The sequence below is a fragment of the Callithrix jacchus genome, chromosome 4, assembly GCF_049354715.1.
Source record: "Callithrix jacchus isolate 240 chromosome 4, calJac240_pri, whole genome shotgun sequence".
Lineage (NCBI taxonomy): Eukaryota > Metazoa > Chordata > Mammalia > Primates > Cebidae > Callithrix > Callithrix jacchus.
Genome location: NC_133505.1, coordinates 394,930 through 467,018, shown reverse-complemented (window position 1 = coordinate 467,018; position 72,089 = coordinate 394,930).

The following is a 72,089-nucleotide window of genomic DNA, read 5'->3' as shown; positions in this document are numbered from 1 at the left end:
GGCATTGTATATTTTTTCTGACAGAATATATTCGGAGCAATTTTGCTTTTAACATTGTGGTGTCTAGATAATATTTAGATTTTTTTCGATTCATATAAAATTAAAAGTTCCCTATTTGACATGAGAGAGCATATTGAGTTTGTTTATATACTCGAAAACAGAGTAGAAAAAAGCATTGTATATTTTTTTGACAGATTATATTCAGAGAAATCTTGCTTTTTACATTGGGGTGCCTAGATAATATTGAGATTTTTTTTAGATTCGATTAAATACAGTATATCTCTTTTTTACATGTGAGAGCATATGGAGTAGTTGTATATACTCCAAAACAGAGTAGAATAGGGCATTGTATTTTTTTTTGGACAGAATATATTCAGAGCAATTATTTTTTAACATTGGGGTGCCTAGATAATGTTTAGATTTATTTAGATTTGCTTAAATATAGAATTTCTGTATTTTATATGAGAGAGCATATGGAGTTGGTTTATATATTCCAAAACAGAGTAGAATAGGGCATTGTATATTTTTTCTAACGGACTCTATTCAGAGCCATTACTTTTAACTATGGGGTGCCTAGATATTATTTAAAATTTTATCAATTCTGGTAAAATTCGAATTTCGGTATTTTACATGAGAGAGCATATTGAGTTGGTGTATATACTCCAAAACAGAGTAGAATAAGGGATTGTATATTTTTTCTAACAGACTATATTCTGAGCCATTTTCTTTTAACTTTGGGGCACCGAGATATTATTTATATTTTTTTCGATTCACGTAAATTTAGAATTTCTGTATTACACATGAGACAACATATTGAGTTGGTGTATATATTCCAAAACTAAATAGAAAAGGATATTGTATATTTTCTCTGACTGATTATATTCAGAGCAATTTTGCTTTTCACATTGGAGTGCCTAGATAATATTTAAATTTTTTTCTATTCACGTAAATTTAGAATTTCGGTATTTTACATGAGAGAACATACTGAGTTAGTGTATATACACCAAAACAGTGTAGAATAAGGCATTGTATATATTTTCTAAGAGACTATATTCAGAGCAATTTCTATTATATTTGGGGTGCCTAGATAATATTTAGATTTTTTTTGATTTGCGTAAAATTAGAATTTCGGTATTTTACATGGGAGAGCATAGTGAGTTGGTGTATATACTCCAAAAGAAAGTAGAAAAGGGCATTGTATACTATTTCTGACAGATTTTATTCAGAGCAATTTATCTTATAACCTTTGGGTGCCTAGATAATATTTATATTTTTTTCGATTCCCTTAAATATAGAATTTCTGTATTTTATATCAGAGAACATATGGAGTTCGTGTATATACTTCAAAACAGAGTAGAATAGGGCATTGCATATTTTTTCTGACAGACTATATTCAGAGCAATTTTGTTTTTAACATTGGTATCCTAGATAATATTTAGATTCTTTCGATTTGGGTAAAATAAGAATTTCGTTATTTTACAGGAGAGAGCATACTGAGTTGGTGTATGTACTCCAAAACAGAGTAGAAGTAGGCATTGTATATTTTTTCCAACAAACTATATTCAGAGCCATTTTGTTTTAACTTTGGGGTGCCTAGATATTATTTAGATTTTTTTCAATTCGCGGAAAATTAGAAGGTCGGTATTTTACATGAGAGAGCATATTGAGTTGGTGTATATACTACAAAAAACAGTAGAAAAGGGCATTGTATATTTTTTATGACAGAGTATATTCAGAGAAATTATGCTTTTAACATTGGGGTGCCTAGATAATATTCAGATTTTTTTCGATTCGCTTAAATATAGAATTTCTGTATTTTACATGAGAGAGCAAATGGAGTTGTTGTATATACTCCAAAACAGAGTAGAATAGGGTTCTGTATATTTTTTATGACTGATTATATTCAGAGAAATTTTCTTTTTAGCATTTGGGAGCCTAGATAATATTTAGATTTTTTCAATTATGGTAAAATTTTAATTTCTGTATTTTACATGAGAGAGCATACTGTGTTGGTGTATATATTTCAAAACAGAGTAAAATAGGGCATTGTATATTTTTTTTGACAGATTATATTCAGAGCAATTTTGTTTTTAACATTGGAGTGCCTAGATAATATTTAGATTTTTTTCAACTTGCTTAAATATAGAATTTCTGTTTTTCACATGAGAGAGCATATTGAGTTGGTGTACATACTCCAAAACAGTGTATCAAAGGGCATTGTATATTTTTTCTTACAGATTATATTCAGAGCAATTTTTCTTTTTACATTGGAGTGCCTAGATAATTTTTAGATTTTTTTCGATTCGCTTAAATATAGAATTTCTGTATTTCACATGAGAGAGCATATGGAGTTGGTGTACATACTCCAAAACAGAGTAGAATAGGGCATTGTATATTTTTTTCTGACAGATTATATTCAGAGCAATTTTGTTTTAACATTGGGGTGCCTAGATATTATTTAGATTTTTTTCGATTCACGTAAAATTGGAATTTCGGTATTTTACATGAGAGAGCATATTGACTTGGTGTATATACTCCAAAACAGAGTAGAAAGGGGCATTGTATATTTTTTATGACAGATTATATTCATAGCAATTTTGCTTTTAACATTAGGGTGCCTAGATAAGATTTAGATTTTTTTCGATTCACGTAAAATTAGAATTTCTGTATTTTACATTAGTGAGCATAGTGAGTTGGTATATATAATACAAAATAGAGTAGAATAAGGCATTGTATATTTTTTCTAACAGGCCATATTCAGAGCCATTTTCTTTTAACTTTGAAGCACCTTGATATTATTTAGATTTTTTTCGATTCACATAATATTAGAATTTCGGAATTTTACAGGAGTGAGGATACTGCGTTGGTTTATATTCTCCAAAACAGAGTAGAAAAAGGCATTGTATATTTTTTCTAACAGACTATATTCAGAGCCATTTTCCTTTAACTTTCGGGTGCCTAGATATTATTTCGATTTTTTTCGATTTGCGTAAAATTATAATTTCTGTATTTTACATGAGACAGCATATTGAGTTGGTGTATATACTCCAAAACTGAGTAGAAAAGAAGGTTGTATTTTTTTCTGACAAATTGTATTCAAAGCAATTTTGCTTTTAACATTGTGGTGCCTACATAATATTTAGATTTTTTCAATTCGGGTAAAATTAGAATTTCTGTATTTTACATTATAGAGCATACTGAGTTGGTGTATGTACTCGAAAACAGAGTAGAATAAGGCATTGTATATTTTTTCTAACAGACTATATTCAGAGCCATTTTCTTTTAACGTTGGGGTGCCTAGATATTATGTAAATTTTTTCCATTCGCGTAAAATTAGAATTTCGGTATTTTACATGAGAGAGTATATGGTGTTAGTGTATATAATCCAAAAGTGAGTAGAAAAAGACATTGTATAGTTTTTCTGACAGATTATATTCAGACCAATTTTGTTTTTAACATTGGGGTGTCTAGATAATATTTAGATATTTTTCAATTCGCTAAATATAGAATTAATGTATTTTACATGAGAGAGCATACTGAGTAGGTGTATATAGTCCAAAACAGAGTAGAATCAGACATTGTATATTTTTTCTAACGTATTGTCTTCAGAGCCATTTTTTTTTAACTTTTGGGCGCCTAGATACTATTTAGATTTCTATCGATTCATGTAAAATTAGAATTTTGCTATTTTACATGAGAGAACATATTGAGTTGGTGTATATACTCCAAAACAGAGTAGAAAAGGGCATTGTACATTTTTCCTGTCAGGTTATATTCAGAGAAATTTTGCTTTTAACATTCGGGTGCCTAGATAATATTTAGATTTTTTTCGATTCACTTAAAATTAGAATTTCGGTATTTTACATGATAGAGCATACTGAGTTTGTGTATATTCCTCCAAAAAAAGTATAATAAGGCATTGTATATTTTTTCTAACAGACTATATTTAGAGCCATTTTCTTTTAACTTTGGTGTGCCTAGATATTATTTAGATTTATTTCGATTAGCTTAAATATAGAATTTCTGTATTTTATATGAGAGAGCATATGGAGTGGGTGTATATTCGTCAAAACACGGTAGAATAAGGCATTGTATATTTTTTCTAACAGACTATATTGAGAGCCATTTTATTTTAACTTTGAGGCGCCTAGATGTTATTTAGATTTATTTCGATTAGCTTAAATATTGAATTTCTGTATTTAAATGAGAGAGCATACTGACTTTGTGTATATACTCCAAAACAGAGTAGAATAGGGCTTTCTATATTTTTTCGGACAGATTATATTCAGAGCAATTTTGTTTTAAACATTGGGGTGCCTAGATAATATTTAGATATTTTGGATTTGTATAAAATTAGAATTTCTATATTTTACATGAGAGAGCATATTGAGTTGGTGTATATACTACAAAAGAGAGTAGAAAAGGGGATTGTATATTTTTTCTAACAGACTATATTCAGAGCCTTTTTTTAAATCTTTGACGCACCTAGACATTATTTAGATTTGTTTTGATTCACGTAAAATTAGAATTTCGGTATTTAACATGAGAGAGCATATTGAGTAGGTATATAAATACAAAACAGAGTAGAAAAGGGCATCGTAAATTTTTTTCTGACAGATTATATTCAGAGAAATTTTGCTTTTAAAATTGGGGTCCCTATATAATATTTAGATTTTTTTCGGTTCGCGTAAAATTAGAATTTCGGCATTTTACATGAGAGAGCATATGGAGTTGGTGTATATACTGCAAAACAAAGAAGAAAGGGGCATTGTATATTTTTTCTGACAGACTATATTCACAGCAATTTTGCTTTTAACATTGAGGTGCCTAGATAATATTCAGATTATTTTCGATTTGCTTAAATATTGAATTTCTTTATTTTAGTTGAGAGAGCATATTGAGTTGGTTTATATACTCCAAAACAGAGAAGAAAAGGGCATTTTGTATTTTCTATGACAGATTATATTCAGAACAATTTTACTTTTAACATTGGGGTGCCTAGATAATATTTAGAATTGTTTCGATTCACTTAAATATAGAATGTCTGTATTTTACATAAGAGAGCATATGGAGTTGGTGTATATACTCCAAAACAGAGTAGAAAAGGGCATTGTATATTTTCTCTAACAGATTATATTCAGAGCAATTTTGCTATTAACATTGGGGTGCCTAGATAATATTTAGATTATTTTGATTTGGGTAAAATTAGAATTTCTGTATTTTACATGAGAGAGCATATGAAGTCTGTGTATATACTACAAAACAGAGTAGAAAAGGGCATTGTATATTTTTTCTGACAGATTATATTCAGAGCAATTCTGCTTTTAACATTGGAGTCCTAGATAATATTTAGAATTTTTTCGATTTGCTTAAATATAGAATTTCTGTATTTTACATGAGAGAGCAAATAAATTTGGTGTATATACGCTAAAACAGAGTAGAATAGGGCATTGTATATTTTTTCTGTCAGATTATATTCAGAGCAATTTTGTTTTTAACATTGGGTTGCCAAGATTATATTTAGATTTTTTCCGATTCACGTAAAATTAGAATTTCAGTATTTTACATGAGAGAGCATATTGAGTTGGTGTATATACTCCAAAACAAAGTAGAATAACGCATTGTATATTTTCTCTAATAGACTATATTCAGAGCCATTTTTTTTAGCTTTGAGGCGCCTGGACATTATTTAGATTTTTTTCGATTTGCGTAAAATTAGAATTACGGTATTTTACAAGAGAGAGCATATTGAGTTTGTGTATATATTACAAAACAGAGTAGAAAAAGGCATTTTATATTTTTTCTGACAAATATATTCAGAGCAATTTTGCTTTTAACATTGGGGTGCCTAGATAATATTTAGATGTTTTTAAATTCGCTTAAATATAGAATTTCTGTATTTTACTTGAGAGAGCATAGTGAGTTGGTGTATATACTTTAAAATAGAGTAGAATAAGGCATTGCATATTTTTTCTAACAGACTGTATTTAGAGCCATTTTATTTTAACTTTGGGGCGCCTAGATATTATTTAGATTTTTTTCGATTCCTGTAAAATTATAATTTCAGTATTTTATGTGAGAGATCATATTGAGTTGGTGTATATACTTCAAAACAGAGTAGAATATTGCATTGTATATTTTTTCTGACAGATTATATTCAGAGCAATTTTGCTTTTAACATTGGGGTTCCTACATAATATTTAGATTTTTTTCAATTCGCTTGAATATAGAATTCTCTAATTTTAGATGAGAGAGCATATGGAGTTGGTGTATATAGTCCAAAACAGAGTAGAATAGGACATTGTATATTTTTTCTGACACATTATATTCAGAGCAATTTTGTTTTCAACATTGGTTGCCTAGATAATATTTAGATTTTTTCGATTCAAGTAAAATTCGAATTTCTGTATTTTACATGAGAGAGCATATTGAGTTGGTGTATTTACTCCTAAACAGAGTAGAAAAGGGCATTGTATATTTTTTCTGACAGATTATATTAAGTGTAATTTTGCTTTTAACATTGGGGTGCTAGATAATATTTAGATTTTTTGGATTCACGTAAAATTATGATTTCGGTATGTTACATGAGAGAGCATACTGAGTTGGTGTATATACTCCAAAACAGAGTAAATAGGGCATTGTATATTTTTTCTTACAGATTATCTTCAGAGCGATTTTGTTTTTAACACTGGTTGCCTAGATAATATTTATATTTTTTAGATTCTGGTAAAATTAGAATTTCTATGTTTTACATGAGAGAGCATATTGAGTTGGTGTATATACTCCAAGACAGAGTAGAAAAGGGCATTGTATATTTTTTCTGACAGATTATATTCCGAGCAATTTTGCTTTTAACATTGGAGTGCCTAAATAATATTTAGATTATTTTCGATTTGCTTAAATATAAAATTTCTGTATTTTACATGAGAGGGCATATCGAGTTGGTTTATATACTCCAAAACAGTGTAGAATATGGCATTGTATATTTGTTCTGACAGATTATATTTAGAGAAATTTTTTTTGAACATTGGGGTTCCTAGATACTATTTAGATTTTCTTCGATTAACGTAAAATTAGAATTTTTGTATTTTACATGGGAGAGAATACTGAGTTGGTGTCTATACTCCAAAACAAAGTAGAATAAGGCATTGTATATTTTCTCTAACAGTGTGTATTCAGAGCCATTTTCTTTTAACTTTGGGGTGCCCAGATATTATTTACATTATATTCGATTCGCGTAAAATTAGAATTTCGATATGTTACATGAGAGAGCATATTGAGTTGGAGTATATACTCCAAAACAAAGTAGAAAAGTGCATTGTATATTTTTTCTGACAAATTATATTCAGAGCAATTTTGCTTTTAACATTGGGGTACCTAGATAATATTTAGATTGTTTTCAATTCGCTTAAATATAGAATTTTTGTATTTTACATGAGAGAGCATATGGGGTTGGTGTATATACTCCAAAACAGAGTAGAATAGGGCATTGTATATTTTTTGTGACAGATTATATTCAGAGCAATTTTGTTTTTAACATTGGGGTGCCTAGATAATATTTAGATTTTCTTGATTCCGGGTGAAATTGGAATTTCTCTGTTTTACAAGAGACAGCATATTGAGTTGGTGTATATACTACAAAACAGAGTACAAAAGGGCATTGTATATTTTTTCTGACAGATTATATCAAGAGCAGTTTTGCTTTTAACATTGGGGTGCCTAGATAATATTTAGATTTTTTCGATCTGCTTAAATATAGAATTTCTGTATTTTTCATGGGAGAGCATATGGAGTTGGTTTATATACTTCAAAACAGAGTAGAATAGGGCATTGTATATTATTTCTGACAGATAATATTCAGAGCAATATAGTTTTCAACATTTGGGTGCCTAGATAATATTTAGATATTTTTCGATTCACGTAAAATTAGAATTTCGGTATTTTAAATGAGAGAGCATACTGAGTTGGTGTAAATACTCCAAAACAGAGTAGAATAGGGCATTGTATATTTTTTCTGACAGATTATATGCAGAGCAATTTTTTTTAACATTGGGATGCCTAGATAATATTGAGATTTATATGGATTGATGTAAATTTAGAATATCCATATTTTACATGAGAGAACACACTGAGTTGGTGTATATTCCCCAAAACAAATTATAATAAGGCATTGTATATTTTTTCTAACAGACTATATTTAGAGCCATTTTATTTTACCTTTGGGGTGCCTAGATATTATTTAGATTTATTTCGATTAGCTTAAATATAGAATTTCTGTATTTTACATGAGAGAGCATATGGAGTTTGTGTATATTCGTCAAGACAAAGTAGAATAAGGCATTGTATATTTTTTCTAACAGACTATATTTAGAGCCATTTTATTTTACCTTTGGGGTGCCTAGATATTATTTAGATTTATTTCGATTAGCTTAAATATTGAATTTCCGTATTTTACATGAGAGAGCATATGGAGTTGGAGTAAATTCGCCAAAACAGAGTAGAATAGGGCTTTGTATATTTTTTCTGACAGATTATATTCAGAGCAATTTTGCTTTTAACGTTGGGGTGCCTAGATAATATTTAGATTTTTTCTTTTCGGGTGAAATTAGAATTTCTGTATTTTACATTATAGAGCATACTGAGTTGGTGTATATACTCTACAACAGAGTAGAATAAGGCATTGTATATTTTTTCTAACAGATTATATTCAGAGCCATTTCCTTTTAAATTTGGGGCGCCTACATATTATTTAAATTTTTTTCGATTCGCGTAAAATTAGAATTTCGGTATTTTACATGAGAGAGAATATTGAGTTGGTTTATATACTACAAAACAGAGTAGAAAATATCATTGTATATGTTTTCTGAGAGATTATATTCAGAGGAATTTTGCTATTAACATTGGGGTGCCTAGATAATATTTAGATTATTTTCGATTCGCGGAAATATAGAATTTCTGTATTTTACATGATAGAGCATATGGAGTTGGTGTATATACTCCAAAACAGAGTAGAATAGGCCATTGTATATTTTCTCTGACAGATTATATTCAGAGAAATTTTGTTTTTAACATTGGGGTGCCTAGATAATATTTAGATCTTTTCTGATTCGCTAAAATATAGAATTCCTGTATTTTACCTGAGATAGCTTATTGAGTTGATGTATATACTCCAAAACAACATAGAATAGGGCATTGTATATTTTTTCTGACAGATTATATTAAGAGTAATATTGTTTTTAACATTGGGGTGCCTAGATATTATTTAGATTTTTTTCGATTCGCGTAAATTAGAATTTCAGTATTTTACATGAGAGAGCATATTGAGTTGGTTTATATACTGCAAAACAGAGTAGAAAAGGGCATTGTATATTTTTTCTTACAGATTTTATTCAGAGCAATTTTTCTTTCAACATTCAGGTGCCTAGATAATATTTAGATTTTTTTTCGATTTGCTTAAATATAGAATTTTTGTATTTTACATGAGAGAGCATATAGAGTTGGTGTACATACTCCAAAATAGAGTAGAATAGGGCATTGTATATTTTTTCTGACAGATTATATTCAGAGAAATTTTGTTTTTAACATTGGGGTGCCTGGATATTATTTAGAATTTTTTTGATCCGTGTAAAATTTGAATTTCGGTATTTTACATGAGAGAGCATATTGACTTGGTGTATATACTCCAAAATAGAGTAGAAAGGGGCATTGTGTACTTTTCTTTCAGATTATATTCAGAGCAATTTTGCTTTTAACATTCGGGTGCCTAAGTAATATTTAGATTTTTTCGATTCTGTTAAAATTAGAATATCTGTATTTTACATGACAGAGCATATTGAGTTGGTGTATATACTACAAAATAGAGTAGAATAAAGCAGTGTATATTTTTTTTGAAAAATGATATTCAGAGCAATTTCCCGTTATCACTGGGGTGATTAGATAATATTTAGATATTTTTCGATTCACTTAAATTCACTTAAATATAGAATATTTGTATTTTACATGAGACAGCATATGGAGTTGGTTTACATACTCCAAAACAGAGTAGAACATGTCATTGTGTATTTTTTCTGACAGAATATATTCAGAGCAATTTTGTTTTTAACATTGGGCTGCCTATATAATATTTAGAATTTTTCGATTCGCATAAATTTATAATTTTGGTATTTTTCATGAGTGAGCATTTGAGTTGTTTTATATACTCCAACAAAGAGTAGAATAGGGCATTGTATATTTTTTCTAACAGATAATATTCAGAGCAATTCTGTTTTATCATTGGGGTGCCTGATAATATATAGACTTCTTTGATTGGGGTAAAATTAGAATTTCTGTATTTTACATGAGAGAGCATACTGAGTTGGTGTATATACTCCAAAGCAGAGTAGAATAAGGCATTGTATATTTTTTCTAACAGACTATATTCACAGCCCTTTTCTTTTAACATTGGGGCACCTCGATATTATTTAGATTATTTTCGATTCGCCTAAGATGAGAATTTCGGTATTTAACATGAGAGAGCATATTGACGAGGTGTATATACTACAAGACAGAGTACAAAAGGGCATTGTATATTTTTTATGACAGATTATATTCAGAGCAATTTTTCTTTTAACATTGGGGTGAATAGATAATATTTAGATTTCTTTTGATTCACGTAAATTTAGAATTTCTTTATTTTACATGACAGAGCATAGTGTGTTGGTGTATATACTCCAAAACAGAGTAGAATAAGGCATTGTATATTTTTTCTAACAGACTATATTCAGAGCCATTTTCTTTTAACTTTGGGGCGCCTAGATATTATTTAGATTATTTTCGATTCGCGTAAAATTAGAATTTCGTCATGAGAGAGTATATGGAGTTAGTGTATATAATTCAAAGGTGAGTAGAAAAGGACATTGTGTATTTTTTCTGACAGATTATATTCAGAGCAATTTTGTTTTTAACATTGGGGTGTCTAGATAATATTTAGATTTTTTTAAATTTGCTTAAATATAGAATTAATGTATTTTACTTGAAATTGCATAATGAATTGGTGTATATAGTCCAAAACAGAGTAGAATAAGGCATTGTATATTTTTTCTAACAGACTATATTAAGAGCAATTTTCTTTTAACTTTGGGCCGCCTAAGTATTATTTAGAATTCTTTCGTTTAGCGTAAAATTAGAATTTCGGTATTTTACATGAGAGAGCATATGGAGTAGCCGTATATAATCCAAAACAGAATAGAAAAGGGCATTGTATATTTTTCTGACAGATTATATATACAGCAATTTTGTTTTTAACATTGGGGTGCCTAGAAAATATTTAGATTTTTTCGATTTGGGTAAAATTGGAATTTCCTTATTTTACATGAGAGAGCATAGTGAGTTGGTGTATATACTCCAAAACAGAGTAGAATAAGGCATTGTATATTTTTTCTAACAGACTATATTCAGAGCCATTTTCTTTTAACTTTGGGGAGCCTACATATTATTTAGTTTTTTTTCGATTCATGTAAAATAAGAATTTCTGTATTTTACATGAGAGAACATATTGAGTTGGTGTATATACTCCAAAACAGAGTAGAAAAGGGCATTTTTTTTCTGACAGACTATATTCACAGCAATTTTGCTGTTAACATTCGGGTGCCTAGATAATACTTGGATTTTTTTCGATTCACGTAAAATTAGAATTTCGGTATTTTACATGAGTGGGCATACTATGTTTTTGTATATATTCCAAAACAGAGTAGAATAAGGCATTGTATACTTTTTCTAACAGACTATATTCAGAGCCATTTTCTTTTAACTTTGGGGCGCCTAGATATTATTTAGAGATTTTTGATTCATGTAAATTTAGAATTTCAATATTTTACATGAGAGAGCATATTGAGTTGGTGTATATACTAGAAAACAGAGTAGAAAATGGCATTGTATATGTTTTCTGACAGATTATAGAGCAATTTTTCTATTAACATTGGGGTGCCTCGACAATATTTAGATTTTTTTCGCTTCACTTAAATATAGAATTTCTGTATTTTACATGAGAGAGCATATTGACTTGGTGTATATACTCCAAAACAAAGTAGAATAGGGCAGTGTATATTTTTTCTGACAGATTATATTCAGAGCAATTTTTCTTTTAACATTGTTGTTCATAGATAATAGTTAGATTTTTTCGATTCGGGTAAAATTTGAATTTCGATACTTTACATGAGAGAGCATACTGAGTTGTTGTATATACTCCAAAACAGAGTAGAATAAGGCATTGTATATTTTGTCTAACAGACTATATTCAGAGCCATTTTCTTTCAACCTTGGGGCGCCTAGATATTATTTAGATTCTTTTCGATTCGCGTAGAATTAGAAGTTCGGTATTTTACATGAGAGAGCATATTGAGTTGGTTTATATACTACAAAACAGAGTAGAAAATGTCGTTGTATATTTTCTCTGACAGATTATATTCAGAGCAATTTTGCTTTTAACATTCGGGTGCCTAGATAATATTTAGATTTTATTAGATTCGCTTTTATATTGAATATCTGTATTTTACATGACAGAGCATATGGAGTTGGTGTATATATGCCAAAACAGAGTAGAATAGGGCATTGTATATTTTTTCTGACAGACTATATTCAGAGAAATTATGTTTTTAACATCCGGTGCCTAGATAATATTTAGATTAATTCGATTCAGGTAAAATTAGAATTTCTGTATTATACATGACAGAGCATACTGAGTTGATGTGTATACTCCAAAACAGAATGGAATAAGGCATTGTATATTTTTTCTAACAGACTATATTCAGAGACATTTTCTTTTAACTTTGGGGAGCATAGATATTATTTAGATTTTTTTTGATTCACTTAAATATTGAATTTCTGTATTTTACGTGAGAGAGCATATTGAATTGGTGTATACACTCCAAAACAGAGTAGAAAAGGGCATTGTACATTTTTCCTGTCAGATTATATTCAGAGAAATTTTGCTTTTAACATTCGGGTGCCTAGATAATATTTAGATTTTTTCGATTCACGTAAAATTAGAATTTTGGCATTTTACATGAGAGAGCACACTGAGTTGGTGTACATACTCCAAAGCATAATAGAATAAGGCATTGTATATTTTTTCTGACAGGTTATATTTAGAGCAATTTTGCTTTTAACATTAGAGTTCCTAGATAATATTTAGATTTTTTTCAATTCGCATAAATATACAATTTCTGTATTTTACTTGAGATTGCATACTGAGTTGGTGTATATACTCCAAAACAGAGTAGAATAAGGCAATGTATATTTTTTCTAACAGACTATATTGAGAGCAATTTTCTTTTAACTTTGGGGCGCATAGATATTATTTAGAATTTCTTCGTTTAGCGTAACATTAGAATTTCGGTATTTTACATGAGAGAGCATATTGAGTTTGTGTATATACTACAAAAAAAAGTAGAAAAGGGTATTGTATATTTTTTATCACAGATTAATTTCAGAGCAATTTTGCTTTTAACATTGGGGTGCCTGGATTATATTTACATTTTTTTCAATTTCCTTAAATATAGAATTTCCGTATTTTTCATGACAGAGCATATGGGGTTGGTGTATATACTCCAAAACAGAGTAGAATAGGGCATTGTATATTTTTTCTGACAGATTATATTCAGAGCAATTTTGCTTTTAACATTGGGGTGCCTAGATAATATTTAGATTTTTTCGATTCAGGTAAAATTAGAATTTCTGTATTTTTCATTAAAGAGCATACTGAGTTGGTGTATATACTCCAAAACAGAGTAGAATAGGGCATTGTGTATTTTTTCTGACAGACTATATTCAGAGCAATTTTGCTTTTAACATTGGGGTGCCTAGATCATATTTAGATTTTATGATTCGAGTAAAATTAGAATTTCTGTATTTTTCATTAGAGAGCATACTGAGTTGGTGTATATACTCCAAAACACAGTAGAACAAGGCATTGTATATTTTTTCTAACAGACTATATTCAGACCTATTTTCTTTTAACTTTTGTGCGCCTAGATATTATTTAGATTTTTTCGATCCAGGTAAAATTAGAATTTCTGTATTTTACATGAGAGAGCATATGGAGTTGGTGTATATACTCCAAAACAGAGTAGAATAGGGCATTGTATATTTTATCTGAGAGATTATATTCAGAGCAATTTTGCTTTTAACATTGGGTTGCTTATATAATGTTTAGATTTTTTTTCAATTCACTTAAATTTAGAATTTCGGTATTTTACATGAGAGAGCATACTGAGTTGGTGTATATACTTTAAAAGAGGGTAGAATAAAACATTGTATATTATTTCTGACAGATTATATTCAAAGCAATTTTGTTTTTAACACTGGGGAACCTAGGTGATATTTAGATTTTTTCGATTCGGGTGAAGTTAGAATTTGTGTATTTTTCATGAGAGAGCATACTGAGTGGGTGTATATACTTCAAGAAAAAGTAGAATAAGGCATTGTATATTTTTTCTATCAGACTATATTGAGAGCCGTTTTCTTTTATCTTTGGGGCCCTAGATATTATTTAGATTTATTTCGATTTGCGTAAAATAAGAATTTCGCTAATTTACATGAGAGAGCATATTGTATTGATGTATGTACTACAAAACAGAGTAGAAAAGGGCATTGTATATTTTTTCTGACAGATTATATTCAGAGCAATTTCGCTTTTTTACATTGGGGTGCCTAGATAATATTTAGATTTTTTTCGATTCGCTTAAATATAGAATTTCTGTATTTTACATGAGAGAGCATATGCAGTTGGTGTATATACTCTAAAAAAGAGTAGAATAGGGCATTGTATATTTCTTCTGACAGATTATATTCAGAGAAATTTAATTTTTAACATTGGGGTGCCTAGGTAATATTTAGATTTTTTTCGATTCGGGTAAAATTAGTATTTCGGTATTTTACATAAGAGAGCATACTGAGTTGATGTATATACTCCAAAACAGAGTAGAATAAGGCATTGTATAGTTTTTCTAAAAGACTATATTCAGAGCCAATTTCTTTTAACGTTGGGGCGCCTAGATATTATTTAGATTTTTTTCGATTCGCGCAAAATTAGAATCCTTGTATTTTACATGGGAGAGTATATTGCGTTGGTGTATATACTCCAAAACAGGGTAAGAAAGGGCATTGTATATTTTTTCTGACAGATTATATTGTAGCAATTTTTCTTTTAATATTGGAATGCCTAGATAATATTTAGTTTTTTTCGATTCGTGTAAATTTAGAATTTCGGTATTTTATATGAGAGAGCATACTGAGTTGGTGTATATATTCCAAAACAGAGTAGAATAAGGCATTGTTAATTTTTTCTAACAGACTATATTCAGAGCCATTTTCTTTTAACTTTGGGGCGCCTAGATATTATTTAGATTTTATTCGATTCACGTAAAATAAGTATTTCGGTATTTTACGAGACAGCATATTAAATTGGTGTATATACCACAAAACAGAGTAGAAAAGAGCATTGTATATTTTTTCTGACAGATTTTATTCAGAGCAATTTTTCTTTTAACATTGGGGTGCCTAGATAATATTTAGATTTTTTTCGATTCGCTTAAATATAGAATTTCTGTATTTTACATGAGACAGCATATGGAGTTGGTGTATATACTCCAAAACAGAGTAGAATAGGGCATTGTATATTTTTCTGACAGATTATATTCAGAGCAATTTTGTTTATAACATTGGGGTGCCTAGATAATATTTAGATTTTTTTCGATTCACGTAAAATTAGAATATCGGTATTTTAGCTGAGAGAGCATACTGAGTTGGTGTATATACTCCAAAACAGAGAAAAAGAAGGCATTGTATATTTTTTTAACAGAGTATATTCTAAGCCATTTTTTTTTATCTTGTGGGTGCCTAGATATTATTTAGATTTTTTCAATTCGCGTAAAAATAGAATTTCTTTATTTTACATGAGAGAGCATATTGAGTTGGTGTACATACTACAAAAAAGAGTAGAAAAGGGCATTGTATATTTTTTCTTACAGAGTATATTCAGCGCAATTTTGCTTTTACCATTGGGGTGCCTAGATAATATTTAGATTTTTTTGATTTGCTGAAATATAAAATTACAGTATTTTACATGAGAGAGCATATGGAGTTGGTGTATATACTCCAAAACAGAGTAGAATAGGACATTGTATATTTTATCTGACAGATTATATTCACACCAATTTTGTTTTTAACATTGGGGTGCCGAGATAGTATTTAGATTCTTCTCGATTCACTTAAATATAGAATTTCTTTATTTTACATGAGAGAGCATATGGATTTGGTGTATATACTTTAAAACAGAGTAGAATAGGGCATTGTATATTTTTTCTGACAGATTGTATCCAGAGCAATTTTGTTTTTAACATTGGGGTGCCTAGATGTTATTTAGATGTTTTTCGATTCGCAAAAAATTAGAATTTCGGTATTTTACATGAGAGAGCATATTGACTTGGTGTATATACTCCAAAACAGAGAAGAAAGGGGCATTGTATATATTTTCTGACAGACTATATTCATAGCAATTTCGCTTTTAACATTAGGGTGCCTACATAATATTTAGATTTTTTTCTATTCACGTAAAATAAGAATTTCGGTATTATACATTAGAGAGCATAATGAGTTGGTGTATATAATCCAAAATAGAGTAGAATAAGGCATTGTATATTATTTCTAAAAGACTGTATTCAGAGCCATTTTCTTTTAAATTTGGGGCAACTAGATATTATTTAGATTTTATTCAATTCACGCAAAATTAGAGTTTCGGTATTTTACATGAGAGAGAATATTGAGTTGGTGTATATACTTCAAAACAGAGTAGAAACGGGCATTGTATATTTTTTCTGACAGATTATATTCAGAGCAATTTCGCTTTTTTACATTGGGGTGCCTAGATAATATTTAGATTATTTTCGATTCGCTTAAATATAGAATTTCGGTATTTTACATGAGAGAGCATATTGAGTTGGTGTATATACTCCAAAACAAAGTAGAAAAGGGCATTCTATATTTTTTCTGACACATTACCTTCAGAGCAATTTTTCTTTTAACTTTGGGGTGCCTAGATAATATTTAGATTTTTTTCGATTCGCTTAAATATAGAATTTCGGTATTTTACATGAGAGAGCATATGAAGTTTGTGTATATACTCCAAAACAGATTAGAATAGGGCATTGTATATTTTTTCTGAGAGATTATATTCAGAGCAATTTTGTTTTTAACAATGGGGTGCCTAAGATAATATTTAGGTATTTCGATTCGGGTAGAATTAGAATTTCTGTATTTTACATGAGAGAGCATATTGAGTTGGTGTATGTACTCCAAAACAGAGTAGAAAAGGGCAATGTATATTTTTTCTGACAGATTATATTAAGAAAAATTTTGCTTTTAACATTGGGGTGCCTAGATAATATTTAGATTTTTTTCAATTCGCTTAAATATAGAATTTCTATATTTTACATGAGAGAGCAAATGGAGTTGCTGTATATACTCGAATACAGATTAGAAAAAGGCATTGTATATTTTTTCTGACAGATTATATTCAGAGCAATTTTGTTTTTAACATTGGGGTCCGTAGATAATATTTAGATTTTTTTTGATTCACGTAAATTTAGAATTGCTGTATTTAACTTAAGAGAGCATACTGGGTTGGTGTATATACTCCAAAACAGAGTCGAATAAGGAATTGTATATTTTTTCGAACAGACCATTTTCAGAGCTAATTTCTTTTAACATTGTGGCGCCAAGATATTATTTAGATATTTTTCAATTCCCTTAATATTAGAATTTCTGTATTTTACATGAGAGAGCATATGGAGTTGGTGTATATACTCCAAAACAGAGTAGGAAAGGGCATTGTATATTTTTTCTGACAGATTATTTTCAGAGAAAGTTTTCCTTCATCATTCCGGTGCCTAGATAATATTTAGATTTTTTTCGAATCGCTTAAATATAGAATTTCTGTATTTTACATGAGGTTGCACACCGAGTTGCTGTATACACTCCAAAACAGGGTAGAATAGGGCATTGTATATTTTTTCTGACAGATAATATTTAGAGCAATTTTGTTTTTAACATTGGGGTGCCTAGATATTTTTTAGATTTTTTTCGATTCACCTAAAATGAGAATTTCGGTATTCTACATGAGAGAGCATACTGAGTTGGTGTATATACTCCAAAACAGAGTAGAATAGGGCATTGTATATTTTTTCTGACAGATTATATTCAGAGCAATATTGTTTTTAACATTGAAGTGCCTAGATAATATATAGATTTTTTTCGGTTCACGTAAAATTAGAATTGCGGTATTTTACATTAGAGAGTATACTGAGTTGGTGTATATACTCCAAAACAGAGTAAAATAGGGCATTGTATAATTTTTCTGACAGATTATATTCAGAATAATTTTGTTTTTAACATTGCGGTGCCTAGATAATATTTAGATGTGGTTCGATTCACGTAAATTGAGAATTTCGGTATATAACATGAGAGAGCATACTGAGTTGGTGTATATACTCCAAAACAGAGAATAGGGCATTGTATTTTTTTTCAGACAGATTATATTTAGAGCAATTTTTTTTAACATTGGCGTGCCTACATAATATTTAGATTTTTTCGATTCGGGTAAAATTAGAATTACTGTATTTTACATGAAAGAGCATATTGAGTTGGTGTATATAAACAAAACAGAGTAGAAAATGGCATTGTGTATTTTCTCTGACAAATTATATTCAGAGCAATTTTGCTTTTAACATTGGGGTGCCTAGATACTATTTAGATATTTTTCGATTCCCTTAAATATAGAATTTCTGTATTTTACATGAGAGAGCATATGGAGTTGCTGTATATACCCCAAAACAGAGTAGAATAGGGCATTGTATATTTTTTCTGACAGATTATATTCAGAGTAATTTTGTTTTTAACATTGAAGTGCCTAGAAAATATTTAGATTTTTTTCGATTCACGTAAAATTAGAATTTCGGTATTTTAAATGAGAGAGCATACTGTGTTGGTGTATATACTCGAAGACAGAGTAGAATAGGGAATTGAATATTTTCTCTGACAGATTATATTCAGAGCAATTTTGTTTTTAACATTGACGTGCCTACATAATACTTAGATTATTTCGATTCGGATAAAATTAGAATTTTTCTATTTTAAAATAGAGAGCGTATTGAGTTGGTGTATAACTCCAAAACAGGGTAGAATAAGGCATTGGATATTTTTTGTAACAGACTATATTAAAATCCATTTTCTTTATCTTTGGGGTGCCTAGATAGTATTTAGATTTTTTTCGATTCACGTAATATTAGAATTTCGGTATTTTACATGAGAGAGCATATTGAGTTGGTGTATATACTCCGAAACAAAGTATAAAAGGGCATTGTATATTTTTTCTGACAGATTATATAGGAGCAATTTTGTTTTTCACATTGCGGTGCCTAGATAATATTTAGATTTTTTTCGATTTGCTTAAATATAGAATTTCTGTATTTAACATGAGAGAGCATATGGAGTTGGTGTACATACTCCAAAACAGAGAAGAATAGGGCATTGTATATTTTTTCTGACAGATTATATTCAGATCAATTTTCTTTTTAACATTGGGGTGCCTATATAATATTTAGATTTTTTTCGATTTGCTTTAATATAGAATTTCTGTATTTTACATGAGAGAGCATATGCAGTTGGTGTATATACTCCAAAACAGAGTAAAAGAGGGCATTGTATATTTTTTATGACAGATTATATTCAGAGCAATTTTGTATTTAACATTGGGGTACCTAGATAATATTTAGATTTTTTCGATTCGGGTAAAATTAGAATTTTTGTATTTTACATGATAGAGCATACTGAGTTTTTGTATATAATCTAAAACATAGTAGAATAAGGCATTGTATATTTGTTTTAAAAGACTATATTCAGAGCCATTTTCATTTCACTTTGGGGCGCCTAGATATTATTTAGATTTATTTCGATTCGTGAAAAGTTAGAATTTTTGGTATTTTACATTAGAGAGCATATTGAGTTGGAGTATATATTCATAAACAGAGTAGAAAAGGGCATTGTATATTTTTTATGACAGATGATATTCATAGCAACTTTGCTTTTAACATTGTGGTTCCTAGATAATATTTAGATTTTTTTCGATTTACGTAAATTTAGAATTTCCTTATTTTACATGAGAGAGCATATTGAGTTGGTGTATATACTACAAAACAAACTAGCAAAGGGCATTGTATATTTTTTCTGACAGATTATATTCAGAGTAATCTTGCTTTTAACATAGGGGTGCTTAGATAATATTTAGATTTTTTTTGTTTCGCTTAAATATACACTTCCTGTATTTTACATGAGAGAGCATATGGAGTTGGTGTATATACTCCAAAATAGAGTAGAATAGGTCATTTTATATTTTTTCTGACAGATTATATTCAGAGCAATATTGTTTTTAACATTGGGGTGCCTAGATAATATTTAGATTTTTTTGATTTGGGTAAAATTAGAATTTTTGTATTTTACATGATAAAGCATATTGTGTTTTTGTATATAATCTAAAACATTGTAGAATAAGAGAGTGTATATTTCTTCTAACCGACTATATTCAGAGCCATTTTCATTTAACTTTGGGGCGTCTAGATATTATTTAGATTTTTTTCGATTCGCGTAAAGTTAGAATTTTTGGTATTTTACATGAGAGAGCATATTGATTTGGTGTATATATTCCGAAACCGAGTAGAAAAGCGCATTGTATATTTTTTATGACAGATGATATTCAGAGCAATTTTGCTTTTAACACTGGGGAGCCTAGATAATATTTAGATTTATTCGATTCGGGTAAAATTAGAATTTTGGTATTTTACATGAGAGGGCATACTGAGTTTGTGTATATACTGCAAAACAGAGTAGAGTAGGGCATTGTATATATTTTCTGACAGATTATATTCAGAGCAATTTTGTTTTTAACATTGGGGTGCCTAGATAATATTCATATTTTTTGGATTCGGGTAAAATTAGAATTTCGTTATTTTACATGAGACAGCACACTGAATTGGTGTATATACTCCAAAACAAAGTGGAATAAGGCATTGTATATTTATTCTAACACACTATATTCAGAGCCATTTTCTTTTAACTTTGAGGCGCCTAGATTTTATTTAGCTTTTTTTCAATTCGCGTATAATTTGAATTTCCGTATTTTATATGAAAGAGCATAGTGAGTTGGTGTATATACTCCAAAACAGGGTAGAAAAAGGCATTGTATTCTTTTTCTGACAGATTATATTCAGAGCAATTTTGCTTTTAACATTGGGGTGCCTAGATAATATTTAGATTTTTTTCGATTCACGTAAAATTAGAATTTTGTTATTTTACATGAGAGAGCATATTGAGTTGGTGTATATACTACAAAACAGAGTGGAAAAGGGAATTGTATATTTTTTCTGATAGATTATATTCAGAGCAATTTTTTTCTTAACATAGGGGTGCCTAGATAATATTTAGAATTTTTTCGAGTCACTTAAATATACAATTTCTGTATTTTACATGAGAGAGCATATGGAGTTGGTGTATACTCCAAAACAGAGAAGAATAGGGTATTGTACATTTTTTTTGACAGATTACATTCAGAGCAATTTAGTTTTCTACATTGGGGTGCCTAGATTATATTTAGATATTTTTGATTCGTGTAAAATTATAATTTCTGTGTTTTACATGAGAAAGCATACTGAGTTGGTGTATATACTCCAAAACAGAGTAGAATAAGTCATTGAGTATTGTTTGTGACAGATTATATTCAGAGCAATTTTGCTTTTAACATTGGGGTGCCTAGATAATATTTAGATTTTTTTCAATTCACGTAAAATTAGAAATTCGGTATTTTACATGAGAGAGCATATTGTGTTGGTGTATATACTCCAAAACAGAGTAGAATCAAACATTGTATATTTTCTGTAACAGACTATATTCAGAGCCATTTTCTTTTAACTTTGGGGCACCTAGATATTATTTAGATTTTTTTCAATTCGCGTAAAATTAGAATTTTTGTATTTTACATGAGAGAGTCTATTGATTTGGTGTATATATTCAAAAACAGAGTAGAAATGGGCATTCTATATTTTTTCTGACTGGTTATATTCAGAGAAATTTTGCTTTTAACATTGGGGTGCCTAGATAATATTTAGATTTTTTTCGATTCGTTTAAGTATAGAATTTCTATATTTTACTTGAGAGAGCAGGTAGAGTTGTTGTATATACTGAAAAACAGAGTAGAATTGGGCATTGTATATTTTTTCTGACACTTTACATTCAGAGAAATTTTGTTATTAACATTGGGGTTCCCAAAATATATTTAGATTTTTTCAATTCGGGTAAAATTAGAATTTCTGTATTTTACATGAAAGAGCAACCTGAGATGGTGTATATACTCCAAAACAGAGTAGAATAGGGCATTGTATATTTTTTCTAACAGACTATATTGAGAGCCATTTTCTTTTAACTTTGGGGCGCCTAGATATTATTTAGATTATTTTCGATTCGCGCAAAATTGGAATTTCGGTATTTTACATGAGAGAGCATATGGAGTTGCTGTATATACCTTAAAACAGAGTAGAATAGGGCATTGTATATTTTCTCTGACAGATTAAATTCAGTGCAATTTTGCTTTTAACATTCGGTGCCTAGATAATATTTAGTAATTTTTTATTCACGTAAAATTAGAATTTCGATATTTTACCTGAGAGAGCATACTGAGTTGGGGTATATACTCCAAAACAGCGTAGAATAAGGCATTGTAGATTTTTTAACAGATTATATTCAGAGCAATTTTGTTTTTAACATTAAGGTGCCTAGATAATATTTATATTGTTTTCGATTCGCTTAAATATAGTTTTGTATTTTACATGAGAGAGCATACTGAGTTGGTGTATATACTCCAAAACAGAGTAGAATAGGGCATTGTATATTTTTGCTGACAGATTATATTCAGAGCAATTTTGTTTTTAACATTGGGGTGCCTAGATAATATTTAGATTTTTTCGATTCTGGTAAAATTAGAATTTCTGTATTCTACGTGAGAGAGCATATTGATTTGGTTTATATACAACAAAACAGAGTATAAAAGGGCATTGTATATGTTTTCTAACAGATTATATTCAGAGCAATTTTGCCTTTAACATTTTGGTGCCTAGATAATATTTAGATTTTTTTCGATTCGCTTAAAGATAGAATTTCTTTATTTTACTTGAGAGAGCATATGGAGTTGGTATATATACTCCAAAACAGAGTAGAATCAGGAATTGTATATATTTTAAAACAGACTATATTCAGAGCCATTTTTTTTTACGTTGGGGCGCTTAGATATTATTTAGATTTTTTCGATTCACTTAAAATTAGAATTTCGGTATTTTACAAGAGAGAGCGTATTGAGTTGGTGTATATACTACAAAACAGAGTAGAATAAAACATTGTATATTTTTTCTAACAGACCATAATCAGATCAATTTTGCTTTTAACATTGGGGTGCCTAGATAATATTTAGATTTATTTCGATTCACGTAAATTTAGAATTTCCATATTTTACATTAGGGAGCATATTGAGTTGGTGTATATACTCCAAAAAAGAGTAGAATAGGTCATTGCATATTTTTTCTGACAGATTATAGTCAGAGCAATTTTGTTTTGAACATTGGGGTGACTAGATAAAATTTAGATTTTTTCGATTCGGGCAGAATCAAAATTTCAGTATTTTGCATGAGAGAGCATACTGAGTTGGGGTATATACTCCAAAAACGAATAGAATAAGGCATTGTATATTTTTTCTAAGAGACTATATTCAGACACATTTTCTTTTAACTTTGGGGCGCCTAGATATTATTTAGATTTTTTTTCGATTTGCGTAAAATTAGAATTTCGGTATTTTACATGAGAGAGTATATTGAGTTGGTGTATATACTCCAAAAAGAAGTAGAAAAGGATATTGTATATTTTTTCTGACAGATTATATTCAGAGCAATTTAGCTTTTAACATTTGGGTGCCTAAATAACATTTAGATTTTTTTCGATTCACGTAAAATTAGAATTTCTGTATTTTACATGAGAGAGCATACTGAGTTGGTGTATATACTCCATATCAGAGTCGAATAAGGCATTGTATATTTTTTCTAACAGACTATATTCAGAGCCATTTTCCTTCAACTTTGGGGCTCCTAGATATTATTTACATTTTTTCGATTCGTGTAAAATTAGAAATTCGGTATTTTACATGACAGAGCATATTGAGTTGGTGTATATACTCCAAAACAAAGTGGAAAAGGGCATTGTATATTATTTCTGACAGATTATATTCAGATCAATTTTGCTTTTAACATTGGGCTCCCTAGATTATATGTAGAATTTTTTCGGATCCCTTAAATATAGAATATCTGTATTTTACATGAGAGGGCCTATGGACTTGGTGTATATACTCCAAAAAAAAAGTAGAATAGGGCATTGTATATTTTTTCTGAGAGATTATATTCAGAGCAATTTTGTTTTTAACATTTGGGTGCCTAGATAATATTTTGATATTTTCGATTTTGTTAAAATTACAATTTCGGTATTTCACATGACAGAGCATAGTGAGTTTGTTTATATACTTTAAGAGAGAGTAGAATAAGGCATTGTATATTTTTTCTAACACACTATATTCAGAGCCATATTCTTTTAACTTTATGGCGCCTAGATATTATTTAGATTTCTATCGATTCACGTAAAATTATAATTTCGGTATTTTACATGACAGAGCATATAGAGTTGGTGTATATACTCCAATACAAAGTGGAATAGGGCATTGTATATTTTTTCTGACAGATTATATTCAGAGCAATTTTGTTTTTAACATTGAGGTGCCTAGATAATTTTATATTTTCTTCGAATTGATTAAATATAGATTTTCTGTATTTTACATGACAGAGCATATGGAGTTGGTGTATATACTCCAAAAAAAAGTAGAATAGGGCATTGTATATTTTCTATGACAGATTATATTCAGAGTAATTTTGTTTTTAACATTGAAGTACCTAAATAATATTTTGATTTTTCAATTGGGGTAAAATTAGAATTTCGTTATTTTACATGAGAGAGCATACTGAGTTGTTGTATATACTCCAAAACAGGTTAGAATAAGGCATTGTATATTTTCTCTAACAGACTATATTCAGAGCCATTTTCTTTTAGCTTTGGGGTGCCTAGATATTCTTTAGATATTTTTCGATTCACGTAAAATTTGAATTTCGGTATTTTACATGAGAGAGCATATTGAGTTGGTGTATATACTCCAAAACAGACAAGATTACGGCATTGTATATTTTTTTTTAAAGATCATATTCACAGAAATTTTGCTTTTAACATTCAGGTGCCTAAATAATATTTAGATTATTTTCGATTCACGTAAATTTAGAATTTCGGTATTTTACATGAGAGAGCCTACTGAGTTCGTGTATATACTCCAAAACAGATTAGAATATGGCATTGTACACTTTTTCTAACAGACTATATTCAGAGCCATTTTCCTTTAAATTTGGGGCACCTAGATGTTATTTACATTTTTTTCGATTCGCATAAATTTAGAATTTTGTTATTTTACATGAGGGAGCACACTGATTTGGTTTATATATTATAAAACAGTGTAGAATAAGGTATTGTATATTTTCTCTTACAGACTATATTCAGAGCCATTTTCTTTTAACTTTGGGACGCGTAGATATTATTTAGATTTATTTCGATTCGCGTAAAATTAGAATTTCGGTATTTTACATGGGACATCATATTGTGTTGGTTTATAGACTCCAAAACAGAGTAGAAAAGGGCATTGTATATTTTTTCTGACAGATTATATTCAGAGAAATTTTGCTTTTAACATAGGGATGCCTAGATAGTATTTAGAGTTTTTTCGATTCACTTAAATATAGAATTTATGTATTTTTTGTTAGAGAGCATATGGAGTTGGTGTATATACTCAAAAAACAGAATAGAATAGGGCATTGTATATTTTTTCTAACAGACTATATTCAGAACCGTTTTCTTTAAACTTTGGGGCGCCTATATATTATTTAGAGTTTTTCGATTCGGGTAAAATTTGAATTTCGTTATTTTACATGAGAGAGCATACTGAGTTGTTGTATATACTCCAAAACAGAGTAGAATAAAACATTGTATATTTCTCTAACAGACTATATTCAGAGCCATTTTCTTTTAACATTGGGGCGCCTAGATATTATTTAGATTTTTCTCGATTGGCGTAAAATTAGAATTTCGGTATTTTACAAGACAGAGCATATTGAGTTGGTGTATATGCTCCAAAACAAAGTGGAAAAGGGCATTGTATATTTTTTCTGACAGATTATATTCAGAGCAATTTTCCTTTTAACATTGGATTGACTAGATAATATTTTGATTTTTTTCGATTCGCTTAAATATAGAATTTCTGTATTTTACATGAGAGAGCATGTGGAGTTGGTGTATATACCCAAAAACAAAGTAGAATAGGGCATTGTATATTTTGTCTGACAGATTATATTCAGAGAAATTTTGTTTTTAACATTGGGGTGCCTAGATAAAATTTAGATTTTTTCGATTCGTGTAAAATTAGAATTTTTGTATTTTACATGAGAGCATATTGAGTTGGTGTATATACTACAAAACAGAGTAGAAAAGGGCATTGTATATTTTTTCTGACAGATTATACATAGAGGAATATTGTTTTTAACATTGTGTTGCCTAGATAATATTTAGATTTTTTTCGATTCGCTTAAATATAGAATTTCTGTATTTAAATGAGAGAGCATATGGAGTTGGTGTATGTACTCCAAAACAAAGTAGAAAAGGGCATTTTATATTTTGTATGAGAGATTATATTCAGAGGAATTTTGTTTTTACATTGGTATGCCTATATAATATTTAGATATTTTCGATTGGGGTAAAATTAGAATTTCGTTATTTTACATGGGAGAGCATACTGAGTTGGTGTATATACTCCAAAACAGATTAGAATAAGGCATTGTATATTTTATCTAACAGGCTATATTCAGAGCCATTTTCTTTTAACTGTGGGGAGCCTAGATATTCTTCAGATTTTTTGCGATTCGCCTAAAATCAGAATTTCGGTATTTTACATGAGAGAGCATATTGGGTTGGTGTATATACTCAAAAACAGACTACATTAGGGCATAGTATATTTTTTATGAAAGATTATATTCAGAGACAACTTGCTTTTAACATTCTGGTGCCTAGATATTATTTAGATTATTTTCGATTCACGTAAAATTAGAATTTTGGTATTTTACATGAAAGAGCATACTGAGTGGGTGTATATACTCCAAAACAGAGTGGAAAAGGGCATTGTATATTTTTTCTGACAGATTATATTCAGAGAAATTTTGCTTTTTACATTGGGGTGCCTAGATAATATTTAGATTTTTTTCGATTTGCTTAAATATAGAATTTATGTATTTTCAATTAGATAGCATATGGAGTTGGTGTATATACTCCAAAAAAGAGTAGAATAGGGCATTGTATATTTTTTCTGACAGATTATATTCAGAGCAATTTTGTTTTTAACATTGGGGTGCCTAGATAATATTTAGATTTTTTCAATTCGGGTAAAATTATAATTTCTTTATTTTACATGAGAGAGCATACTGAGTTGGTGTATATACTCCAAAACAGAGTAGAATAATGCAGTGTATGTTTTTTCCAACAGAATATATTCAGAGCCAATTTCTTTTTACTTTGGGGCGCCTAGATTTATTTAGATTATTTTCGATTCGTGTAAAATTAGAATTTCGTTATTTTACATGTGAGAGCATATTGAGTTGGTTTATATACTACAAAAGAGAGTCAAAAGGGCATTGTATATTTTTTCTCACAGATTATATTCCGAGAAATTTTTCTTTTAACATTGGGTAGCCTAGATAATATTTAGATTTTTTCTATTTGGGTAAAATAAGAATTTCAGTATTTTACATGAGAGATCATATTGAGTTGGTCTATATACTCCAAAACAGAGAAGAACAGGGCATTGTATATTTTTTCTGACAGATTATATTCAGAGAAATTTTGTTTTTAACATTGGGGTGCCTAGAAAATATTTAGATTTTTTCAATTTGGGTAAAATTATAATTTCTTTATTTTACATGAGAGAGCATACTGAGTTGGTGTATATACTCCAAAACATAGTAGAATACGGCATTGTATATTTGTTCTAACAGACTATATTCAGAGCCATTTTCTTTTAACTTTGGGTCGCCTGGTGATTATTTAGATTTTTTTTGATTTGCGTAAAATTAGAATTTCAGTATTTTATATGAAAGAGCATATTGAGTTGGTGTATATACTCCAAAACAGAGTAGTAAAAAGCATTGTATATTTTGTTCTGTAAGATTATATTCAGGGCAATTTTTTTTAACATAGGAAAGCCTAGATAATATTTAGATTTTTTTCGATTCACGTAAAATTAGAATTTCTGTATTTTACATGAGAGAGCATACTTAGTTGGTGTATAGACTACTAAACAGAGTAGAATAAGGCATTGTATATTTTATTTTAACAGAATATATTCAGAGCCATGTTCTTTTACCTTTAGGGCACCTAGATATTATTTAGATTTTTTTTGATTCGGGTAAAATTAGAATTTCGGTATTTTACATGAGAGAGCATATTGAGTTGGTGTATATACTACAAAACAAAGTAGAAAAGGGCATTGTATATTTTTTTCTGACAGATTATATTCAGAGCAATTTTGCTTTTAACATTAGGGTGCTATATAATATTTAGAATTTTTTCGATTCACGTAAATTTAAAATTTCTGTATTTTAAATGAGAGGGCATACTGAGTTGGTGTATATACTCCAAAACAGAGTAGAGTAAGGCATTGTATATTTTCTCTAACAGACTATATTTAGAGCCATTTTCTTTTACCTTTTGGGCACCTAGATATTATTTCGATTTTTTTTGATTCATGTAAAATTAGAATTATCGTATTATATATGAGAGAGCATATTGAGTTGGTGTATATAATACAAAACAGAGTAGAAAGAGCATTGTATATTTTTTCTGACAAATCATATTCAGAGCAATTTTGCTTTTTAACATTGGAGTGCCTAGATAATATTTAGATTTTTTTCGATTCACTTAAAATTAGAATTTCTGTATTTTCTATGACAGAGCATACTGAGTTCGTGTATATACTTTAAAACAGAGTTTAATAAGGCATTGTATATTTTTTCTGACAGATTATATTCAGAGTAATTTTGTTTTTAACATTGGGGTGCCTAGAAAATATTCAGATTTTTTCTATTCGGTTAAAATTAGAATTTCTCTAGTTTACATGAGAGAGCATATTGAGTTGGTGAATATACTACAAAACAGAGTAGAAAAGAGCATTGTATATTTTTTCTGACCGATTACATTCAGAGCAATTTTGCTTTTAACATTGGGATGCCTAGATAATATTTAGATTTTTTTTGATTCACGTAAAATTAGAATTTCGGTATTTTACATGAGAGAGCCTACTGAGTTGGTGTATATACTCCAAAACAGAGTAGAATAAGTCATTGTATATTTTTTCTGACAGATTATATTCAGAGCAATTTTCTTTTTAACATTGGGGTGCCTAGATAATATTTAGATATTTTCTATTCTGGTAAAATTAGAATTTCTGTATTTTACATGAGAGAGCATATTGAGTTGGTGTATATATTACAAAAAAGAGTAGAAAGAAGCATTGTATATTTTTTATGACAGATTATATTTATATCATTTTCCTTTTAACATTGGGGTGCCTAGATATTATTTAGATTTTTTCGATTCGCGTAAGATTAGAATTTCTGTATTTTACATGGGAGCGCAAGCTGAGTTGGTGTATATACACCAAAAGAGAGTAGAATAAGGCATTGTATATTTTTTATAACAGACTTTATTCAGAGCCATTTTCTTTAACTTTGGGGTGCCTAGATATTATTTAGATTTTTTTCATTCTCGTAAAATTTGAATTTCGGTATATTACATGAGAGAGCATATTGAGTTCTTGTATATACTCCAAAACAGATTAGAAAAGGGCATTGTATATTTCTTCTGACAGAATATATTTAGAGCAATGTAGGCTTTTAATATTGGGGTGCCTAGATAACATTTAGATTTTTTTCGATTCACGTAAAATTAGAATTTTGTTATTTTATATGAGAGAGCATACAGAGTTGGTGTATATACTTGAAATCAGAGTAGAATAAGGCATTGTATATTTTTTCTAACAGACTATATTCAGAGACTTTTTATTTAACCTTAGGGGTGCCTAGATATTATTTAGATTTTTTTCGAGTCACATAGAATTAGAATTTTGGTATTTGACATGAGAGAGCATATTTAGTTTGTGTATATACTTCAAAACAGAGTAGAAAAAGGCATTGTATATTTTCTCTGACAGATTATATTCAGAGCAATTTTGCTTTTAACATTGGTGAGCCTACATAATATTTAGAATTTTTTCGATTCGCTTAAATATAGAATTTCTGTATTTTACAAGAGAGCATATGGAGTTGGTGTATATACTCCAAAACAATTTAGAATAGGGCATTGCATATTTTTTCTGAGAGATTATATTCAGAGCAATTTTGCTTTTAACATTGGGGTGCCTAGGTAATAGTTAGAGATTTTCGATTTGTTAAAATTAGAATTTCGGTATTTTATATGAGAGAGCATACTGAGTTGGTGTATATATTTTAAAATAGATTAGAAAAAGGCATTGTATATTTTTTCTAACAAACTATATGCAGAGCCATTTTCTTTTAACTTTGGGGCACCTAGATATTATTTAGATTTTTTTCGATTCGCGTAAAATTAGAAATTCGGTATTTTACATGACAGAGCATATTGAGTTGCTGTATATACTCCAAAACAAAGCGGAAAAGGGCATTGTATATTATTTCTGACAGATTATATTCAGATCAATTTTGCTTTTAACATTGGGGTGCCTAGATAATATTTAGAATTTTTTCGGATCCCTTAAATATAGAATTTCTGTATTTTACATGAGAGAGCATATTGAGTGTGTGTATATACTCCAAAAAAGAGAATAGGGCATTGTATATTTTTCTGACAGTTTATATTCAGAGCAATTTTGATTTTAACATTCGGGTGCCTAGATAATATTTAGATTTTTTTTGATTCGCTTAAATATAGAATTTCTGTATTTTACATGAGAGAGCATATGGAGTTGGTGTATATACTCCAAAACAGAGTAGAAAAGGGCATTGTATATTTTTTATGACAGATTAAATTCAGAGCAATTTTATTTTTAACATTGGGGTACTTAGATAATATTTATATTTTTTCGATTCGGGTAAAATTTGAATTTATGTATTTTACGTGAGAGAGCATACTGAATTGGTGTATATACTCCAACACAGAGTAGAATATGGCATTGTATATTTTTTCTAACAGACTATATTCAGAGCCATTTTCTTTTAAGTTTGGGGCACCTAGATATTATTTGGACTTTTTTCGATTCGCGTAAAATTAAAATTTCGGTATTTTACCTGATAGAGCATATGGAGTTGGTGTATATACTCCAAAACAGAGTAGAAAAAAACATTGTATATATTTTTTTTAATTTTTTATTGGATTTTAGGTTTTGCGGTACATGAGCATAGCATGCAAGACAGTTGCGTAGGTACACACATGGCAGTGTGCTTTGCTTTTCTTCTCCCCTTCACCCACATTTGGCATTTCTCCCCAGGCTATCCCTCCCCACCTTCCCCTCCCACTGGCCCTCCCCTTTTCCCCCCAGTAGACCCCAGTGTTTAGTACTCCCCTTTCTGTGTCCATGTGTTCTCATTTTTCATCACCCACCTATGAGTGAGAATATGCGGTGTTTCATTTTTTGTTCTTGTGTCAGTTTGCTGAGGATGATGTTCTCCAGATTCATCCATGTCCCTACAAACGACACGAACTCATCATTTCTGATTGCTGCATAATATTCCATGGTGTATATGTGCCACATTGTTCCAATCCAGTCTATTATCAATGGGCATTTGGGTTGATTCCAGGTCTTTGCTATTGTAAACAGTGCTGCAATGAACATTCGTGTACATGTGTCCTTATAGTAGAACGATTTATAGTCTTTTGGATATATACCCAGTAATGGGATTGCTGGGTCAAATGGAATTTCTATTTCTAAGGCCTTGAGGAATCGCCACACCGTCTTCCACAATGGTTGAACTAATTTACACTCCCACCAACAGTATAGAAGTGTTCCTTTTTCTCCACATCCTCTCCAGCTTCTGTTGTCTCCAGATTTTTTAATGATCGCCTTTCTAACTGGCGTGAGAAATGTGGTTTTGATTTGCATCTCTCTGATGACCAGTGACGATGAGCATTTTTTCATATGATTGTTGGCCTCATATATGTCTTCTTTTGTAAAGTGTCTGTTCATATTGTTTGCCCACTTTTGAATGGGCTTGTTTGTTTTTTTCCTGTAAATCTGTTTGAGTTCTTTGTAAATTCCGGATATCAGCCCTTTGTCAGATGGGTAGACTGCGAAAATTTTTTCCCATTCTGTTGGTTGCCGATCCACTCTAGTGACTGTTTCTTTTGCCGTGCAGAAGCTGTGGAGTTTGATTAGGTCCCATTTGTCTATTTTGGCTTTTGTTGCCAATGCTTTTGGTGTTTTGTTCATAAAGTCCTTGCCTACTTCTATGTCCTGGATAGTTTTGCCTAGATTTCCTTCTAGGGTTTTTATGTTACCAGGTCTTATGTTTAAGTCTTTAATCCATCTGGAGTAAGGTGTCAGGAAGGGGTCCAGTTTCTGCTTTCTGCACATGGCTAGCCAGTTTTCCCAACACCATTTGTTAAACATGGAATCCTTTCCCCATTGCTTGTTTTTGTCAGGTTTATCAAAGATTGTATAGTTGTATGTATGTTGTGTTGCCTCCGGTGCCTCTGTTTTGTTCCATTGGTCTATATCTCTGTTTTGGTACCAGTACCATGGTGTTTTGATTACTGTAGCCTTGTAGTATAGTTTGAAATCCGGTAGTGTGATATCCCCCGCTGTGTTCTTTTTGCTTAGAATTGACTTGGCTATGCGGGCTCTCTTTTGGTTCCATATGAAGTTCATGGTGGTTTTTTCCAGTTCTGTGAAGAAAGTCAGTGGTAGCTTGATGGGGATAGCGTTGATTCTGTAAATTACTTTGGGCAGTATAGCCATTTTCACGATATTAATTCTTCCTAATGATGAACATGGAATGTTTCTCCATCTGTTTGTGTCCTCTCTGATTTCGTTGAGCAGTGGTTTGTAGTTCTCCTTGTAGAGGTCTCTTACGTTCCTTGTGAGTTGTATTCCAAGGTATTTTATTCTTTTTGTAGCAATTGCAAATGGCAGTTCGCTCTTGATTTGACTTTCTTTAAGCCTGTTGTTGGTGTAGATGAATGCTTGTGATTTTTGCACATTGATTTTATATCCTGAGAATTTGCTGAATTTGCTTATCAGTTTCAGGAGTTTTTGGGCTGAGGCAATGGGGTCTTCTAGGTATACTATCATGTCGTCTGCAAATAGAGACAATTTGGCTTCCACCTTTCCTATTTGAATACCCTTTATTTCTTTTTCTTGCCTGATTGCTCTGGCTAGAACTTCCAGTACTATATTGAATAGGAGTGGTGAGAGAGGGCATCCTTGTCTAGTGCCAGATTTTAAAGGGAATGCTTCCAGTTTTTGCCCATTCAGTATGATATTGGCTGTTGGTTTGTCATAAATAGCTTTTATTACTTTGAGATACGTTCCATCGATACCGAGTTTATTGAGGGTTTTTAGCATAAGGGGCTGTTGAATTTTGTCAAATGCCTTCTCTGCGTCGATTGAGATAATCATGTGGTTTTTGTTTTTGGTTCTGTTTATGTGGTGAATTACGTTGATAGACTTGCGTATGTTGAACCAGCCTTGCATCCCTGGGATGAATCCTACTTGATCATGATGAATAAGTTTTTTGATTTGCTGTTGCAATCGGCTTGCCAATATTTTATTGAAGATTTTTGCATCTATGTTCATCATGGATATTGGCCTGAAGTTTTCTTTTCTCGTTGGGTCTCTGCCGGGTTTTGGTATCAGGATGATGTTGGTCTCATAAAATGATTTGGGAAGGATTCCCTCTTTTTGAATTGTTTGAACGAGTTTTAGAAGGAATGGTACCAGCTCCTCCTTATGTGTCTGGTAGAATTCGGCTGTGAACCCGTCTGGACCTGGGCTTTTTTTGTGTGGTAGGCTGTTAATTGCTGCCTCAACTTCAGACCTTGTTATTCGTCTATTCATAGTTTCAGCTTCCTCCTGGTTTAGGCTTGGGAGGAATTTATCCATTTCTTCCAGGTTTACTAGTTTGTGCGCATAGAGTTGTTTGTAATATTCTCTGATGATGGTTTGAATTTCTGTGGAATCTGTGGTGATTTCCCCTTTATCATTTTTTATTGCATCTATTTGGTTGTTCTCTCTTTTATTTTTAATCAATCTGGCTAGTGGTCTGTCTATTTTGTTGATCTTTTCAAAAAACCAGCTCTTGGATATTGATTTTTTGAAGGGTTTTTCGTGTCTCAATCTCCTTCAGCTCAGCTCTGATCTTAGTTATTTCTTGTCTTCTGCTGGGTTTTGAGTTTTTTTGATCTTGCTCCTCTAGCTCTTTCAATTTTGACGATAGGGTGTCAATTTTGGATCTCTCCATTCTCCTCATATGGGCACTTATTGCTATATACTTTCCTCTAGAGACTGCTTTAAATGTCTCCCAGAGGTTCTGGCACGTTGTGTCTTTGTTCTCATTGGTTTTGAAGAACTTCTTTATTTCTGCCTTCATTTCGTTGTTTACCCAGTCAACATTCAAGAGCCAGTTGTTCAGTTTCCATGAAGCTGTGCGGTTCTGGGTCGGTTTCTGAATTCTGAGTTCTAACTTGATTGCACTATGGTCTGAGAGTCTGTTTGTTATGATTTCAGTTGTTTTGCATTTGTTGAGCAGTGCTTTACTTCCAATTATGTGGTCAATTTTAGAGTAGGTGTGATGTGGTGCTGAGAAGAATGTGTATTCTGTGGATTTGGGGTGGAGAGTTCTCTAAATGTCTATCAGGTTTGCTTGCTCCAGGTCTGAGTTCAAGCCCTGGATATCCTTGTTGATTTTCTGTCTGGTTGATCTGTCTAGTATTGACAGTGGAGTGTTAAAGTCTCCCACTATTATTGTGTGGGAGTCTAAGTCCTTTTTCTGACAGATTATATTCAGAGCAATTTTGTTTATAACCTTGGGGTGTCAAGATAATATTTAGATTTTTTCCATTCGGGTAAAATTTGAATTTCGATATTTTACATGAGAGAGCATATGAAGTTGGTGTATATACTCCAAAACAGAGTAGAATAAGTCATTGTATATTTTCTCTGACAGATTATATTTAGAGCCATGTTCTTTTAAGATATTATTTAGATTTTTGTCGATTCGCGTAAAATTAGAATTTCGGTATTTTACATGAGAGAGCATATTGAGTTGGTGTAGATACTACAAACCGAGTAGAAATGGGCGTTGTATATTTTTTCTGACAGATTATATTTAGAGCAATTTCGCTTTTAATATTGGGGTACCTAGATAATATTTAGATTTATTTCGATTCGCTTATATATAGAATTTCTGTATTTTACATGAGAGAGCATACTGAGTTGGTGTATATACTCCAAAACAGAGTATATACTCTGTTTCTACTCTGTTTCTCCCCTCCAAGTTTGTTAATGCTACTTGTCTCTGGAACACTTTTTTTTCCTACCTCAGAGATAAATGAGATCTCCATTTTCCACTTAACACAAAGTGATTATCCTCTTTCTTTTTTTACCCCCCAAAATAAGTGACATTTGGTCCAATTCTAATGTATTTTCCTAGTCAACTTTCAGCAATAACTGAGCTGTGGCACTAGCAGAGCTAGTGGCCATTATCAGTGAAAGAAAAAGTCCACATTTCTACTCTATGTTGCAGGTGAACAGGAGAGGATGGTACACTGTTACTAGAACCCCTCTCCTTAGTGATTATTTTTGGACACACCCAGAAACTTCTTTATGGAGGCTTTTGGGTTGATAGTTTAAAAGGCTGATTTTTCTTTTTGGTTATGATTTCTTTGTTAAGTGGTCTCCAACTTTGTAGCATTTTTATTTAAGCTAAAACAGAGCACATGTATATGTACATAAGACACATTAAATCTATAAATACTATTTATTCATTTTATATAAACTAATGTAATGGAAAATAAATTCTTACGACTTTGTGCTTTTATAGATGTTCTAGAAACTTTGTATGTAGGTATATACAAAATTAGTTCATTCCCCTGAATATTTTTGCATTCATATTTTTGAGGTCTTGATGTTTTCAGCCTCTGATGAATCTTTTTCATTGAATTTAAACCATTTGTAAAATCTGTGATGCTGAAGCAGAGTGTGTCACAAAGTGATGAGAACATTCCTAAAATCCGTGGACTCACCGCGACCTAAGGGCTCAACGGCTGACTCGGCAGCGGGCAGCCGCCCCACGCTCCCCTGCTGGTCTGCGGTCACTCACACACCATAGCCTGAAGCTCACCTAGCGCCTGCACCTCACACACAGCTAAGGTCAAAGTTCAAACGCACTCCACAGGGAAGCTCATTCTGTACTGGAAGAGCAATCTCACAAAGCAAGATTACTTTTGTGTGATTCTTTATGTATTTGTTTAAATGTTCTGATTGGAAGTAGTGGATTCCTAAATGATTCCAAAGTCATCTGTAATTCTTCTGTTTTTGTTTTGTTCTGTTTTTTCTTCATTTCAGCTTTGGGTTGGGGGAGGGGCAGGTGACACAAAGGATTTTATTTTTAATCTTTTCCAATAACCAGCTAAAGATTTGCACTGAAATACAACTTGTATGCCTTTTGCATTCTTAAAGCCTGCTTCCTGGATTTGAGCAGAGTGATAGTGTTCAAAGAGCCAGCTCAGCCTGTAACATGTTTGAAAAAGATGTCTGCACTTTGAGGTCCCTTTTGAATGCCATTCACCAGACCTCTCAAGCATTTTGTTTCATTGCTACATCCAAGCGCCTCACAAGTCCACGATGCGGGATAGCATCAAAAACTCAAGACTTTGGAAGAAGCTTGTGGGCTTGCATTGGGGAAGGGAAGGGAAAAAATTTGTGTACTTCTTTGTTTAATTTAGAAAGAAGGCATCCAAGAGATGCCGTTATTTCTGTGTTTCAATTGTTGTGCCTTTGAGTTAAAATGCATTTTTATCTTTTGGTTGAAATCTGAAATGTACTGTCCCAATATAAAACAGTAATTATTTGAAAAAAAAAAAAAAAAAACAGAGTAGAAAAAGGCATTGTATATATTTTTTGACAGATTATATTCAGAGAAATTTTGTTTATAACATTGGGGTGCCTAGATAATATTTAGATTTTTTCGATTCGGGTAGAATTAGAATTTCAGTATTTTACATAAGAGAGCATATTGAGTTGGTGTATATAGTACAAAACAGAGTAGAAAAGGGCATTGTATATTTTTTCTGACAGATTATATTCAGAGCAATGTTGCTTTTAACATTGTGGTCCCTAGATAATATTTATATTTTTTTCAGTTCCCTTAAATATGGAGTTTCTGTATTTTACATGAGAGAGCAAAAAGAGTTGGTGTATATACTCCAAAACAGAGTAGAATAGGGCATTGTATATTTTTTCTGACAGATTATATTCAGAGCAATTTTGTTCTTAACATTGCGGTGCCTAGATAATATTTAGATTTTTTTTCGTTTCGCTTAAATAGAGAATCTCTGTATTTTACATGGGAGAGCATATTGAGTTGGTGTATATACTACAAAACAGAGTAGAAAAGGGCATTGTATATTTTTTCTTACACATTATATGCAGAGCAATTTTCTTTTAACATTCGGGTGCCTAGATAATATTTAGATTTTTTTCGATTCACGTGAAATTAGAATTTCGGTATTTTATATGAGAGAGCACACTGAGTTGCTGTATATACTCCAAAACAGAGTAGAATAGGGCATTGTATATTTTCTCTAACATACTATATTCAGAGCAATTTTCTTTTAAGTGTGGGGCGCCTAGATATTATTTAGATTTTTTTCGATTCACGTAAAATTACAATTTCGGTATTTTACATGAGAGAGAATACTGATTTGGTGTATACACTTTAATACAGAGGAGAATAGGGCATTGTATTTTTTTCTGACAGATTATATTCAGAGCAATTTTGCTTTGAACATTGGGCTGCCTAGGTAATATTTAGATTTTTTTCGATTCACTTAAATATAGAATTTCTGTATTTTACATGAGAGAGCATATGGAGTTGGTGTATATACTCCACAAAAGAGTACAATAAGGCATTGTATATTTTTTCTAACATAGTATATTCAGAGACATTTTCTTTAAACTTTGGGGCGCCTAGATATTATTTAGATTTCTTTCGATTTGCGTAAAATTAGAATTTCGGTATTTTACATGAGAGAGCATTCTGGGTTGGTGTATATGCTCCAAAACAGAGTAGAATAAGGCATTGTATATTTCTTCTAACAGACTATATTCAGAGCCATTTTTTGTAACTTTTAAGCGCCTAGATATTATTTAGATGCTTTTCGATTCGCATAAAATTAGAATTTCGTTATTTTACATGAGAGAGTATATTGAGTTGGTGTATATACTCGAAAACAGAGTACAAAATGGCATTGTATAATTTTTCTGACAGACTATATTGAGAGCAATTTTACTTATAACATTGGGGTGCCTAGATAATATTTAGATTTTTTTCAATTCGCTTAAATATAGAATTTCTGTATTTTACTTGAGAGAGCATACGGAGTAGGTGTATATACTCCAAAAGAGAGTAGAATAAGGCATTCTATATTTTCTCTAACAGACTGTATTCACAGCCATTTTCTTCAAACTTTTAAGCGCCTAGATATTATTTAGATTTTTTTTTTTTGATTTGTGTACAATTAGAATTTCGGTATTTTAAATGAGAGAGCATACAGAGTTGGTGTATATACTTTAAAACAGCGTAGAATACGGCATTGTATATTTTCTCTGACAGATTATATTCAGAGCAATTTTAGTTTTAACATTAGGGTGCCTAGAATATATTTAGATTTTTTTTTGATTCACGTAATATTAGAATTTCGGAATTTAACCTGAGAGAGCATACTGAGTTTTTGTATATACTTTAAAACAGAGTAGAATAAGGCATTTTATATTTTTTCTGACAGATTATATTCAGAGCAATTTTGTTTTTAACATTGGGCTGCCTAGATTACATTTAGATTTTGTCGATTCGGGTAAAATTAGAATTTCGGTATTTTACATGAGAGAGCATACTGAGTTGGTGTATATACTCCAAAACAGATTAGAAGAGAGCATTTTATATATTTTCTGAGAGACTATATAAAGAGCAAGTTTGCTTTTACCGTTGGGGTGCCTAGATAATATTTAGATATTTTTCTATTCGTGAAAAATTAAAATTTCGGTATTTTACATGAGAGAGCATATTGATTTTGTGTATATACTTTAAAACAGAGTAGAAAAGGGCATTGTATATTTTTACTGATAGTTGACATTCGGAGCAATTTTGCTTTTAACATTGGAGTACATAGATTATGTTGAGTTTTTTTGTATTCACATAAAATTTGAATTTCTAGATTTTTCATGAGAGAGCATATTGCGTTGGTGCATATACTCCAAAACAGAGTAGAAAAGGGCATTGTATATTTTTTATGACAGACTATATTCAGAGCAATTTTCCTTTTAACACTGGAGTGCGTAGATAATATTTAGATTTTTTCGATTCGTGTAAATTTAGAATTTCTGTATTTTACATGAGAGAGCATATTATGTTGGTGTATATACCCCAATCATGGTAGAAAGGAGCATTGTATATTTTAACTGAGAGATTATATTTAGAGAAATTTTGCTTTTAACATTGAGGTGCCTAGATAATATTTAGATTTTTTTCGATTCACGGAAATTTAGTATTTCGGTATTTTACACAAGAGAGCATATTGAGTTGGTGTATATACTCCAAAACAGTGTAGAAAGCGGCATTGTATAGTTTCTCTGAAATATTATATTCAGAGAAATTTTGCTTTTAACATTGGGGTGCCTAGATAATATTTAGATTTTTTTCGATTCGCGTATAATTAAAATTTCAGTATTTTACATGAAAGAGCATATTGAGCTGGTGTATATACTCCAAAACAGAGTAGAATAGGGCATTGTATATTTTTTCTGACAGATTATATTCAGAGCAATTTTGCTTTTAACATTGGGGTGCCTAGATTATATTTAGATATTTTTCGATTCGCGTAAAATTAGAATTTCGGTATTTTACATGAGAGAGCATATTGAGTTGGTGTATATACTCCAAACAGAGTAGAAAAGGGCATTGTATATTTTTTCTGACAGATGATATTCAGTGCAATTTTGCTTTTAAGATTGGGGTGCCTAGATAATATTTAGATTTTTTTATATTGGCGTAAATTTAAAATTTCGGTATTTTACATCAGAGAGCCTATTGATTTGGTGGATATACTCCAAGAAAGAGTAAAAAAGGGCATTGTATATTTTCTCTTACACACTATATTATATGCAATTTTGCTTTAAACGGTGGTGTACATAGAAAATATTCATATTTTTTGTAACCGCGTAAATTGAGAATTTAAATATTTTAAATGAGAGAGCTTATTGATATGGTGTATACACTCCAAAACAGTGTAGAAAAGGGCATTGTATATTTTTTGGAACACATTTTCTTTAGAGCAATTTTGCTTTTGACATTGTGTTACATAGATAATATTTATATATTTTTTATCCGCGTAAATTTAGAATTTTAATATTTTACATGAGAGAGCATATTGATTTGGTGTATATACTCCAAAAGAGTGTAGAAAAGGGCATTGTACATTTTTTCATACAGATTATCATTAGAGCAATTTTGCTTTCAGCATTTGGGTAATTAGATAATATTTATGTTTTTCTATTCACGTATATTTAGAATTTTGTTATTTTACATGACAAAGAATATTCAGATTGTGTATATACTCCAAAAGAATGTGGAATAGGGCATTGTATATTTTTTCTAACAGATTATTTTTCGAGCAATTTTGCTTATATCATTCGGGGACATAGAGGATATTTATATTTATTTCTAACAGCGTAAATTTAGATTTTCAGTATTTTACATGAGAGAGAATATTGAGATGGTATATATACACCATAAGAGAGTAGAAAAGAGCATTGTATTTTTTTTCTAACAGAGTATCTTCCACGCAATTTTGTTTTTTACATTGGGGTGCATAGAGAATATTTATATTTGTGTCTAACCACGTAAATTTAGAATTTTTGTATTTTACATGTGAGAGAATATTGAGATTGTGTATATACTAAAAAAGATAGTAAAAAAAGCATTGTGTATTTTTTCTAACTGAGTGTCTTTAGAGTAATTCGGTTTTTAACATTGAAGTCAAACGGAAATACTTACAATTTCTCTATCCACGTAATAATAGAATTTCCATGTTTTACAAGAGGGAATATGGAGATGGTGTATATACTTTAAAACACAATAGAAAAGGGCATTGTATATTTTTTCTAACAGAGTATTGTCAGAACAATTTTGTTTTTAACGTTGGGGTAAATAGAGAATATTTATATTTTTAGTAATTTTGTGTTTAACATTTGTGTTAAAATGAGTATGTATATATTCTGTAACCACATAAAATTAGAATTTCCATATTTTACAAGATAGAAAATATTGAGTCGGTGCATATACTTTAAAACATAGTAGAAAATTGCATTGTATATTTTTTCTATCAGAGTGTCTTCAGAGTAAATTTTTTAAGTAGAGTATTTATATTTTCTGTAACTGCATAAAAATAGAATTTTTGTATTTTACAAGACAGCCAATATTGAGACGGTGTATATACTTTAAAATAATGTAGAAAAGGGCCTTGTATATTTTTTCTAACACAGTATTTTCATAGTAATTTACATTGTGTGTGGGGAGCAAATTTCTCAAATCCCTTTGAACATATTCTCCCTCTCCCCTGTTTTTCTCTTTGCTCACTATTGAATCATGTTCAGGTTTCTTGATTTCTTATCTTTTCCCTATGAGCATTTTAGCTTCTGTCCACTTCTACTTTCAGAATTCTTCAGCTACCAAGACCCACCTCCTCAGAGAGTTGCTGGAGATTTTAGTAACAAAAATTTTCTCTGTCACATTTAGGAGACGAGCTTCCTTATCTTAATTCTATCAAGCTGGGTGAATTTACACAAAACACTTTATATCTTAGAACCAGTTTCCTCTCTGTAGAATGTAGCTAACCTCTGTTCTGTGGTCACAAGGATCATCAAAATAAAAAATAATCATAGTTAATATGTGTGGCTTACTAACCATGTTCTAGAAACCATGTCAAGTGCTTTCTGCAGATGGTTCCACTTTTATTATACTATTGGAACTATCGTCAACCCTACTTCGCAGACTACTAAATTGAGTGTCTGAGCTGCTAAGCCACTTGTCCAACGATATACATCCAGTAAGTATCAGAATGAGGATCAGCATTTGAGATAGAAATATTCTAGACAAAATGTACTGTTACAGTGAAACTAGAGTGGTATCATCTCAGATAAGCGTTCATGCCTGTTCGCTTATCGAATCGGCCGAATACATTAAATGCATTCAGGAGATTGGGAGACATTGTTTAAATTTTCCCCAAAACCCAGAAGAACTCAAAAGTACTCATTGTCTTGGCCTTATTGGTATTTGACTATGAATACAATAGATCCCACAGAAGCAAGTCTAGTAGAGTGGCCTTGGAAAAAGGCTGGGATTTAGGAGCAGGTTTAGGCAACTCAAGCCTTCTCGGCTTCCATTTTCTCATCTGTACTTTCATAATTCTGATTTTTAAGAGCACCTTTGTTGAAAGTAAAGGTTCAGTGAAACAGCACAGATGAAGTCCTTCCTATTTGGTCTGGCAGGTAGTAGTTGCTCAACACGTCTTGTCTATTAATGACGACCACAATGATCATAGTGGACTAATAATGAATTGATAAAATATGATTATGTAAGTTCAAATGAGTTTTGATCTCGCCCCTCTCCTCTGTTTCATATGGTTTTTATGTTCTACATTGTATGGCTTAACGTTGGCAGGTGGGGGATTTTGATAGACACATGATAAAATCAGAAGCCCCAAGACTTGTATTTTCATCACAGAAATGTATTACTTCCTTGAGTTGTGACCTGGAGAGAGTTACTTTGTCTAAGTTAACCTTACTTGAAAAAATAATCATAAATATACCTGCCCTTTCTCGTCATCTCAGCCTCTCCGCAGTCAGTGTGAGGTACCATTGGTATAGTGTATATGAAGGGGTTTGCAAGCTCTGGAGTGCTGTATGTATGCCATTTTGCCTCTTCAATTGTGAGTGGTGTTTTCCCATTCTCCTTAAATGACCCAACACTACGCTCTTGGTAAAATAAATGCATTTGTGCATGAACATTTGGCAAATAATAAGAGCTGCATTTGCAAGAATTTTTCACTTGAACAGCCAAGTGAGCCACTATGAGCCGCACTGTAGCAGTGACATTTACAATAATTTGTTCAGAAGAGCAATTGCCAACTTGCCTATTTGACTAGTATGGAGTACCATACGTTGTTTAGGGCGATGAGATCAGTAAACCAGCAATTTGGTAGAGCCATCAGAGAAGAGGATGAAAAGAAATGAATATCTGAGATCCTGAGTTTCCAATCAGATCAAGAAAAAGAAGCCTATAAGAATAGGTCCCATTTATTTGGGGGAGAAACATACACCGCTTTGTATGAAGGCTTCATTTTCTAGGAATATTTTCTAATGCTTTCAAAAACATTGTGATATATGTAGGACTATTCCCATTTTACAGATGAGAAAACTGAGGCTATGAGGTTTAAGTCACTAGTCTGCTCCTTCTTCCATTCTGGTTTTTAGAAAATGGTGCCACCACCTATCCAGTCACACAAGCCAAAGTCCTATGAGTGAGCTCTGGTTTATCCCTTTCTCTCTCACTTCTCATATCCAACTTACCATTCAGGCCTGCTGATTTTAGTTCTTAAATATCCCTTAGCTTCTGTTTTTTCTTTCCATTAAAATTCTCATTGCAGCCCTTCTGTGGATTACCTCCTGGCCTTCCACCTGTGTGTCTGTGTCCATGTTGTCTCCAGTCTGTCCTCCACGTAAGTCAGACCATGCCCCATACCTCCCAGTCCTTCTTAGAATGAGGACAAACCTCCTCACCATGGCCACAGTCTTTTTTCCATTTCTCTGTCCTCATGGCGTTCCCCTCCTCTCTGCTCTGCACTGCAAAGCCTCAGCATCTTGTACTGGCCAAGGTCCAGGTCCCCCTGCACCACATATTTGCCAGGAATGCCAGATCGTCCTTACTTTGCCCACTTACTGCCCACTCATGCTTCTGATCTCGGTCCCTCCCTAGGGGAAACCTTTCCTGACCTTTGTAACTAAAGCAAATCCTTCTCCTGGGTGCTCTCATTGTTCCAGAGACCTGCCTGCACAGCACTTGTACCAGTTAAACCTTTACATTAACTGGAGTGACAGATATGTTAGTGTCCACTGCTGCCTCACAGGAATAAAGCCAGAAAAGGTAAGGCCCTATCTGTGTGCATTTCTACAGTCTAGTGTGCTTAGTGAGATATTGTTTAAGAAGAATGAGTTGGACATGACAGCATGGCTAGAAAGTGATGGATTGAGGATTTAAACATACTTCTTTCTGGTTCTAGAGAGTTGGCTGCTAACACTATTCACTTTGGGACAGTGTCATTTTAGGACTGATAAGGGTACATTTTGCTAAGATCAAATATATTTTGGGTCCATCAGATGAAGTTTGATAAAAGTGGGTTATTCAGAACCCACTGATAAGCAGAGCTACCTGACAAAGATTTTCAGATTTTGCATCAAAGAGAAAAGTAATGAAAGTGGGCTGATGGGAGGGGAAGGAGGGCTGAAAAGTGAAGCAGGAACAGCTATTTCTATAGTGCCCTTGACCCTGCCTTTCTCTGTTCTTCACTCTGGCTGAAATTGACCACCCTGAGTGCGTTCAGATAATGATAAATTATCTCTGTCACACTGTGTGTGTGTGTGTGTGTGTGTGTTTGGCTATGTACAAAAGAGGCAGCTTCTGTGAATAAATGAAGCCTTGTAATTAAGGAATTTGTTGTAAATGGCAAGATGCATTGGTGCTTGGTCCTTAGTACTCCTCGCTGAGGCCACATTTCCTTGGACTGGCTTGTATTTGCCACTGACACTACTAGCAGCAGGATGGAGGGGAGGAAGGAAGACACCAGGTGTTGCAATGCTTAGCGCCTGCTTTCAGCTTTGCTGCAAACTAAAACACTGACTGACTTTGGTTAACCCCCTAACCTCTTTGAGCCTCAGTTTTTTCATCGGAAAAAATCAATGATGGTTTGAATTTCTTCCGAATATGACATTCAGTTATCTCTCTCTCCATTGTGGAAGCACTGGGAGCTATTGTTCTCCTGTCTCTGGTGGCCGTTATGACTTCTGCATTATCAAGGGGCCCTCTCTAACCTAAATAACCCCCCAAAGAAATTAAGTTTGTAATCATTTCTGCCTGGTAAGCGAAATGACAAGAGAAAAGAGCTAGTTGTCAATAGCCCTGTGGATGGCGAATTAATGGGATCTGTGCAAACAGTTGCTTATAGAGCCATAATTTGCCTTTCGTTTTCCTTTGCAACTCAGAAAAAAAGTGAATAATTTTCAAAGAGCCGCTCATTGAACATATTTTTTAAAAACATGTCATTGGCAAAAGGGGCACTTGGTTGCTTGATTGCCATATATCTCTGAGTATGTGGAACAGTTATTTTTAGCTGGGGGTAACTAGCTGAGAAGAAAGCTGCAGCATCTTGGAGGCAGAAGAATCTTTGTATGTCTTATGTTGGCATGGAGAAAGCAAAGCGAAAGGGCAGAGTATAAAAGGTTGTTAACTAGATAAGGGGTCAGCTGCATTTCCTCTGGCTGCTCAGAGGTGAGTTCCTAAAGCAATGGAGACCACATTGTGGGTGGGAATGTGTTTGCAGGGTCTAATTAGTTTACCCAAGAAAAGCAAAAAAGAGAAAGGGCTAAAAATATGTAGATTGTAAAATTCATGGCTTCATTTGCTCTTCTTTGCCTTTGAAACCTTTTTAAAACCTTATAGTAGAACAATTTGTAATCCTTGAAGCCTTTTTGCTACCACTCTTGTCAGCTTGTCTAAGGCCACTGTAACTTATCAGCTACTGGGGAAAGTTGTTTAAACTCTCTAAGCCTCCTTTTTTCTCACTGGTTCACTTAGGGGCACTAATTCCTAATGTTTCTGCCTGAGTTATTGTTTTTCAGATCCCATAATTGTTTGCATATGTGCTCTATAAGATGCGTCACCTAGCACACGTTGTGGACAACCTCAGGTGTAGAAGTTAGGACATCTTTGTACCTGGATTTGGCTGTTACTAACAAGACGGAACGGGGAGGAAGGGCAGAGTAGACTACTGTAGAATTTTTCTGGATTCTTTTGGTTTCTCCAGAAAATGATACTGTTCTTATATTTAAAGATAACTATCTGCCTAGGCATATTGAAATTCTAAGGTTGACACCACTTTGCATTGATCCTAGGGCAGGGTTTCAGGATTGCTGGAGCAGCATCATCCTTTTACAGTATAGATTTCAGTCAGCAGGCTGGTCATGGCCTCCTCAGTGTGCAATCTTCTTACTGATGGTGGGCGTCAGTGGGCTGGACTCACAGTTTCCATCTCTTAGGCTGGGCAGGCCCATGGTGGCAATGGAAAAATTTCATGGGAACATACATCAGAAGTAATAAGAAATCCATCTTCTTAAAGCCTTCATAGGAGATTTCCTGAAGATTTATAAAAGGCACTTCATTGATCAAATGACTCTGATGTTTCCCCTCACTGGAAGAAATTCAGGTCACCAGCCCACTTAAAATCATTGTGTTCTCCTTTTGCAGTAACCTCTGCTCATATAATTTCTTTTTGGCATATTATATACTATTAACTTAATATCCTGATTAGTGGAGCTAGCAAACAATCAGTATCACACTATAAACTGCAGTATCATAACTGACTTCCTTTAAAAATCATCTAATGTTTCTTTAAAATCACTGGTGCTTTTGTAAAGTAGTTCATATTTAGGAATATGAACATTTTATCATGCTGGAAAATTATTTGAATTCCTTTTCATTTAAAACCTGTAGCTTTCTATTTAATCTAGCTTTCACAAATATTTTATTTGCCCACTATAGAAAAATCGAGTTTAGAGATAAATGTAAAGTCACTCATAGCTCCATCCAAAAGTCAACAACTCTTAATATCATTATTTTTGTTCTTGTTCTCAGTATTTTTGCTGAATCTATGTTTCGTAGAGTTTCATCATATGTCAGATAAAACTGCATATATATGAGTTTTTAAACAATACATTTTTATTTTCATAAGTGAAATACACATTTAATATGGTATGACTAGGACATATAGAGAGATATAACAAAGAAAATTAAAGTCATTTAAAATCTTACCAAATCTAATAACCATAAACCTTTCGATGTATTTTCTCAGAATACTTTTTCCTATGCCTTTTATATTTTCTTGATTATCAAGTACTTCAAGCGTATAGAAAAGACAGAAACTAATATAAGCAGCAATGGAAAATTTTAAAATATGGGTATTTTTCTGCATGTGTTTCAGATTGTTTAGTTTTTGTTGTCCTTTGCCCTCCCCACGTGTCCCTTTATTTTCCTGGCAAAACAAAGCATTACAGATATAGTTGCAGCTTCCTATACTCAATTTTATTTTTCTAAAACTTATTGATATTGAAATATCTACCTCTGGTCTACTTACTTTCCCTGCCGAATAATACTTTACCATATGGAAATACCACGATGTACAATTACATGCATAGTGCCATATACATTTGTTTACAGGTTTCTTGGGAAGAATCTCTCTTACTGTGTTCCCAGAAGAGGGATTGGTAAATTGTAGGGGAGGCTTGTCTTCATTTTTACTATAAATTTCCAATTGTTTAAAGTAGTTGTAACAATTGGTATTCCCACAGGAAATGTGGGGAAACTTGTTTTGTGTTTGGCTTCACTTGATATTCCTAGGCTTTTACTTTTTGTTTGTCAATCTTATGAATGTAAAATGGTATGTTTTAATTTATATTGTGCACAGACTTATTATTCGGGACACATGTAACCTTTCTCATGCACCACTGTCATGGATTTGTTTTCAATTTAACTCATTTATTACGCACGGAAAATTGTGAGGTTTCTCAAAGATGGCGATGAGAACTGCTGATGGATTTGCTGCATTAGATCCACCCTCTCCAGCTCTGGCCCTCTAGTGTCAGTATTTCTGCCTTCCATTTCTAGTGCTTCCTCTTTTCAGGTTCTGGGAACATTCTGGCTGTAGAAATCAGTTGCAGTAATTGGAAGAACTTTTACTAAAGTGACTTACTTGTCTTCTTACCTAGTAATTATGCAGACTGTAAAATATATTTATGAAAAAAATCAAGTTATATACAAAACCAGACACTACCAAAGCATATACAAAGTTCATGATCCCTTTTATTTTTCTCTTCTTCCTCTTCCAATATATAACCACTTGTAGAGAGCCCCTACTATTTCCTTTGTATTTATGTTTATGTCCAAATGCAATAGATATTCTCTAACATATCTCCTTGGATCCATGAGAAGAAGTTGAATGTAATTTTTAAAAATGAATATGATATCTCTACATCAGCACAGTATTGCATTATATGGAAATAAGAGAAAGAATCTAACTCTTCCATGGACATTTAGTTGCTTGTAGTTTTCTATTATTTTAAACAGTGTTGTGGAAAACGTTCTTGTAAATGTCTTTGGACATCGATGTGAAAATTGTCTCAGGAGATATTTGTAGAAATGCTATTTACATGGTCTTTTTTACCTACTTTATTCATTTTTATTTAGAACATTTTATAGAACTTTAGGAATTGGTGACTTCTAAGTAGGTGTAAAACACAGTACAGGGCCAGGCATGGTGGCTCACACCTGTAATCCCAGCACTTCGGGAGGCCGAGGCAGGTGGATCACGAGGTCAAGAGATCGAGACCATCCTGGTCAACATGGTGAAACCCCATCTCTACTAAAGATACAAAAAATTAGCTGGGCATGGTGGTGCGTTCCTGTAGTCCCAGCTACTTGGGAGGCTGAGGCACGAGAATTGCGGGAACCCAGAAGGCGGAGCTTGCAGTGAGCTGAGATCACGCCATTGCACTTCAGCCTGGGTGGCATGAGCGAAACTGCGTCTCAAAAAAAAACAAAAAAACAAAAAAAACACAGTACCTGGATTCTCTGAGCTTTATGTTCTGTTTGAAGCAGGGGAAGTGACAGTAACTACCTGTTAGGGTGATTTTGAGGATTAAATGAGATACTGTGTACAAAGTTTATAGCATGGGTTTTGGATCACAGCAGAGAGTAAAAATTTCAGTTTTGCCTCCTCTTAGTCGGTCCCGAACCCAAATATACTTTTAAATATTCTTTCAGCACAGATTTTAAAGTTTGATAGAAATAGAATTATATTGTGATCACTCCATATGTAAGGTTTCTTTTAGTCAAGAAAATGTTTTTGATATTCAGCCATGTTGTTGCACATGTCAATAGTTCTTTCCTTTTTTATCCTCCTATCTCAGGTCTTAAAAAAGGAATACTGCAAAAAAAAAATGAAACAATATTTCCACTTGTATTCGGTTTTGGTCTACAGTTGACATTGTTCTCAAGTATCACTTACAGGTTCCCATGGAGAGAAAAATTTATTTTCTGTCCACAACATAACAGGAATTATAACAGATGCAGAAGGCCTACTAGCCCTGTGTGAAAATCATCATGTTGACTATATTTCTCAAAAGTTAAACTCAGGTGTAGGGGCAGCTGTCAGTCTTTGTTTCCTCACTATCAATCCCACCACTTTTATTTTTTCATTTGGGGAAAAATAATAATGACTGTAAGAACAATGAAAAATAATAAAAGGACAGTAAAAAGGTTGAATGCACTGGCTGTGGCAGGGAGCAATCAGAAATGGTTTGTTATTTCCCTTCACTTTATCAAAGTTGCTACGTGGACTCATTCTTACCCACCTGTTGGGTAGAATCTTTGATATTTTCTATTTCACTGAGCAATTTAACATATTAAGAAATTCTGTCTAGTTCAAAACAGGAGCAGAAAACCAAGCACCACACTTTCTCACTCATAATTGGGAGTCGAACAGTGAGAACACATGGACACAGGGAGGGAACAACACACATTGGGGCCAGTTGGGGGTCAGAGGAGGGTGAGACGGGGAGACCATTAGGACAAATAGCTAGTGCATGTGAAGCTTAAAACCTAGATGAACGGTTGATAGGTGCAGCAAAGCACCATGGTACACATATACCTATATAATAAACCTACACATTCTGCACCTGTATCCTGGAACTTAAGAAAAATCCTGTTTAGTTTAATTTCCAAACTCAAAAATCTCATTCAGCTGAAAACTTAACCCTTTTTTACATATTTTAACACATAAAATAATCAACAATGAAAACAGGTAGAGGTTGAGCATCTCTGATCCATAAACCCCAAAATCCAAAATATTCCAAGATCTGAAATTCATCCACATCGATGGCTGAGATAGCGATATGTGTGCTTTCTGATGGTTCAATGTATACAAACTTTGATTCGTGCACAAAATTGCTAAAAATATGTAAAATTTTATTTGCGTTATGTGTATGAGGTGTACGTAAACATAGGTGAATTTTGTGTTTAGACTTCAGTTATATCTTTAAGAGATCTCTTTATGTATATGTAAATGTTCCAAAATATGAAAAAAGTTTAAAATCCAAAACACTTCTAGTCCCAAGGAATTCAGATAAGGAATATTCAACCACTACATCTAATAAGTCATGGATACTTTAAAATGAAATTTTAAAAGTATTTAAAGAGTCCAAAAGACATCAGGAGAAAAGGGACAGGACAAAAAGTGGGGAAGGGGATGCAAACAAAATAATGAAACAAACCATTCAATTGTAAGCTTGAATCCAATTACATCATACAACCACTAATAAATCTATATTTAATAACGTTAAATGTTAATGAATCATACCACATACTCCAATTCAAGTGCTGAGATTGCCAGAAAACCCACAAGACCCAGTGCTGTATATGAAATACACGCTTTGAATAGAAAAAAAAAGACAAATATACATAGGTCTAAATAAGTACATTTGAATTTTTTTAAGACAGTGTCCTACTCTATCTCCCAGGCTGGAGTACAGTGGTGCGATCTCTGCTCACTGTAAACTCCGCCTCCTGGGTTCGAGCAAGTCTTCTGCCTCAGCCTTTTGAGTAGCCTGGAATACAGAAACCTGCCACCACGCCTAGCTAAATGTTGGGGTATTTTTAAGAAAGCTGGGGTTTCACTGCATTGGATAGGCTTGTCCTAAACTTTTGACCTCAAGTGATCTACCTGCCTCAGCCTCCCAAAGTGCTGGGATTGCAGGTGTGAGCCACTGTACCTGACCCTAAATGAGTACATTTAAAATGATATACTATGCAAACAGTCAGTAATGGAAGTGTGAAGAAGCTATATTAATACCAAATAAAATATGCTTAAGTTAAAACAGTATTTCCAAAGATAAAGAGGGATAGTTCATGATTACAGAAGAGTCATTTCATCAAAAAATGGATTAAAAATAATTTGAGCGTCAATTTGCACAAAACAAAATTGAACTAAAGAAATAAACATCCACAATTCTTATTAGTGATTTTAATACCCATCTCCCAAGCAATTGATAGATAAACTAGACAAAATCTTAGTCAAGATGCAGATGACCTGAACAACACTCTCCACCATCTTAAACAAACCAATGGAAGACGACACCCTATAACCACAGAATACTGTATGTTTCAAGTACATGTAGTGTTCACTAGGATAGGTCACATGCTAGGTCGTAAAACAAGACTGAATAGATTAAATCAAATTGAATTCATGCAGTGTATGTTACCTGACCACAATAGGATTAAAACAGAAATTAACAATAAGAGAACTAGGAAAGCTCCAAGTACTTGGAGATTAAATATAATACACAAGCCCAAGAAGAAATCAAAAGATAGAATATAAAATATTTTATTCTAAGGGATAATCAAAATATAACATGCCAACACTTATGAGTTACAGCTATGGGAGTTCCCAGAGGGAAGTATAGCCGTACATGCTTACACTGCAATAGAAGAAAAAGAGAAAGGTCTAAAATCAATGACGTAAATGTTCACCTAAAGAAGATTGAAAACACACACACACACACAGAGCAAAGAAAACTCCAACGAAGTAGTAAAAAGGAAACAATAAAGGTAAAAGTGCAGAGATAAACCAAATTGAAGACAGACAAAATAATAGAGAAAACTAACAAATCAAAGAAGCTGGTTGTTTTAAAATATCAACATTAATAAACCTTAAGCTACTCTGATCATGAAAAAAAGAGAGGAAACACAAATGGTCAGTATCAATATCAGAAGTGAAAGTGAAGTGAAACTATCACTACAGATCCTGCAGACGTGAAAAGGATAATAAGAGACTATCCTAAACAACGTCATGGTGACAAATTCTGCAACTTAGATGAAATGAACAAAGTATCTGAAAAATACAACAAAAACTAACACAAATTTTGCAGAAAAATGTGTCTGGGAAAATTAAAAGATACATTAAACAAAAGAATATGCAAGCCACAGCCTGACAGAAAATGGTCATAAATCTATTTTCAGTAAAGAGCCTGATTTCCAGAATATAGAAAGCAGTTTTATAACCTGAAAATAAGGCTGGGCACAGTGGCTCACACCTGTAGTGCCAGTACTTTGGGAGGCCGAGGAGGATGAATGGCTTAAGGCCAGGAATTTGAGACTAGTCTGGGCAATATGGTGAGACCCTGACACCTAGTATAAGTACAAAAAATTAGCCTTGTATGTTGGCTAATATCAATACAAAAAGTTAGCCTGGTATCAGCTAATTGGGAGACTGAGGTGGGAGGATCGCTTGAGCCCAGGAAGCAGAGGCTGTAGTGAGCCAAGATTGCACCATTGCCTTCCAGCCTGGATGACAGAACAACTAAAAGAAAAAAAGATAACAATTACTGTTTAGAAGGGGAAAAAATTTGAGGAGCCACTTTGCAAAGATAATATACAAGTGGGACAAAATGGTTAACATCGAGGAAATGCAGATTAAAACCGCAGTGAGATACTACTACACACCCCACAAAATAACTAGGTTGGGAAAGACTAAACACCAAATGTTGGCAAGAATACAGCACAACTATAACTATTGCTAATGGGACTATAAAACAGTACAACTACTTTGTCAATTTTCTGGAATTTTCTTATAGAACGAATATACATCTCATCTATAATAAATGTCCGAGTTAGGAATCTACCCCAATTAGTGAAAATACATGTTAATAAAAATACTTATAGAAGACCACAATAGCTTTACTCATAATAATCAAAAGTTGAAAATGTTTCTGGTGACCACAAATAGAGGATCAGGTAGCGAACTACGTTATTTCATAGCATGAAATACTACTCAGCAATAAAAATGAAAGAGATACTGATATGTGTAACCTGACTGATAAATATAAAAATTATTTTGTGGACTGAAGGGAGCCTTATATATAGGGTTATCACAACATGATTCAAGTTACGTGGAATTTCTAAAGTTGGCAAACTTAGTCTACAATGAAAAAAATCCAAGGGTACAGAGCTGGAGACTGAGACAAGTCATGAGGAAACTTTCTGGGATTGTATTAGTCCGTTTTTTCACTGCTGATAAAGACATACGTGATACAGTGTACTTTATTCAAAAAAGGTTTAAGGGACTCACAGTTGCACCTGGCTGGGGAGGCCTCATCATCACGGCAGAAAGTCAAAGGGACGTCTTACATGGTGGCCGACAAGAGAGAAATGAGAAACAAGCAAAAGGGCTTTCCTCTTATAGAAGCATCAGCTCTTGTGAGACTTATTCACTATCACAAGAACAGTATGGGGGAAACTGTCACTATGATTAAATTCTCTCCCACCAGGTCCCTACCACAACACGTGGGAATTCTGGGAGCTACAATTCAAGAAGAGATTTGGGTGAGGACACAGCCAAACCATATCAGGGATTATAGTAATGTTCTTTATTTATGGAGTTTTGGGTTACACATATGTATACTTTTGTCAAAGTTAGGTAAATACATACTTAAAATTTTTGCATTTCATCATTTGTAAACTTTACACCAAAAGGAAAAAAAAGGTACCAAATTCTAGTTAATGCACGTTGAGTTACTGATGTCTGCAATTTACTTTAAAATGCCTCAAAACTATAATGGATTACTGGATGGATAGAAAGATGGATCTATGGATGGACATGAGATAAAACAAGACTCCAAGTTGGTGAAGATACAGTTAAAGTGTTCACTGTAAAGTCTTTTCAACTTTGCCGTACGTTCATAAATGTTCATGATAAAATATCAACGAAAACAATTTTCATCCCTCCTCCTCTGTGACAGCCTCAGCCTGAGAAACCCACAGTGGGAAGGGAAAGGAGGGCAGTGTGTTTGTTTATGACCACCCACCCTCACTTCTTAGCAGTGCTTTCTGGCTCTTCTAGGGTTGGATAGGGGCAGGGAGGAAGGAGAGACAGAGGAACAGATAGGGCCTTATTGAATAGTTCAGCTGTATTATGGTGTCACATTTTAGGAGCAGGCATGCAGTTTTGGGCCCTTTCTCATGCGTTCCTGAGAAATTCTCCTGGTAGGGATCTCTGACAGCAGTTCACTACCTCAGGTAATACAGTTTCTAGGAAGCCACTAAGAGCCCTCCTACCACCTGCCTCTGGGGGTCCTGGGCAGCCTCTTCCTTACCCCTGGCAGGAAGCTTTTCAGGGCAGCGTCCTTTTTAAAATCAATGGTTTTCTCTATTATGGAATTCCTATTTGGCCCATATAAAACATGCAAACACCTTTGTTTGGCTTAACTTGAAGTACGGGCCACTCCCAACTCCACTCTTTATCGCTTCTATCTGCCCCATTGTTTCAACGTGGCCACAGCCTTTTGCCTTTGGATTGTATTCAGATGGGATAGCAGTTCCCGTGTTCTCCAGCCTTCAGGGAGGTGAGCTAATCGGTTTAAATGGTTAATTAGAAGTTCCTGTTCAGGCAGCTCATTAGCTTTAAAATGAAGCAGCAGCCTTTTCCCATCCATGAGAATTGGGTGAGGAGGGAGTTCATACAACACACAACCCTTTCAAAAGTCTTCAGTGTAATTAAAAAAAAAATGCCCAGCGTGGTGGCTCACATCTGTAATCCCAGTACTTTGGGCAGCTCAGGTAGGCAGATCATAAGGTCAGGCTTTGGAGACTACCCTGGCAAACATGGGGAGACCCTGTCTCTACTAAAAATTAAAAAATTAGCTGAGTGTAGGGGTGGGCCCCTGTAATTCCAGCTACTCAGGAGGCTTAGGTAGGATAATCACTTCAACCTGAGAGGCAGAAGTTGTAGTGAGCCGAGATCATGCCACTGCACTCCAGCCTCGGGAACAGAGCAAGACTCTGTCTTAAAAAAGAGAATTTTTAGTCCTGTCCTATAAAGGTAAGAGGTAGATAATAACCTATTCTGGCAAACTGGTTCTTGCCCACACCATTTGAAAAGTCTAGAACCTGATTGTAAATGAAAGGATTCTTGACAACCACTGTTTGGCGCTTGATCTTTGACTCCAATGCCAAACTTGGAGAAGACAGCATGTTTCCACTGTTCTGAAAACAGTAGCTAATCTGTGCTTCCCTTTGCTGTCTCGAGTATAGTGAAACATTTATGAGGTACAGAGGCTTGCAGAAAAGTATTTTAGAAGTGGATTCAGAACTCTACTGTGGAAAGGGGGCTGAGAGAATCATGAATCCGATTCCTTCTCTTGCCAGAGGAGACTCAGATTTGTGATGTGGTTTCTCTGGGTAAACATGAGTCAGTAACAGAAGAGATCAGTAAAACTCTTGTCCACTGCTTAGAAATTAGTGTTTTATGACATCCCCTCTGCCAGGGAAATAAGCATGAAGACCGCGCTTTTCCTCCCACTATTTTTAAAACTAGATGAGCAGGTGTTCTATTGCTCCACGTGGTGCGCTTTTGAACTGAGAGGGAGTGAGCACGGAGAAGCCCGAGTATCACTGCCCCCACCCCGTGCCACCTGAAACTCATCATGCTGCTTTCTTTGGAGCGGCTGCCCATTTAAAAGAAGACTTAAGGGGTTTCATTTGGCTCTGTGATTCTGCTGGAAGGAGGCCTGAGTAAGGTTGAGCTGAGGTTGCAGAGGAAAGGAGCCGTTTGTCCCACAACCTGAACAAAACAGAACTATGATGAAGCAGCATTGTCCATCTGAGGTAATACCCAAGGTACATTGCCTCATGTCAAGAAAATCAAGGACGTGAATACACATGGAGTGAGGTTAAGAATGGAGGTTTTACAGGCAAAAGAAGAAAAGAGAACATCTCTCTCTTCTGCAGAGAGAGAGAGGGGCTTCTGAGTGTGTTTTCTGGTGAACTGCACTAGGTTTTATAGACTTGTTGAGGAGGTGGTGTTTGATTTACATAGGGTCCAAATATGGGTTGGACCAGGTGAGAGCTTTACATAGCTCGTGAAGAAGCTGGCTATCCACCCGAATCTTCTTATGCATATAGGTTTTCTACTTGGCCAGTGCATGTTGTCTGTCCCTTACTGCACTTGTGGTTGATAAAGAAAAAGGAAGATAAAGCCGTCAGGTGGAGCATGCCTGGCACCCAAGTAGCCTCCTATTGGTACAGCTGCTGGCATTCGCCTGTGCAAGCTTCCAGCTTGCTTGTCTATATCTGCAGCTCGATTTTACAGGCCGCTCTTTGTTAGAAATGGTTTTGGGGCTGCTTTTTATTCAAAGGGAAACCTTACCAAAGACTTCCTTACTTTCAATCTCTGACGAAATAATTTCTTTAGAACTCCTGTATCAATGGGACTTCTGGATTACAGTTGAAGTAGTTTTGGCTGATCACCAACTCTGCCTCCACTTAATAATGAATGCTTTTTTTTATATGTTTCAAGGAGTGTCTCTTAGCTTCTTGCCCTTCTTCAGAATAGCAGTGTGGAAATTGCACTTAAGAACACCTGTTGGACACAGTGGCTCACACCTGTAATCCTAGAAATTTAGGAGGCTAATATGGGGAAATTGCTTCAGGCCAGGAATTTGAGAGCAGTCTGGGCAACATAGCGGTACCCCATCTCTCAAAAAAAAAATTACTGGGTGTGGGGATGCATACCTGCTGCCCTGTTGGCCCAGCTTCTGTCAGGAGGCCATGGCAGAAAGGTCACTTGAGCTCAGGAGTTTGGGGCTGCAGTGAGCTATGGTCATGCCACTGTACTCCAGCCTGGGTGACTCCATCTCTTGAAAAACACAACAAAAACCAACAAAAGCCCACTTTCTATCTGGAATGGGAACTGGTAGAGCCTTATGGCAGTGAGTGACTCAGAGGCAGAGCAAACGTTTGGCCACAGTTTTAATGGTGCAATTTGAACCCTGTGTTTGTCCTACTGACCAAGGCTGTGGCTGTCTTAGGGTCCTCCATATGGTCTGGCCTCGGAGGAGAAGAAACTCTTCTTGTTCAACACTTTCTGTTTGTGGAGCCCAAGATAAGAACTTTATGTTTGTTTCACAGATGAGAGGGTGCTAAATAGCTTGCTTAGAATCACACAAGTCAGAGGTAGGAGGGCCACGTTCTTTAACCATTTTGTGAGTAGATGTCTTCCCAAGAATGTACAGCTGATGGCATAATCCTGACCTTAAGCCTAGGTTAATCAAATTGATGTTTAATGAAAAGCAATAGATTTCCTCCTGTACCCCAAGAAAGAGCCACTTGACTATAGCTAATCGGTGAGAGAAATACCTCTATCAAAGGAATAGGTGATCAGAATTCATGGGCAGCAATGGGACATAGGAATGTGGAAATGAGAGGTGTGGGCTCCAGGGATGCTGGAGAAAACTCCTCCTCCAGGATTCCATAACTCTCGAATGCTGCTGTCTTTTCAATACAAATACAAACCCACTCTGTTGTTTTGCACTGCCCCGTGCCCTGAATCTCTTGTTTGTGGACTGTATCCTCCAGTAACTTATTCAAGCAAGGATACACTGAAGCAAATTGTTCTGAAATATGACTTTATTTCTTCTTACACTTACATGACTGGTGGGGCATAGAATTTTTGATTGAAAATAATTTCCCATTCAAGTTTTAAAGATACTACTCCATTATTTCCCAGCTTCTGGTAGTGCTGTTGAGAAGCCTGAAATCATTCTGATTTCTGATTCTTTGTAAATACTGTTTTTTAAAAAACTTTTCTGAAAACTTAGGAGAGTTGTTTTCCTTTGTCATATATTGCAGATTTTCAAGACAATGTTCCTTGGTGTGAGTTTGGGTTCATGTGTTTAAACCTAGGAGGTTATGTTATTCAACTTGAGAAGTTGCCTTTTTTTTTAACTTTTATTTAAGTCCAAAGGTTCAAGCACAGGTTTGTTATTTAGGTAAAGTCTGTCATGAGGTTTGTTGTACAGATCATTTCATTACTCCGGTATTAAGCCTAGTCCCATTTAGTTGTTTTTCCTGATCTTCTTCCTTCTCTCATTCTCCACTCTCTGAAAGGCTCTAGTGTGTGTTGTTCTTCCGCCTGTTGTATGTTCCTGTGTTCTCATCATTTAGCTCCCACTTGCAAGTGAAAATATCTGGTATTTGGATTTTGTGTTCCTGCGTTAGTTTGCTAAGAATAATAGTCTCTAGCTTCATCTATGTCCCTGAAGAGAACATGATCGCATTCTTTTGTGGCTGCCTAGTGTTTTTTGTTGTATATGTACCACATTTTCTTTATCCAGTCTACCATTGATGGGCATTTAGCTTGATTCCATATTTTTGCTATTGTGAACAGTGCTGCCATGGACATATGCGTGCACATGTCTCTATAACAGAAGGATTTATATTCCTTTGGGTACATACCTAGTAACCCATTACTAGGTTTGCTGAATCAAATGGTATTTCACTCTTTAGGTCTTTGAGGAATCATGACACTTTTTCACAATGGCAGAACTAATTTGCATTCCCGAATACAGTGTGTCAGTGTTGTTTTTCTCTCTAACCTTGCCAGTATGTGTTTTTTTTTTTTTTTTTTGCTTTAATAATTGCCATTATGACTGGTGTGAGATGGTATCTTATTATAATTTTCATTTGCATTTCTCTAATAATCAGTGACATTGAGCTTTTTTAATATGATTGCTTGTTGCATATATGTCTTGTTTTAAAAGTGTCTGTTTATGTTCTTTGCCCACCTTTTTATGGGTTGTTTGTTTTCCTCTTGTAAATTTAATTTCCCTACCGATGTTTGATATTAGATTTTTGTGGAATGCATAGTTTACAAACATTTTCTCACATTCTGTAGGTTGTCAGTTTTCTCTGTTGATAGTTTATTTTGCTGTGTGAAAGTTTCTCATTTTAATTTGACCCCAGTTTTCAATTTTGCTTTTGTTACCTTTTCTTTTGGCATGTTCATGATGAAATCTTTGCCTGTGCTTATGTTTTGAATGGCATTGTCTCGTGTCTTGCAGAACTTTTATAGTTTTTGGTTTTACATATCAGTGTTTAATCTATCTTGAGCAAATTTTTGTATGTAATGTAAAGAAGGGGTCCAGTTTCAGTCTTTTGCATATGGCTGTCCAGTTATCCTGGCATCGTTTATTGAATAGGGAGAATCTTTTCCCCCTTGCTTGTTTTTGTTAAGTTTGCCAAAGATCAGATAGTTGTAGAAGCTTGGTTTTGTTTCTTGATTCTCTATTCTGTTCCGTTAGTCTATGTGTTTGTTTTTGTACCAGTACTATGCCGTTGTTTCCTGTAGCCCTGTAATGCAGTTTGAAGTCTGGTAGCGTGTCGCTTCCAGCTTTGCTCTTCTTGCTTAGGGTTGCCTTGGCTGTTTTTGGTTCCACATAAATTTTTCAAAAGCTGGTTTTCTGAAAAAAATAATAAAACTCAACCTACTTCTTAACATTTTTCAAGAACCCAAATGAAATCATGACTGCTCTTGGAGATGGCACTCTGTATGTTTCAATTTACTACCCAGTAACTGGTCTATTAAAATCATACTGGTTAAAAATTAATAAACTTGAAGCTAGACCAATGAAGGAGAAAGGGAAGAGATTCAAATAACCACCATCAAAAACAATAAGGGCAATATTACCACTGACCCCACAGAAATACAAACCACCCTCACAGAATATGATGTACAATTGTAGGCACTTTTTTTCTTTAATTTTGAGATGAAGTTTTGTGCTTGTTGCTCAGGCTGGAGGACAATGGTGAGATCTCGGCTTAGTGCAACCTCTGCCTCCTGAGTTCAATCCATTCTCCTGCCTCAGCTTCCTGAGTAGCTGGGATGACATGCATGTGCCACCATGTCTGGTTAATTGTGTATTTTTAGTAGACATGGGGTTTCTCCATGTTGATCCATCTTGTCTTGAACTCCCAATCTCAGGTGATCAATCCACCTTGACCTCCCAAAGTTCTGGGATTGCAGATGTGAGCCACTGAACCTGAAAAAATTGAGAAATCTAGAAGAAACTGATAAATTCCTGGTCACAACCACCCTCCCTGAGATGCAAGTTTGGTTTAACATATGCAAATTGATAAATGTCATCGTCACATAAACAGAACTAAAGAAAAAAATTACCCACATGATTATCTCAATGGATGCAAAAACAGCTTTTGATAAAATTCAACTTTCATGTGTGTTAAAAACTCTCAATAAACCAGGTATTGAAAGAACATACCTCAAAATAATAAGAGCCACATGTGACAAAACCACAGCCAGCATCATACTGAATGGACAAAAGCTGAAAGCATTCCCCTTAAAAATTGGCACAAGATAAAGATGCCCTCTCTCCCCACTCCCATTCAGCATAGCTTTGAGGGTGTTCTTTGCTCTTGGGTTTCTAATTCTTTTAATTGTGATGTTGGGTAGTTAACTTGAGATCTCAATTTTGTTTTTGAGATGGAGTGTTGTTCTCTCAACCAGGCTGGAGTGCAGTGGTGTGTTATGGGCTCACTGCAACATTTATCTCCTGGGTTCAAGCAGTTCTCCTGCCTCAGCCTCCTGAGTACCTGGGATTACAGGTATGTGCCACAACACCAGCTAATTTTTGTATTTTTAGTAGAATGGGGTTTCACCATGTTGGTCAGGCTGGTCTCAAACTCCTGACCTTGTAATCTGCCCGCCTTGGCCTCCAAAAGTGCTGACATTACAAGAGTGAGTCACCGCAGCTGTCCCGAGTTCTCACTTCTCGATGTGAGCATTGAGTACTATAAATTTCTCTCAACACTACTTGACTAGCTGCATCCCAGAAACTCTGGTAAGTTGTACCTTTGTTCTCATTACTTTCAAAGAACTTCTTAAACTTCTTGATTTCTGCCTTAATGTCATTATTTACCCAGGAGTCATTCAGGAGCAAGTTACTCAGTTTCCATGTAAGTGTATGGTTTTGAATGAATTTCTTAGTCCTGATTTCAAATGTGATTGCATCTGCTTTGTGACCTAAGGTATCTTCTATACTTATGAATGATCTATGTGTTGAGTTGAAAAAATGTGTATTCTGCAGTCATTGGATGAAATGTTCCTTGCATATCAGTTCCATTTGGTGTGTAGTAAAGATTAAATTTCATGTTGATTGGTTGGTTTTCTGTCTGGAAGATCTGTCCAGTGCTGAAAGTTGGGTGTTGTAGTCTCCAGCAATTACTGTGTTAGGGTTTCTCTCTCTCTTTCTTATTTGCTGCGTGTGTCTGTTCTTTTTTCTCTCTCTCTGTCTGTCTCTATTTCTGTCTTATGAATTCTGATCATTTTAGTGTTGAACCTGTTCAAATTTTCTTCCGGATTTCAACTTTTTTCTTATCGCTATTTCTGGAAGACATAAGGTTCATCTACTCAACTTTGTTGTCTTACTATTCTAACAAGAATTTTTCACAAGTTCTGCTGTCATATTTTTAATTTCTAAGCGTTTACTTTTTCTTTAAATTTGGTTCTTGTTTCATGAAAATGGTAACACTTTTATCTCTTCGTGAACATTCATATGTGTTTCAGAAGGTCTTATCTCCTAGCACAGTCCTCATTCAGGCTGCATTTATGTGTCTTGTTGCTCTGGTCTCGGCCATTCATGTTAGAAGCTTTGCTCAGATGCCTGGTGACCCTTAGCTGTCTGTGTCTGTTAGAAAAAAATGGAGCCCTGAAAAGCTAAAAGCTGATGGAAGTTCTGTGATTGTAACATTTTGTGGGTGGTGGTCTTGCTGGGTCAGACCTTTTCTTCTTGAGCAAGAGAGATTCTCTCTAGAGAAAAATCATCTTAACTTCTGACCAAGTGTATCTGCCACCCTCATTGGAACTCAGTGGTAGAAAAACCTGGAGGATCTCAGTGTTCAGTGTGTACATTTAAGCACTTGTGTCTAGAGAGCTCCTGCCTAGAGACACCAAATTTTACTGTATAGAGAGGAAACCTCCACCCTGCCACCACCGTGGGATGCAGGCACCGATTCTAGGGAGAGGATCTGGGATCTACCTACTACTGAAATATAAATTCCCTAGGTAAATTTAGCTGCCAACTCTTGAACCGTTGGGGATCCTGGTTGCCTTCCTGCCACTGGCTTGGGATTTAGCATCTCTGGGTCTACTCTCAGGTGTCACTGACAGCTTCTGCTTGCCGGTTTTCTATATGCTGAAGGGATTGTCTTTATTTTCTTTTTATCTTTGTTGGTTTATTTATTTTTAATCATCCCGTGTTAATGTGGTTTAATGATGGAGTGAAGGCATATGCAGGTATTCAACCAAACATCTTAGCTGAAGTCTGTGTATTTCTCTTGTAGTGAAATCTTGATCATTCTATGTTTCAGTTAATCAAATTTTTATATACGCATTCTGATTTGGGGATGATGTGAGGGAAGAGAGAGAGAAAGAAAGAGAGACTCAGACGGACAGAGACAGGGTGAGAGAGAGAGGCTACTGTGACAAATCTGTGGGTGTGTGTATTTGGAAGTCAATAGGAATTTAGCCCTGTTTTCTGTCTAAAAAGCAGGGGTGTCCAGACAATGGATCTGGAACTAGGCTAAGAATCTTTGAGGCAATGGCGCAGATCCAGTTGTGTTCAATTTTTATTCCTTAGGCTGAAAGGGAAAATAACGTAAAACACATTTTTAAAAATTTCTGGCTGGGCGCGGTGGCTCAAGCCTGTAATCCCAGCACTTTGGGAGGCCGAGGTGGGTGGATCACAAGATCAAGAGATCGAGACCATCCTGGTCAACATTGTGAAACCCTGTCTCTGCTAAAAATACAAAAAATTAGCTGGGCATGGTGGTGCGTGCCTGTAATCCCAGCTACTCGGGAGGCTGAGGAAGGAGAATTGCCTGAACCCAAAAGGCGGAGGCTGCGGTGAGCCGAGATTGTGCCATTGCACTCCAGCTTGGGCAACAAGAGCGAAACTTTATTTCTAAAAAAAAAAAAAATTTTCTGAAAGTGGTGTTTTCTGATTTGCCCTCAGATAATTAGATTTAGAAAGTAGCCATACATTTTTGGCTAACTCAGCATTCGTTGCTCCATTCAGCGAATTCATCTTTATATTCATGTTCTTTCTCTCCAGCTTAATATCCAAAATTTAAAAGTGAGGAATGCAGAATAGTTGAACTAAAAGAAACAGATCAACCACAACCTGCCTCTTCTTCCTCTCACCCAAAGAAAACCATTGTTAACATTTTGCTATATTCTCTTTATGTACTTTTCTCAGGTACTTTTATTCGAATATATTTTTGATCATAAAATTGTCTTAGACAATAAGTTGTCAGAGAAGAACACCCACTCTTTTTACACTCCAGGCTTCCAGCTTGAAGGTGACTGACTTGGGAATCCTGTATTTTAACAAGATATGATGTTGATATGGAATCTTTTATTTGACTGTTCTGAGGTGTTCTCTTTTTAGCATACTCTCCTTCATCCCCTTCTTCCCTGCTATGCACACACATACACATTCACACATACATGCATTCTTTCTTTCTCTCTCACATGCACATTCTCATACGCAAATACAAGCATGCTCATACACATGTGCACACACACAGGCACGTTCATGCACACACTCACACTCATATGAACCAACATGCACATACACACTCTCCTTCATCTCTTTCCTTTCTGCTACACACACACACTCTAACACTCATATGCACATGTGCACACACACATATGTACAACATGCAATGTGTCAGAAGGCCATGTAGAAAATGATTGTTACTCTCCAAAAGGAAGGACACCCACACTTTTGCAATGGAAAAAACAGCTCTGTTTTTGTAAAAAAAAAAAAAAAAAAAAAAAAAAAGAATTTTCTATTAGGCCTAGAAAGAAACTTAAAAAGTGTTTCTTCTTTTATCTGATTGGAACTTGTGTATGTGCACACACCCGTGTGACAGAAAGAGCCAGGGAGAGAGGGAGGGAGAGGAGGTGAAGGCAAGAAGAGAGAGGGCGATTAAAAAGCAAGTGCACTGTGGCAAGCTCGTCTGGACTAAGTGAGAAGCAGGCGGTTGTGGTGATGAGATATGATCTCCGAATGCTTCCTGGTACCAAGACTGTCATAAGTGGAATTGGGGTCTGAAAAAGTGACAGCAAAATTCAGCGTTCCTTTGACAACCACTCAGAAAATAGAATGTGAGGAAGCAGGAGGAAGGGAAGGTGTGGGGCCAGCCATGAGAATGCACCCCGCTGCTCCACGGATGCCTAGAAATGCTGGTCACTTATAGGGCACAGGTGAGGGGAAGTCTGGACTGGTGGCAGTAGTGCTGCCAAGCCATGTAGCCTGCTCTCTCAAGGGTGAATGTTCTTGCATAAGTAGTGGGGAAGATTATTCCCTAGTTTATATAGGCCCCATTTGTCCTAGACACAGATTTTAATGTTCTCAGGTGATCGCTTGCTTGATTGTCTGTGTAAAAGATCAGCAATCCTTTTTTTTTTTTTTTTTTCTGGAAAGGTCTAGGCAGTAAATATTTTAGGCTTGGCAGCCCATATGGTCTCTGTCACAGCTACTCATCTCTGTGGTTGTGGTGTGAAAGCAGCCATAGAAATGGGTAATAAAGGAGTGGGGCTGAGTTCCAAAGTACTTTTATGAGAACTGAAAATTGCATTTTATATAATTGTTGACATGTCCCAAAATATTGTTACTTTTTTGAATTCTTTCACATTCGTGGCTCATGAGCTGTCTGACAAGAGACGACAGGCAGGAATTGGTGGATGGGCCATGGTTGCCCAAACCCTGTGTCCAAATCATGGCATTGTACAAGCAGGAGGGATCTCTGACCCTCTCTTTTTTTCCTCTTTCCTTCTTTTCAGTTTCTCATTGTGCTGATTTGGAAACCAGAAATCGAAAGCTCTGGGAAGTGAACTCTTTCTGACTTAACCTGTTAGTGGCAGTGTTAGGATAAAATGTCAGGTCTCAAGGAGCACTTCTTAGAGCCCAGATCAGACTGAATGCTGCTTTTGTGATTGCAGAAGGCATACCATCCTCTGGTACACTAGCTCCTTAGCGTCACCCTGAATCTGAAACTTAGTTCTTCATAAAGTCTTTTGTTCTATGATTCCTCAGTGCATCATTTGCTAATTTGCGCCAGTTATTCTGTTTAACACAACTGAGATATAGACATAAGCAAAGTTCCTACCCTTTAGGAACTCACTTCTTCAGGGCCTGGTTTTGATAATCCAGACAAAGCTACTTAAATGTAGTTTTATCCTTAAAAGCAAAATCGGCTGCACTTATGTAAGTTACAATAATAATTAGAATTTAGGAAAAATCCATTCTTAAAACAAGAAGGCAAAGAGAATAAAAAATAAACATCCAAGTCACCCTCTGACTGTGCGTTGATTTTCAAACAACAAGACTTATTTTAAGTGAACACAAGGAAAATTTTGCTACCAAGCGAGTACAATTTCTAACAGGTGATACATCGACTCCTCTGATTCCAGACATTTCCGAAAGTGCCCTTACTACCTACATTACTTCCTTCTGTAAAGCTCTACTGATTAAGACTTTATCTTTTGTGGTTGGATTTTTGCTTTTGGAATTACAACCTGCTTTTCAAGTCACATTTTGTAAATTAGTTGAGGTATCTTGCTGAGTGATAAAGTCTGAGTCAAAAACTTCCTGAAAAGTGCCTCGTGAACTCGTGAGGCATCATGGCAAAGATCCCAATTGTTGGACTGAGGCAGAGAGGTAGAAAGAAGAACACAGACTTTAAGGTCTGACAGATGTAAGTATAGGTCCCACCTCCACCACGTATTAAATGTGTAATGTTAAATGAGCTACTATACCTCTTTGAGCCTCAGCTTTCCTCTCTGTAAAAAGAAGATGTTAAACCTTTCCTAGCACTATTGTTGTAGGGATTAGAGATGATGTCAATAAAAATGTTTCCAGCATGCTCGGTATTCAACGTACCTTGGATAGACTTATTTGGCCAGTTCACTGCAAAGGGTAATATACACGAGTAAGATTTTTTTTTTCTTCAAAATAGACTTTTTGGGATTAAACTCTAAAAAAGTGTTAAATACATGAATCAAGATATTTTTCATTTCTGTTGTTGAAGTATTTGCCTTCTTACGTTTGGTAATGTTAGGATTTTCCACAGAAGAAGTTGACGCTTTCCTTTTTAATCATACTGGCGATACCATGTTTCAACACTAGTTACTATTTTCTTTTCGAAAAGTGTCATTTGTCTAGCTTCCCTTGAAAGATCAGCTAAATGTCACATTATCCCTGCTTCTGCTAATCTTTCAAAATGCTCACCACCATAGTCATAACATTTTCTTCATGCTCAAGTTGATTTAAAAAATGTTCTAAAGACAGTGTTGCTGAATTTTTATTTGTTTAATAAAAATTAGGCTTTAAATATAAAAATATAGATTTATTATAAAGCCTCTAGAAAGCAAAGAAAAATAGATTTGAAAAATACCTTGTTTAATCACATAAAGCTAGGCAGAGTTAAATCACTGTTTCCATTTTGGTACATTTTATTTTAATCTTTTCACTATTTTAATGTCCTTCTTTATATCCATAATGGTGATAACATGATGTATATATGAACATGTATATATTATATAAATATATAAAATACATAAATATATCTTTTAAAAATGGTATCTGTAGGCCGGGCGCAGTGGCTCAAGCCTGTAATCCCAGCACTTTGGGAGGCCGAGGCGAATGGATCACGAGGTCAAGAGATCGAGACCATCCTGGTCAACATGGTGAAACCCCGTCTCTACTAAAAATACAAAAAATTAGCTGGGCTTGGTGGCGCGTGCCTGTAATCCCAGCTACTCAGGAGGCTGAGGCAGGGGAATTGCCTGAACCCAGGAGGTGGAGGTTGTGGTGAGCCAAGATCGCGCCATTGCACTCCAGCCTGGGAAACAAGAGCGAAACTCCATCTCAAAAAATAAATAAATAAATAATAAAAAATAAAAACGGTATCTGTTTGTTTATTATATATAAATATATATCTAATGAGTATATATCTACATATCTACTTCTATATTTATATATCTCCATGATAGTAGTTGGAAAATACTGAAAACTGTAGAGGAGTTCAGAGAAACAACCTATAATCTCATTATACAGAAATAATTTTCTTCCATTTTGCTTCTCCACATTTTGGCTTAGATCAAATTTAGAAATGATTTTCTTAACGTTTTTGGTATTGTGTTTTTAGAGTATCAAGATGTTGCTGCATATTCTGATTTTTATGTATAGTTGTGACAGGAAAACCCACAAAAATAATTGTTCTAGAAAAAAATTTGTTAACAAATATTTTCTTCCAGGAAGTGGTGTATTAGCGTTTTAAAAGAAACATTTCTGGACGTCAAAGTAGACATTGGGCTTATATCAACAGCTCAATCTTTTTTAAAATACGCTTTATTTTTAGAGCAGTGTAAAGTTAATAGTGAGGCATAGTGGAAAGTACGGAGTTCCTACATTCCCACCTCCCCAAATGCACAGCCTCCTCCACTATCAGCCTTCCTCACTAGAGAGGTACATTTGTTACAATGGATGAACCAACATTGACTTATCACTGTCACCCATAGTATATAATTGACATTAGGGACCATTCTTGCTGTCGTATATTCAGTGAGTTTTGACAAGGGTGCAATGGCATGTGTCTATCATTATAGTAACACACAGAGTAGTTTCATGACCCTAAACATCTTCTAGGCTCTGCCCATTTATCCTTCCCCACTTTTCAACCCCCAGCAATCACTGAACGTTTTGATGTCTCTATAGTTTTGCCTTTTCCAGAATGTCATATAGTTGGATTCATATAGTAAGTGGTCATTTGAGATTGGTTTCTTTCACTTAGTAGTATGTATTTGAGTTTCCTCTATGTCTTTTAATGCCTTCATAGCTCACGTGCTTTTTTTCTGCAACAAAAGCCACATTCAAAGATTATTGCTTTCATTGCTGAGTAATATTCCACTGTGTCGATGTAGAGGTTTGTTTATCCAGGCACTTACGAGTCTATAGTAACCAGTGTGGAGCCTGGGGAAGCCATAAATGGCCTGGTTGTGGCGAAGGCCTGGAGCCTATGTCGATAGGAGCCATGGAGGTTGGAGGCATTAGATCTTAGAGCCATAGGGGAAGGCCTGGAGCTTGGGTTGACAGGGTCTGTCCCATAGCCTGTGGCTATAGAAACCTGCCTGGTGTTGAGTTCACTGAATTGTGCCTGGCATTGGAGTTGATGTTGAAGTCAGGTGTTACATTTACTCTCCTCTCTGCACATACATAGTATCTCTTTCCATGCTGCACTACCCAGGTTTAGGGGTGGGGTAATGCAGATGATAGAAAACTCTCTTTTATACTCTATTTTATGCCGTTTTTCTTACTTTTCTACTCCACAAACGTGCTATAACCTCTCACCTGGATTCCTTGTCTCTTTTGAAGACACTTTGATGCACGGATGGCTGTTCAAATTGATGTTTCTGTGAAGGAATAAGTGCTGAAAAGTTCTGTTTTGCCATTTTGTCCATGGCATTCTTCTCTGTTAACTGAAAAAATATTTTTACTGAATAACATATTGTTAACAATTGTCAGACCCTTGGTTTAGCTCTGGAAGTTTCTCCTTTAGAGCAAGTTCCTTTCATAGTTCTCTATAGAAAGACTATAGTTGTAAAATGTTGGTAGAGATGATATTTTGTGTGTAGAATTAAGGACCGATTACACATAAATGTTTAGCGGACAGTAAACATTTGTGAGTAATCTGTTCTTACACACGAAAAGAAGGTCTATAGCTTTAGGAAAGGGAAAATTATCAAGGTTATTCAGACAATATAAAATGAGTTGAGAAAATTGAAGGGAATGTTTATACTTGAATGAGACCTCATGGAGAAAGACAAAATCAGGAAGCCATGGGAGAATATTTGCATTCTCGGAACCACAAAAGTGAGGAAAGCCAAGAGCACAGCTGGAGTTGCACCAGATCAAGTAGACATTCCATCAGAGCCTGAACTGAGAATGCACCATTCCTAGTCACCTTGATAACAGCCCCATTTTCTGTTAATAATACTCTATGAGAAAAATCTTGCAAAAATAGTCAGAAAAGGCAGAGTCACATGCGGTTCAGTGTGTTCCACCTTGGCAGACGGTCTTAGGAGGAGTTTTGGAAGGATCGTGCTGCAGGCAATGGATGAGATAATGATGAGAAATTTTCCAGCTCTGTATAAAAAGGCAAGCGAAATATATGCTTGTGAATTTTTGGCTGCTTTTTTATGCTGTATTTTCAGATCAATTTTATCCCAGTTAATGTGAATATAAACTCTGATTGTTATGGTTATCTCTCGTGGGGTGTCTATTATTTTGTCAGAAATTGTATCAGGAACTTTATATCAATCACTAAATTACACATTTCCAAGCTGCATATGAATTAGGTATTACTATGATCATTTTACAGATGAAGAAGATGAGACTCAGAGCAATACATAAGTTGCCCAAGGTCAGAGAGCAAGTAAGTACCAGAAATAAAAGCCAGATAAATCTCATTCCCATATCCTTGCTCTTTCAATGATGTTTCAGAGTTTATTACAAAAAGAATTGTTCTTTTTGTGCTCAACTGTGCTCAGGATAATTTACTACCTACTAAATTTAACCATAGGGCAGTCTTATAAACAGGGTAGAGTATGCAGTTAAGATAAAATTTGAGAGGAAAAAATTAAATTAAAATAGTATATAACCAATGATCAGAATATTCTCTCAGTATTTTAGAAATTTATGTAAGAATAAACTAGATACTGATAAAAAAAGTCACATTCTTTATGCACAAATCTTGTAAGTAGCTACTGTTAAAGAGAGGATATTATTTACCTAGAAGAAAGTGGGGTTGTCAACCACTATATAACCATTCGTGGGGTGAATGTCTTTTTTATTTTAGGCCTCTGGCTGATGGATCCAAGAGGTAGATACGTGATGTCAAAATATTCTCTTTTATAGGTAATTACAATTTACAATGGAAGATACAGAGGCCACAAGGTAGTAGAGTTGAGTTATATTAACAGAAAACCTTGTTAGAGAAAAGAACCACCTCTCACTATCATGTTCAATGGCAAAGATTAATAGAAGGTACAGCAAAATGGACACACATGCGAGTATACCCACATTGATATTGGAAGTAACTTTTTTCTTATATACTATAAATCATATCCCAGAATATACTCATAATGTGTACACTTATTGGGATATTACAATCAACGTACAAAATATGTACCTTATTTACATTGACTGTGATGTACATATGTGTACCCAATACAGATGTACAAAAAAAGTACATAATCTGTACAATATTACATTTATATGTACATAATGTGTACACAGTAGGTATGTACATAATGTGCACAATATGTAAATATATTGTAATACAATGATTTCATATAATCACAACAGCATATATAATCACAATACACATATAATACATGATATCAATATAAATGTACATATTGCACACATTATATACATTTACATTTATTGTGATATTACGATATGTACACATGTACATCATGCACACGTGCAGATTTGTGGTATATACACGTGTACGTAAGTGCCCAGTATGTACATATGTACACTACAGATATGTTCATATAATGAAGATATGTACCTTCTGTACAGGAGTACACAGTATGTACAATATGTACACGTATATACTAGGTACACATATAGGTGTATACCCACTTTGGTAACCGGAGAGATTTCTATCTAATATACTAAATATAAAATCCCAGAATGTAGTCATAGTGTGTACATTTATTGTCGTATTGTGATAAATGTATTAAATAGGCACAATCTGTACATGTACTCTGCTGTACATAGGTGTACACAATGCACATGTACAAAAAATGTACATAATCTGTAAAATATGTACCTATATATTTCTATAATGTGTACACAATGCATAGGTACATAATGTGTGCACTATGCACATTCCTTAAAATATCAGTGATAAAATATATATAATCACAGTAAGATCTATAATCACACTAATACATATATGTCGTGTAATATCACCAAAAGGTACGTATTGTACACATTTGGTGTGTATTAGGTACATATGTATAGTGCACATATTATGAAAATATATATGAATCATGATAACACGGTATGTACACGTATACAAATATGTGCCTACTATTTAAACAATGTACACATGCAGAAATAGGTGCAAACTACATGCCTATGCACAGCAGGCTATCACTACAGTTCTGCTCGTAGCAGCCTCAATGCCCACCCTGGCTGCTTAAAGACCCCCTGGCTAGGGGGCTGTGGGTACAGCTGCTGGGGCCCGGCTATTTTGAAAATGTGGTGTAATATG